Below are 72,089 nucleotides of genomic sequence, written 5' to 3' on the forward strand. Positions count from 1 at the left end.
TAAGATACTACTGGGTTTTCAGAAGCAGGAAATGAATGAAATTTCTACGGGTACAATTTTTCTCGGAGATTTTAGGACAACTCTATGATTCCATATTATACAGTCACACAGTGGTTTGTACCAATGCTATATTTATCTGGGAATCAATGAGATCATACATGAAGGAATTGTGGAGGTCAGAGAGAATAGTAGGGATAAACAAACATCTCAGTTACATGCAGTGTAATAACCCCAAATTTTTGGAAATTTTTGAAACCCTTATGAATAGTGTTTTTGCTGAATGAGAAAATTTTTCATGCCACACTATGTAGGGGTTCTGATATGGATATTCTGAGATTTTATTAGTACTCTATATGGTATATAAGTGTCTGCAAAGATCGTCAGAATCCAATTCCGAACACTTTGATTTTTCCCGGAAATCCAATAGATACGGAAAGAATTGAGTATAAGGTAACAGGATAAAAAGGATTTAAATTTAAAGGATTATAATAGAGGATCATAAAAAGGAATATAATGTATTGAGAGAGGTTAAGGGAACCTAAGTAATAAGATCCCGGGTATGATCCTTCAAACGATAAACGAGAATGAAAGTTAAGCGAACCGTATAACAGATCAGCGGTCATTAGGCAAACAATTAGGAAGTTAATCAAAAGAATTAGAGAGAGTGATGTCACCCAATCAATAAGAAGAGGACAAGGAGGGAAAGATGACATCACCACATGACATGGGCATGACATGGGAAGGAAGGAGATGTGGTGGCTTTTTAACCACACAAAATCAAGGGCAACTAGGTAATTAACTAAAACAAACACAAAAAATCAAACCAACCAAGCCAAGCAAATCATTTTTCATCAAAATCAAAAAGAAACCAAGGCATTGTTCTTCATGCTCTCGGCTTTTTACTATTCCAAAGGCAAGGAATTTCAAAACTCAAGATCCAAGCCTCCTAAATTGGTAAGATAATTCCCTAATCATCCTTATGCTTAGTTAGGGCTATATCATGAGTTTAAGCCATCAATTCCTTCTCAATATTCTTCATTTAATCAAAGAAGAAGACAATAAATAGTGTTTTCAAGTTTTTAACTTGAAATTTTTCTTGATTTCCTTGAAGATCCAAGCATTCCTAAGACTTCTCAAAGCTTCTTAAGGCTTCCTAGCTCCTCCCACCACTTCAAGGAAGGTATATCATCTCCAAACCCTAGATTCCTATGTATTATAAGATGATTTTGATTAGTAGGGTGATATTGTAGCTTGATGTTTGTGATTTAGAGTTTGGGATTGAAATGGTATTGAATCGGATTGGTAAATCTTGTTGTTTTGGTTAAAAGAATGTAGTATAGTTAAATTCAAGCTTAGGCATAAGTATGAATGTTAAAATTGAATTGGTTGGGGTTGTTATGATTTGATAAGGATGGATGTTGGTTGTATGTTGGATTTGAGGTTGAATTGGGTTGGTTTTGAATGATTTTAAATTTGGGAAATCACGTAAACATAGCCGTCGTAACGTCCGATTTTCTTTAGACTGTTTTTGTGCATAACATTAGGACCCGAGAACCCCCTGCTAGATTATGACCATTGCCATGTCTAGATAGCTCGTGTTACGAGCTTCGTTTTGATATGTAGTTCGTTCGATTCTGATGCACGGTTTAGGAGAAACGACCATTTCAAGTAACGGCGTTTCGCGAACGAAACTTTTCCCCTCGCCATAATTTGAAACATAGGTTAAAGACCAAAAAGGGTTAATTAATGTATGAAAAATTTATGGTAAGTGTGTTAGGAAGTTGGTAAGACACTCGCGAAGGAATCGCCTTAAAACTCGTAAAGGTTAATTTATTAAAAATGGTGGAGCCGAGGGTACTCGAGTGACTTAAGAGAATCAATAAGCGCAAAACAAGCGTTAGAGTCTAAGTTAGTCAAAGTATAGATTTACAAGTGACTTTGGTTTACTTCCAACTTACTTGTTGTTTATAGGTTACCAGACTCGTCCCGAGCCTTTTATCACCCCAAGTCGCTCAGGCAAGTTTTCTACCCGTTATAACTGTTGTTGTGATGTATTTGTGTATATGCATGATCTTGCGTTAAATGCATATTTGTTATAGCAAATTCTTGTGATATATTGTAGCATGTTATATGGTACATATGCATGCCTGTTTCGTATTCTTGCCATATATATCTGATTGGTTCAGTTGATAATACCTATGCTAGAGGATAGCGGTAATTTGCATATACCCTTAGTATAGGGACCCAAAGGTGAAAACATTTTCTAAAAACCGGGAGTCGAGGATCCCGAGTAGATTTTGTATATATGTATATATATATATATATATATTTATATATATATATGGTTATAGTTTTCAAAACTATTAATCGAATAAGGTTTATTCGATAACTTTATTTTATTATTGAATATTATTTCGAATATTCATCCGAGGACTTATGACTCCTTTATTTTATTATTGAATATTATTTCGAATATTCATCCGAGGACTTATGACTCCTTTATTTTATTATTGAATATTATTTCGAATATTCATCCGAGGACTTATGACTCCTTTATTTTATTATTGAATATTATTTCGAATATTCATCTGAGGACTTATGACTCCTTTATTTTATTATTGAATATTATTTTGAATATTCATTCGAGGGCTTATGACTCAGTTTATATTATTTAATGAATATTATTTGAATATTCATTTGAGGATCTGTGACTCCGATTATTTGCTGAGATATATTCTTTATTTTATTAAAGAATAAGGTGTCAATAATCAAACTTATTTTCGATTATTCAAATAAAGATAGTACTTTCATATAAGTATATCTTTGGTTATTTAATACTCATTTCAAGTATAAGTTTTAATACTTCTACTTCAATTATTTTTAATAAAGATTATTCTTTATGGGAATATTATTTAAATAATAATATTCAGACATTTTCTAAATATTCTGGGGACTGATTTACTTCATTAAATCAGCTTTACTCCAAACACTCTTTAAAGTGTTTTCGAGTCTTCAAAATGATTTTTAAAAGTTAGAGCGGATCCTAAAACTTATTTTTATATTTAAGATCTTCTTTTTTAGGGGATTTAAATACTTGCTCAAAACCTGAGGGATCCGGCTCTATGGTGTATTTTATATTCGCAACAAGGTTGCAGTTTTGGTAAATGAATTGATTACTTACCCAACATTCGGGAAGTAAGTCCATCTATTGAGTCGGCATAAGCAACATGGGCTCAGTGGGCGTCCATGATAGTGTAAGTGGCTCAGTGGGAGTCCATCAAATGCATAAGTGGCTGAGTGGCAGTCCAGCATAAGGTCCTATTACGACCAGGGTGATGACCAGTGGGGAATTCGTCCATCTACTAGTAGAAAAGGTTACTTATGGGTATCTTTGCCTGATCAGCAAGATATCTGGTTTATGCCAAATTCTTTTCCTTTCCAAATTTATTGGATATTGCAATTCTGTTCATACTTTACATGACAGAGGTTTTCAGGAAATTGTATAAAGAAGATGTATATGTGGATATATATATATATATATATCAGAACTTAATGAAGTATATCATAACTTCATTTCCTTTAATAATATTTCAAAGATTTAATCTATTCAAATCTTGTCTTGTAGTCTCATCTATCTGATGAACTGTTGAAAGCTCATTATACTTTGAACAGTGGTAGTTCAAGCAGCTTTTTAAATGATATAAGTATAGTGAAGTATTTGGTAACTTCATCCCTTGTTTTTACTTATATCTAGTAAGTAATTATCTTACGCATGATAAAAGATTCTAGTAAGTATCCATTTAGATACTTATATTATTGTTATCACTACATATTATCTTGTGAGCTATAAGGCTCACTCTTGCTTTATTTCTTCATCACACAACAACAGTTAGGAAAGATGGCCAGACTCCAGCAGACCCATCGTAAGCGCGTGGGAAGCGTCCCGCGTCTTCCCGATGATGTTGTAGCTGCTATAGCTGCAGAGGTAGATCTATTGTAGATCAGACCATCTACTTTTGAGAATCAATTATGTATAATTATAACTTGTGGCAGATAATGGCAATTAACTGTAAATTTATCAAGTAATCATTTTGGGTTGTAATAATTTTTAAATTGTGGATTCAAAGACTTGTACTTATTTCAATTTCATCTCTGAGACTATAACGGGTTGTGGTGTGTGTTAGTGTGGGGTCACAGCATAAGGTTATTATTATTAATTAAGTGAAGTGATATTGTGGAAAGAAAGACCGTGACGACCCGGATCCCCGACCCCGGATCTGGGGGTGTTACATGCAGTATAGTTGGAACCTCGGGACAGAATGTAAGAGTTAGTGATAGCTGAATCAGAAGAAGCTGAGGTAGAAGTACTTGAGGGACTAGACATCCAGGCAATGTTTCACTTGTCATGGAAGTTTAGTCGCATCAGATTCACAAGAAGTACATAAGCTATATCCAAGGATCAAGTCTATCTATTCCAAAGCAGAGATTCTTACAGATTAAGTTCAAGGGGTGATTACAAGACTGAGAATGGGACATAAACAAGATTTGATAGCTACAGTTATGACAAGACATATGTGTCAAGTAACTATCAGGGGTTTTGCTACAACAGAACAAGAAGCTTGACAAACAAGGATGAGTAGGGATTCAGTTGTAGAGTTGAGACAAAGGTAGAATGTTTTCTTAGCGAAGCAACCAGTCAAAACTTATAGTGCACGCGAAAGAGTTGGGAGGATCAGATAACGAGAATAATGAATATCTTGCTTTCATAGCAATCTCTGAAGATGGTCCAATTCACATATCTCAGGTTTCAAATTCTTGAACCACTGCAATACTTTGCTCTCAATATTCAATGCATGATAAGATCATAGTGTTTAAATGTTTAACACTCGCACAAGCATGATAGCATCACACATAGATAATGCTGAACTAGTTCACTAGATTATTTTTCTGGTAACTAGGATTGATGTTTACTTGTGCATGTTACTTTAGATGATCTTAAATATGTGTTTGAATATTTGTTGAACATGATTAATTGCTTTAGTGAGGTATATATTTTTCCAGCATGTAAGACCTTTGTTTCTGATTATCTCCTGCATCCTATTACAATGTGATTTACTCATTTGATCTGAATTGTTTGTTAAGATGTATTAATTTATAATTGGATTGAGATAGCTAGATGAGAATTATCAACAAGATTGGACTAGATAGAATTAGTGATATACTTGTTAATTCTGTTTGTTCCATATCATGCCTATATTGCTTAATTCTTATGTGTAATGTTTCTGAATGAATGTCATGTATTTTTAATACAATGCTTGCTTATTTCAATACCATGAATGCATCTCCTAGTACTTGCATTAATTATAAAAGAAGTATGTTTAGGATTACAATATAGCAAAGACCGCTAGTCCTCCTTATGTAAGGTTGGAACCATTTTTCCCCTAGCCTAGAGACAAATTTGTCAAGGGTGTTTAAATGGAGAAAATGGTCAGTCAAAGATAAGAATTAGCATGATAAGGTAGCAGCTGTTTTTATATCTATTTATAATAAAATATCTAATCCAACTGGACCCAAGCTGATAAGTTGGGTACCAAGAACTGTTAATCCATTTGTGAGTGCATGACATAACAGGTTAATTGATTCATATGTATTCTTGGTAAACCATACTCAAGGAATATGATCAAAGAAAGAGTCTCATAATCAAATGTGATTGACAAAAGCTATTCTGTCAATAATCTTTGAAGATGACAACAAAGGTTTTCATTACGGGACAAGCTATACAGAAAAGGGATGTCATCATGAACTCAATAATTGCTATCATTGATAACAACTAATTATTGGAGTCATTGATAACAGTTGAAGCAATTTCCTTGCTGGAGAATCAAGGCACAAATCCTCTTATTAGACAGTTCTGCATCAAAGGACAAATTGTCAATTCAAAGAAGGATTAGTGTCTCATCTGAAGCAGGAATATTGAGAAGCTTGCTCTTCTTAGAGTAAGGAAAGGAAATGCTCGTGGCTTGACTGGAAACTCTGAAAAGGTGAAGTCAATGGTTTATACTGTAAAGCTTCATCTGAAAAAAGTCTAGCTATGGCGAAAGAAGCTCTCACCCTTGAACATCATCTCAAGGAACTCTTTTGTGAAAAGGGGTTTAGTGAGAGGACGGCCTTATCTGGAATTCAGAAGATGATAAATGTGAGACATGTCAGAAAGAGGATTCAAAGACAACATCACATCAAAGTAAAGATATACCTTAGTGATGGTGGTTGACTACTCTTTTTAAACAAAGTTGTTGTTCGTGCGTTCTCAAGACAAGACATCACAGATGGTGATTGATCACATCAAAGAAGATCAAGCTGGAAGCAACTGTAAAAGAAATGATCTTGTGGTCAGATAATGGGACTGAATTCAAGAAGCAGTTCTAATTGATATATGTAATATCAAGAATATTCTGAGACATATTCAGCACTAGAAACTCCGTGTTAGAATGGAGTGGTACAAAGAAAGAACATGAACTTGATTAAAGCTACAAGGGAAATATTAAACTAATCAAGACTTTCTAAATACCAAAGGGCTGGAGCAGTCAAAATAGTTTGCAACAAGTAAGATCAAGCGTTGATCCAGGTGTATACATGAAGACCACTAATGAGTTAATGGCCAATAGAAGCAAACACTGGATAACTTGAAAGTGTTTGGAGAGAATATTTTACAGAAACAAATAATGAATTATTTTTAGTTGTTTGAAGATCTTGACATTTGCAGCTAAAACTTGTAAGGATACTCTTCATGGCTACTCAGTGGAGTCTACAACCTACAGGGCGTTTGTGGTTGCTCAACCAAAGGTGATAGAAAGTCTAAGTGCACATTTCAACAACTCTATGCTCCAAGTTGTTAAAGGAGAAATTAATGGTATTGATGATTCATATCCAAGCAATGGAATGGCAGTGTATAACACAACTCATTATTTCAATGAAGCTAGTCAGCAAGGGTAAGGATTTTCAGGAAATCCCAACAACTTAGGGGGAGCAATAGAAGGATCAACTAGTCAGACACAACACCACATTGAAAATTCAGAGGACACAACAAGAACATATCTGCTGAGACAAAGGGTTTGGTGTTAAGTCTATTCCCATAATCTAGTTCTTAAGTGATCCAGATGGTGGAGTAATGATTAGCAGGGTTACTGAGTATAAGTGAGTATCTCTCTAGTTTTCTATCTAAGGAAGAAACTAAGAAAGTTACAGAAGCTCTGATAGATCCGGATTGATTGGGTGATTACAAAGCAAGATGAACTCAATCAGTCAGCAAGCAGATTGTAGGGAAGCTAGAACCCAAACCAAATTACAATATTGTAATTAGTGCAAGGATAACCAGAAGTCAAACTGGATGATAATGGCATTGTTACGAGGGACAAGGCCAAACTGGATGCTAGGTTATAATCAGGAAGCAGTATTTAATAGATAGCACCAGTGACGAGACTTGAGGATATTACGACATATCAGATACCTGATGCATATTACACTTGGAATTGGACTCTAGTAAATGTGTACAAGTGCACTCCTGGTTGGTGAGTCAAAAGAGGAAGTCAATGTAAAATAGTTCATGGACTTCGCAGTTGTAGACCTATTGGACTACGTATATCTCTTCTTCACAAGCTCACTTCAGGTTGGTATGAACTAGTATACTACTCAAGCAATCGTCAAGGACATTGTATGGCACTCTAACTGAAGTTACAGTTTAATATGAACTAGTAGAGTCGTCATATTAATAACTCTCTTATCACTAGGCACAAATATATTATTTTATATGTGCAGTGATATTATGATAATGTTATATGTTGGTCTACTAACAAAGACTTGTGCAAGATTATTTGCTAAGTAATTGCAGAGTAGGTATGGAGGAGCGTGTTGGAAAGGTTGCCATTCTTTTTGGGATTACTTTAAGCAAGCCATTAGAATAATTCTTTTAGGAGCTCAAGCAAGCCAAAAGAACAATTCTTTTAGGAGCACAAGTAAACCAAAAGAATGATGGAAATACAAGTAAGTTAAGGATCTTTTGAAGATGAAAAATTTGGAAGACTCTGAACATGCCAAGACTACTTACCAACAGAAACCACTAAAGCTTGATCAGTGCAACTCAGGTATAATGACAAGCTATAGAGGTATGACGAGCTCACTCTTTTACTCAAATGCTAATAGAAAACATGTAATGTTCTCAAGATGCCAATGTGCAAGGTTCCAAGTGGATCCTAGAGAATCCAATCTTATAGCTATTAACAAGATTATTAGATATCTTAAGGGACTATCAACTCTTGGAGTAAAAGTACCCTAAAAATATTATGCTTAACATGTTTGGCTATATAGATACAGATTATGCAGGTTGTAAGAAAGACAGGAGAAGCATCTCTGAAGCTGTCAACCTAAGTGACAGGAGAAGCATCTTAGGAAGCTGTCAACTTCGTGAAAGAAGATTGATTTCTTGTTTTGATAAGAAACAATCTCAAACCCAACAACTCTGTGGAACACTCTATGACAAGGCACCTTCACACCAGGTATCATTTATTTCAAGAGCATGTCTTTTAGTCTAAGAGTTACTGACAGAAACACTTATTAAATCACTTGTTAAAATTAATCTTTCAAGATTGGTTTGTATGTGTGGGATATCATTCATTGCATATTAGTGGAAATCCCATCTGTAAGGAATTCTTAATATAAGTTCACAAGTAAATCTTCAATATTTAAAGGACTTGTGAATTTATCAGTAATCCAGTATCTCGTACTTAGTGCTACTATCTTGATTATCATGATTACAATGTCATATACATTTGTGGTAGTTAAGTTTTATAACATTAAGTTTGAATATTATTTTAATTGATTTAAATTATGACTGTAGACAATTACATTCCATAGCAGTCTCATAATTTAAATTATATTAAAATAATATGCAGCATAGTTATTTGTATCATGTACGAATAATTGTGGTACTTTTAGTATTAGTGATATTATTTAGAATTTTTGTTCTAAGTAATCAATGCTTATTTCTAAAATCACTGATATTGAAATTTGAATTATTTTCTAAGTTATGTGTATAAAACTCTCAATATTTTAGATGCTTGGGAAGTATTTCTAAAATTAATAATTATCGAGAGAGTGATTGCCATGTATATAAGTCATATATATTACATTGGTAATTATTCAAGGATAATTATAAATATTTAAGTGCTAGTATCTAACTTATAGATTTTTAGTATTTATCTATTTAATATTTATTTTGGGTAGTTTGGATTATGGAAATTGAAGCAATTCAATGATTTTATTTGCTCCATAATTCAAACTAACTTAAAATAAATAAGCAGCATGACTGATTATAACTATATTTGTCAACAATTGATATCTAGTATATTGATTGTAACTTATGTGTTATAAGTTAATTATGAGATTTTGGTTTTAGTGAATTTTGCAATGTTTACATCTTAAGAATTCACTGAAATCAGAATCATGATTGTAGCATAATTAGTTGTGTGTAAATTTTTGACTTATATCAGTTAATGATATTTAGTTAAGAGTTTAACTATGAACTAATTGTGAAGTATTAGTATTTGTGACATTACTTAGAACTCCTCTAAGTAATCAATGTTTATCTTCAGTCATTTATACTAATATAGAAAGTGTGGAAATTTTTCTTAAGTACAACTATGATTAAAATATTTGATTGCTTTATTAAAAGTAACCATATGCTGTCAAGTTAGAATAATTTTTATACTTATTTGCAAATTCCTAACCATTTTGATAATAGATACAATACTCAATGGATCAAAGTATATGGAACTTAAAATATTTTTCTAAGATTGCAAACAAGACAATGTTGGTTAATGTTGCTTTATTTATCGAACCAGTGTTGTTTGAGATACTACAATTGTTAGGAGTTAACAATTGTATGATATATGAAATTGAATGCTGATATCTTTTTGATAGATAATTGGTATTTAATTAATTGATATCTTATTTTAATATTTAAAATATGATGCAACATAATTATTAGTATCTAAAGTACTTGACAAGTATCAGTCAATGATATATTGTTAATATTTTGTTGCAGATAATTGTAAGATTTTAAGTTCTAGTGGATTTATATGAGTTGCTATATATGACATATTCACTATAATTTGAAATCAGCAGCATAGTCAGTCTTATTAAGAATCTTTATCAATAAACAATTTTGTTGATTATAATATTATAAAGATAGATTATGGAGCTTTTGATATGAATGAGAATTTCTTAGACTTTATCCTAAGTGATCAATGCTTTTAAAAAAAATCATTCATAATAAAAGACAAAATATTTCTCTCTCTCCTTAATACTGCTAGGTCATCAGTCTGTGTCTTATCAAATCATTTATCTTTTTAGGCATAAAAACAGACTTGTGCACTCGAACAGTTTTAAGAGAAAATCAAACTTCTTTCTACTTTAGTGATTGCTTATTTCATTTAAATCGTTTTGAAATCACTATTGTACATAATTTCTCTCAAAATATTAAATGCATAATTTTTCATTCATTATAGATCTTAAATGTATTTTATCTCTACATTACAATATGTTCTGTGATACAGGTTCATCGATAGTTATGAGGTTGAAAACCCACAACTTCTATCCCATACTGTAAAGACAAACACAGAAACAGAACCAACCAAGACTCTCTTACCAATAAAATGAAGTATGAATGAGCGTGAGGGAGAAAGTGCCTTAGTACACCATATAAGGAAGGTTCTGAAGTCAACCCAGTAGCTCTGTCTCCTATAAAGATGAGTAGTATTTAAACAAAGACAACTTCTTGCCCCCATACATCTTCTCAAAAAGATGTAATGGCTGAAAAGGCACAAAAATAGTTACTAGATTCATCCTCTCAACAGGGTGCGTCTATTGAAATTCGCATGTCGGCCGATGTAGTTTTACCACCTCAAACATAAGCAATTCTTGATGCATAAGGAAAGGTTACACACATAAAGGATGAGTTGATGGAAACAAGAGTTTCGACCATTTTAAGGTCAGATTCGATTGTTCAAAGTTCTTTAATGGACCAATTGCCTTTACAGGTGTTAGGAGAGGATACTGATCCAATAGCCATATGTCAGTGGTCAGTGTCTACCTCCCCAGGATTAATAAGCCTGGATGTATCTGCGGATAGTGGATCTGACATAAGTGTAGATAGACAACTTGTTGACAATGATTTAGATATTACCTGATGAGTCACAAGGAAATGTCTTCACAGACATTAGAAGGGAACTTTGATCTTTATGCTAAATTTTTTGGATCATTGTTTACCTTCCCAGAGTTCAAATCTGGAACCCTAAAAGGGAAACTAGCAACTTGTAGATTATGACTCAGATTCATCTCACGAGTTTAACAAGGATGGGGATTTGCGAACTCCCATTGAACCAACTGTGACCTCCTTAAGGATGGCTAAGGTAATTTTCCTTGCAGGTACAGCTGGATTTTGGAGCTATGAGAGGAGTGATACACTTGTGAGAATGAGTGTAAACACGTGTGGAGAGAAAAGTGAAACACATGTGAGGTACACCAAACAGAATCACACACTCACAGTGAGGAAGAAAGAGAAACACCATATCTCATTCCCTATCCCTAAGCATGGTTCTTGATACTTTGGGTCTCGAATTTGTTTATGATTGGAACCTAACTCTTAGGGACCTAATATTTACAGTTTGGATTAGAATACTTCGGGATCTAAAAAGTTGGGAGCTAACAATTGGTAACAATTGGTGATCTCACATTTGGGAGGTATAAGGAATTGGAAAGATTGGTGAATGATGATCAACAGTGAAGTCATTCTTGCAGCATTTAACGGGACATGGTTGATCAGACTCTGACTTGTTATTTCTTTTCCAACCAAGTAACATATGAGAACTCCTTCAGACAACAGCATACATTCCTTCTTTAAGGGGGAGATAAAAGCTTAAGTAACAGTTTGGAGGATTCCTCAACTAAGGGGGATAAATAGCAGGGAGGAAAAAGGTAAAGCACATGTACACTACACCACACCATTGTTGTTTGTAACTACGGATCCTATTGTACGGGAGATGTGGTAAACATGAAGGTGATTTCCTAGTGATCAGAAGAAGTGGTTTGGTTCATCACTATTCTTCATGAGGGGAAAAGCTGTTTTCCAAAAGGGGAGTAGCATTAGTTCTTATCTGTGGATCTTATTATACGGGAGAGGTGGTAGACGAAGGTGATCTCCTTTAAGCAGTTGATTCTCATAGGGGGAGAAGCAAGAGAGATATGCGTTTCTCAATAGGAAATGTGGTTGTACAAAAGAGGTTGCTGATGATTACTTCAAGACTGAGAAGTGTTATCTGGAAGAGATTTGAAGAACTAAGGAAATGAAGATGAAACTACGTGAAGATCAGTTCAGTGCTAAAGGAACAAGCATCTTTCATTTCAGTTACTCAAGAAATATGGAAATGCAATATTTGATCCAGAAAACCAGTAGCATTGTTTACAAGTCCTGGTACTTTACTTTTTCTAGTTGTTAGTTGAGTTATCCTCTCTATTTAATTTGTTTGTTAGGTTTAACATTCAAATATGGGGAGATTGTTGGTGAGACTGCGTAGCTGTATGAACAGTCTCGTGATAACTGTTGGATTTTTAACGCAGCGGGGGCATGGCAAAACACTTTTACACATATAAAATCCAAATAAAAGGATATAAATCGTGAATAAAAATTCGAGGGATCGAATCTAACCTTTAAAAATAATTCGGAGACAACGATCAGAGATCCTTAGCAGTTGCTCCTCAAGTGTGAAGCACTCCACCGGTATCCACCAAGAAAACGATGTTAAGGAGGAGGAAGGAGGTGGAGAGAATTGGGTTTTCCAAACTTTTTGGGTTTTCGGGTTTGATGTGGGTTCGAATAAAACTAGGGTCTATAATAGTGTATTTATAGGCAAAATTTTCAGCTGAAATTTTCCCATAAATATTATTATTATTATCCCATTTATTATTCTCATTAATAATTAAAACACCTTTTAATCATTAATCCTTTTTCTAAACACTTTAGAAATAATTCTCTCTCTTGATTTAATTTCCAAAAATTAAATCCTTTAATTAATAATATTAAGAACTTTTCTTAATTATTTTATAATCAATTAAATCTCATTTAATCAATTATTAAATTTGCCAATTAATTATTTATTTCACAAATAAATAATTATTAGCCATTATTAATTAATTCCTCCACCATTAAATCATTCTCTTTTTTATGGTGTGACCCTATAGGTTCAATATTAAGCCGGTAGTAGAAATAAATAATAATAAAACTATTTTATCATTATTTATATAAATTCTCTAATTTATTAAATATGATTAATTAATTAATCACATTTATTCTACATCGTGAGTGATGCTTCTCAACATATCGCGACTATCCGGATAATATGAATTCACTGCTTAGAATACCAAGAACCTGTCAGTCAATAGTTACCGTACAATTCACTCCTTCTACCCTATAATGTCCCGATTAAATACAAGGCATGGATCTCGTGTCAAGCCTATCTAATTCAATCACTTTGCTTACCATTTACTATGCGTAGTTCTATGCAAATTAGAAACTCCTTTCTAATTTCATTTACTCTGGCCAGAGATTCCTGAACTAGCATAAGTGGATCAGCCTTGAACATTCGCTTCCTTCACTGGAAGGGGTAGATCCTTTATTGATCATACACTATCTTCGTGTACAAATTTCTATACCCAGAAGAGCCCTAATAATTGTCCCTGGAGACTAAGAACTAAACCAAAGCATAGTTCAGTGTACACAAAATGACTATGATGACCTCAAGTCCAAGGATACTTGTACAACTATCACTAAGCGAACAACTGCTGACACGTGAGTGAACTCCATCAGTTGTTCAGCTGTGCGAGTCATGTTCAGTGAACTTATTCCATAATAAGCACCTACATACTAGCTATAGTGTCACCACACAAATGTCTATGAGAACAGACATCCTTCATAATGAAGCAAGCATAGTATGTACCGATCTTTGCGGATTATTAATTACCAGTTAGTAATCCTATGACCAGGAACTATTTAAGTTTAGAGTTATCATCTTTTTAGGTCTCACTATTATAATCTCATCATAATCCATAAAAAGCTTTACTCTAAACTATGGTATATCGTATTTAAACACTTAAATAGATAGAGCCCGTAATAAAAACAAAACAAGTCTTTTATTAATATCAATGAAATCAAAACAGATTATATAAAAAGTTATTCCTAAATCCTAATACATGATTGGACTTAGGACATATTCCTTTCAATCTCCCACTTGTACTAAAGCCAATCACTCTGGTATCTAATACCCATCTAGTCTTTATGACGATCAAAGTGACTTTCAGAAAGTAGCTTTGTGAGTGGGTCTGCTATGTTGTTATGTGTGTCAACTCTAATTCAATACAATACAAGAAATATTACCGCGCTCCCACTAACCCTTTTGTAGACGCATGGTTCATCTTCGTTTTTGATAAAATCAAACTCTTTGATTGTCTCATCAAAACGAATGTTCCATCTTTCGAGAAGCCTGCTGTAAACCACATATGGTTCGCAGCAGCTTACACTAGGTTTTCATTTCTCTTGGAAAGAAAACCATCTGGCTAATTGCCAGATCTCATAGTCGTAGTAAGCAGTAATCGCAAGCAAAATCCGAACTGATTTTAACAGGGCTACAGGTAAAAGGTTTCATCAAAGTCAATCCATTGCCTTTGTTTGAATCCTTTTGCCACAAGCCTGGCCTTATAGGTCTCCACCTGGCCATCTGCTATAATCTATCTTTTGTATACCGTATACATAGATTTCATTCTGGATTTCATGGCACTATGCCATTTCTCTGAGTCAACACTACTCATAGCCTCATTATAGGTTACAGGGTCGTCATCATCAATGATCGACAACTCATTGTCATTCTCAATGACAAGGCCATATTACCTCTCAGGTTGGCGAGACACTCTCACTGATCTATGAATGGGCTATTTCACAAAAGGTTGTTCAGTCAGAACAGGTGTTTCCACTTGATCCATAGTAGTTTGTGCTTCTTGAACTTCATCAAGTTCAATTTTGCTCCCACTATTTCCTTCTAGGATATACTCCTTTTCCAAGAAGGTAGCATGTCTGGAGACAAACACCCGATGATCGGTGTAAAAGTAATACCCTAAAGTCTCTTTAGGATATCCCACAAAACTACATTTTACGGATCGATATTCCAGCTTATTTGGGTCAACTTACTTGACATAAGCTGGACATCCCCAAATCTTAACGTGTTTAAGACTCGGTTTCCTTACTTTCCATATCTCATACGGAGTTTGAGGAACAGATTTGGAAGGCACCATATTCGGTAAATATGCTGAGGTTTCCAATGCATAACCCCATAGGAATACTGGAAGATTTGCATAGCTCATCATGGACCGAACTATGTCTAACAAAGTTCGATTTCTCCTTTCAGATACCAATCTGGAGGAGTCCACTGGGAGACTATACCATTTACTTTGAGATAATCTAGAAACACTCCATTAAAGTATTCACCATCTCGATCTAATCGAAGAATTATAATACTATGTTTGGTTTGTTTCTCCACTTCATACTTATATTCTTTGAACCTTTCAAAGGCCTCAGACTTGTGTTTCATCAAACACATATCCGAATCCAGATCTATCATCCATGAAAGTAATGAAGTATGAAAATCCACCCATGGCTTGCGTAGACATTGGTCCACATACATTTGTGTGTACCATTCCTAGCAAATCTGCAGCCCTCTCTCCATGTCCACTAAATGGAGACTGCAGTGCCACTATAAAGTGAGATTTTCATCATCCCTTTTCTTTTATTAGTTTGTCCAATCTGGAGTAAATTATGTCACATATATACAGACCATTATTTAAAGTACCACGTCCATAAAGAATATTATCTCTAAGAATAGAACATTCATTATTCTCAATAATAAATGAAAATCCAGCCAAGTCTAACATGGGAATAATATTCCTCACAATCGAGGGAACAAAATAACAATTATTTCAAACAATAGTCTTGCCCGTAGGCATATGTAAATGAAATGATTCTACATCTTCAGCAGCAACTCTTGCTCCATTTCCATCAGTAGAATCACCTCCTCTTCCTCAAGAGTCCTACTTCTCCTTGGTCCCTGCAACAAATTGCAGATATGAGAACCACAGGCGGTATCTAATACCCAAGTAGAAATGACATATTCACTTCTATCATGAACATACCTGAATCAGAAGCGGTAGTCTCACTACCCTTCTTCTTCAATTCTGCAAGGTAAACCTTGCAGTTCCTCTTCCAGTGCCCCACCTTGTTACAGTGAAAGCAAACAACTTTGCTCTCGGGGTCTTCAGCTTTTGGTGGAACCGGCGTTTTCTCACCTACTTTCTTCTTCTTGGAAGAGTTCCTCTTCCTTTTCTTAGGATTGGAACCTTCACCAATTAGAAGAACAGAACTCTTCTTAGGGGGAAAATTCGATTCCGCGGTCTTCAACATGTTGTGGAGTTCAGGCAGGCTGACATCCAACTTATTCATGTGAAAGTTCACAACAAACTGCGAGAACGAACTCGGAAGTGATTGCAAGACCAAGTCTTGGCTCAGCTCCCCATCCATGGCAAAACCAAGTTGTCCAAGACGTTCAATCAAATTGATCATCTTAAGTACATGGTCATTCACAGATGATCCCTCAGACATCCTACAACCGAACAACTCCTTTGATATCTCATATCGAGCTGTCCTCCCCGCCACATCATACAACTCTTGTAGATGCATGAGGATAGTGTGAGCATCCATATGCTCATGTTGCTTCTGTAGCTCAATGTTCATGGAAGCTAGCATGATGCATTGAGGAACATTTGCATCATCTATCCACTTACGATACACAACATGTTCATCATTATGTGCATCACTAGCAGGTTCAGTAGGCTTAGGTGAGTCAATCACGTATTCCAGCTTCTCAATCCTGAGAACAATTCTCAAGTTTCGAAGCCAGTCAGCATAATTAGGACCAGTCAATTTATGAGCATCTAGTATGCTCCTGAGTTATAGTGCAGAAGACATAATGTATATTGTAAATCTGTAAATGATAAACACATAACAACACTTGGCAAATATTTGATTTCATTTCAAAACACTATATGAATCGGGTCTTTATTCATAAGTGGCTCTCACTAGTTTATCTAATTTATTCAACCCCCTACGTGAAAAATTAAGCATTCATAATGCTAGTGGGAATAGGGATCCTACATTCCATTACACGACCCCGGCTGTAGCACGAACCGCCATGTAATGTTCAATAGGCAGACAACTCTTGTCAATTACATCTCATGTTATTCCCTAATCATACTTTACCCTCTTGAATAATTGAGTCTCGGCTGTAGCACGACAAACTCAATATTCTAAGTCAAGTCTAACCCAACATTTCGTACAGTTGAATCAGTCCCCAAAGGCCCACGGCTGTAGCACGTACCGACCTTTAGATTCTTATTCAATGTACACATCTCTATGTAATAGACAAGTATTTCTTATTTCGAAATCAAAGCCCTCTGCTATAGCACGAACCGACAATGATTCAAAAATAAGAACTACTTTTCTATCATGTTGGAAGGCTATGACCGACACAATCCCGTTGTGTCATTGGCCAATTACTACTTGATATTATTTAATTTTAGAGGGATTATATTACGTTACAATCATAATCATATTATAAAGAGATTCTTCCTTTTAAATTAAATATTTCAAATTAATAATCAATAATCAGATGATTCCCAGATCAGGTGGAGCATTGTCAAGAGGCGTCACTTAATAACCCTTTCTTACAGATAGAAATCTGTTGTTGACAGAATCATCCTTTCTCTCATATCGAAAATTCATATTCAATTACGTGTTTCATAAACACAAGAATCTCATGATTGTATTCATAATATTGTTATTAAGGTTATGAAACAATTTCACTATACTCGTTGTCTAACAAACGCCTTATGTTCATTCAAGTTCACCTAAATCTATCATCGCATGATAAACTAAGCATATATCACATATATCAACATGAATAAACATCAAGGTAGGCATGTTACATCATCTAGCACATAGTTCTAAGTAATATACATCTCTATGTATCACATGAAGCATTTAAAATCAATTCAAACGATCAAAAATAGCTTTAAAACACTTCATGGAATATAAACAGTTCAAAACTTTTATATAAACTAAAATTGATCACTCCATTAGATCCGTCTCGGAAAAACGAATCCAATGGTATATTGCACGCCCAAAACGGAGTTACGAAACTCCCAGAAAATCAATTTTAAAATCAACAGACGGGCTGTAACGCATTACAGGAACGCGTTACAAGCCCTGTAACGCCTTCTGGTGATGCGTTACAAGGGTGTAACGCATTCCGTGAATGCGCCACAGGTGTGTAACGCATTCCCGGAATGCGTTACACCCCTATTATTTTTTATTATTATTTGAGTAGCCGCCGTTGCTTGTCTCGAACGCCGTGCATGTCAGACTTCTCTGTCTTCTCTTGTCAGCATCAGTACAGCAGTCCCAAGTCCCAACACAGCAGATGCAAAGACAATATAAACATATATATATATACTATATATACATATATTTATACTTATTTAATTACGAATTTAATTACAAGAACTTCAAAAATTTATAATAAAAAATTTATACATCATAAAATTATGAATAAAATACTCAGACGATCTACAACACTTGTAGAACCCATATCAACATTCAAAATTATTCTGAGAAATGATTTCTCATCAGACAAAATTAATCCATGATATAACTTGTAAAAATCATAATTAATTCATACAAGCACATAAAATTCTGAAATTTTTACCACAGATCTATATGCATACAACCTATGCTCTGATACCATTGTTGGATTTTTAACGCAGAGGGGGCATGGCAAAACACTTTTACACATACAAAATCCAAATAAAAGCATATAAATCGTGAATAAAAATTCGAGGGATCGAATCTAACCTTTAAAAATAATTCGGAGACAACGATCAGAGATCCTTAGCAGTTGCTCCTCAAGTGTGAAGCACTCCACCGGTATCCACCAAGAAAATGATGCTAAGGAGGAGGAAGGAGGTGGAGAGAATTGGGTTTTCCAAACTTTTTGGGTTTCGGGTTTGATGTGGGTTCGAATAAAATTAGGGTCTATAATAGTGTATTTATAGGCAAAATTTTCAGCTGAAATTTTCCCATAAATATTATTATTATTATCCCATTTATTATTCTCATTAATAATTAAAACACCTTTTAATCATTAATCCTTTTTCTAAACACTTTAGAAATAATTCTCTCTCTTGATTTAATTTCCAAAAATTAAATCCTTTAATTAATAATATTAAGAACTTTTCTTAATTATTTTATAATCAATTAAATCTCATTTAATCAATTATTAAATTTTCCAATTAATTATTTATTTCACAAATAAATAATTATTAGTCATTATTAATTAATTCCTCCACCATTAAATCATTCTCTTTTTATGGTGTGACCCTGTAGGTTCAATATTAAGCCGGTAGTAGAAATAAATAATAATAAAACTATTTTATCATTATTTATATAAATTATCTAATTTATTAAATATGATTAATTAATTAATCACATTTATTCTACATCGTGAGTGATGCTTCTCAACATATCGCGACTATCCGGATAATATGAATTCACTGCTTAGAATACCAAGAACCTGTCAGTGAATAGTTACCGTACAATTCACTCCTTCTACCCTACAATGTCCCGATTAAATACAAGGCATGGATCTCGTGTCAAGCCTATCTAATTCAATCACTTTGCTTACCATTTACTATGTGTAGTTCTATGCAAATTAGAAACTCCTTTCTAATTTCATTTACTCTGGCCAGAGATTCTTGAACTAGCATAAGTGGATCAGCCTTGAACATTCGCTTCCTTTACTGGAAGGGGTAGATCCTTTATTGATCATACACTATCTTCGTGTACAAATTTCTATACCCAGAAGAGCCCTAATAATTGTCCCTGGAGACTAAGAACTAAACCAAAGCATAGTTCAGTGTACACAAGATGACTATGATGACCTCAAGTCCAAGGATACTTGTACAACTATCACTAAACGAACAACTGCTGACACGTGAGTGAACTCCATCAGTTGTTCAGCTGTGCGAGTCATGTTCAGTGAACTTATTCCATAATAAGCACCTACATACTAGCTATAGTGTCACCACACAAATGTCTATGAGAACAGACATCCTTCATAATGAAGCAAGCATAGTATGTACCGATCTTTGCGGATTATTAATTACCAGTTAGTAATCCTATGACCAGGAACTATTTAAGTTTAGAGTTATCATCTTTTTAGGTCTCACTATTATGATCTCATCATAATCCATAAAAAGCTTTACTCTAAACTATGGTATATCATATTTAAACACTTAAATAGATAGAGCCCGTAATAAAAACAAAACAAGTCTTTTATTAATATCAATAAAATCAAAACAGATTATATAAAAAGTTATTCCTAAATCCTAATACATGATTGGACTTAGGACATATTCCTTTCAATAACTCAACACGATAACAACACTAGAACATGACATGTTAATAATATTATGTCTACACAAAAAATCAGGAAGAATGAAGACAAGGCAAATACAAAGAATCAGAAGATTGGAAGAAGGCCTGAAGTCTGTTTATAGGTCACTGAAAGAAGTTTATTAATATGATCATGCCTTAGTGAAGAACAAAGGTTAAAGACTTTCAGGGATTCAGAAATGTTAAAGATTCAGTATACAAGTGCTACCAGAAGATTTCAGTGTATTGGCATTGATTGAAGATAGACAGTGTATAAAGCATAGGAATCTGAAGAATTGAAGACAGAGTATAGACAGAGGTTAATGAAGACGTTGTCTAAAGTACCAGAAAGGATTCCAGTGAAAGTACAGTTATTTATTGGCAGTCAATGTCTGAAGCAATAAAATTGAGGCAAGTTTAACAATGTAATCAAGGCTATAATATGAAGACCTGAATCGGGGTTAGTCGTTTGTGAACCCAACCAGTTGCACTAGACGTCAACTGCTCGTGAAAGGAATCTGGGTATTATTTATAGAAGAATTGTTAAGTTGAGGAACGTACTTGGATTGAACGTTTATCTGTTAAAGGACGAGAAGTGGTGCGCGGGGTATACAGCTAAACAGCTCAAGGGACTGGCGAAACTCAAAGTTTAATTGGTAAATTAAATAAATTTATTTAAAGGATTTTTATATAATTTATTTAATAAACTTAAATTGATTTATCTTGTAAACTTTAAATAAGTTTATTTTATAAATCTAAATTAGTTTCTTTATATAAGTTATATTTAAGTTTATTTTATAAATTAACTTATTTACAATTTAAACTTAAAAAGAAAAACAAAAATAGGAAAACAAAAAAAGGAAAAAAAACAAAAAAAAACAAAAAAAGGAAAAAAAAACAAAACAAACAAAAGAAAACAAGAAGGAAAACGGAAAAATAAAAAAATGAAAAATAAAAGAAATAATCAAATGAAACAAATATACATGTTAGTTTTTGTTTTAGTTAGTTAGTAAACTAGTAGGTCGCCACAGAGGTTGTCCCCTGTACCTCGTGTGTCGCCACACATGCTTGTTTTATAATAAACAGGCAAATGATCTCCCTGTCGCCACAGAGCAAAATTACTTCTCCCCCTGTATCTCATGGTCGCGACAGAATAATATAGTTGGTCGCCATAGAAATGCCTCTCCTCAGCCACACAATCTTATTGGATATAAAGTCTACACAATTTACAGCAGAAGAAGAGAGCCATTCATTTTGGATAAAATTATATTCATCTTTTCTCCCAAAAAGAGAAGTGAAAATGGCAGTAATGATTTACAGAGAAGCTCAAGTTTCTTGTATATCCGTTTAACTTCTCACCGGAGTAACGTTATAATGCCCGATTTAATTCTTGTATATTCATAGGGGCATTATAATCGTTACCCGGTAATTAAATCCTTAGACAAATAAAATCTAGATCTTTGTATAGGATTTGATTTGTAAATCTTTGTAGTAGCTAGGAACTTTATTGTTCTTAGATTGTAGCCGATTAATTTATTTACCAGAGTGTAGCAACATCCCTCGCGGATTTATATATGAATATTTACTTCCCCGAATATCTTGTGTTCCTCGTTTTATATTCCCAAACACTATTACTCTCAAGAACACGGAACCACTAACCGAGCACTAAATCTATATCCGCTAAAGATTCGAAAGAATCCTTAATTTAGTGATTATCGTATTCAACCCCCCTTCTACGATAATTCGGGACCTAACAGCCTTTTTCTGCTACATTTGACTTGGTCTGTTCCTCCATGTTCTCATGTACTATTTGGGTTCCTTCATCCAATTTTTACATATACAATGTTTATTCTTGAAATTTTAACTCAAGTACATGTATTGATAAATGAAAAGAGTAAAGTTAGTACACAAGTCTAACCTTTTCTGTGCAGGTTCTTATGTTATGACCAACCCCTTTGCAGTGACTATATTTTATACTTGTCCATATCCTCTTCATCATGTAAAGGTCATTGGCTTTAGTTTGAATAATATCTGATCTAGTATTCCTTTTCTTTTTTTGGTCTCCCTGGAGCTATTTTTTTAAGCGGTGACAATAATGGGGTCTTATCATTCGGGACCATTATTAGGTTCCAATACATGGCTATAAACTTGCAAGTACCATATTCTTCTATGTCAGTCATTCATGTATTCCAGTGGGCTTTCTTTTTGAAAAAATATACATGAACATGCATGAAAACAAGGTATACCTGTTAGTTTCCATTTTCTGCATGCATAAACCTTGTTTTTCAGGTCACATACAATCTCATGACCACCATCTGTCATCGTCACATGGTATTTATCGGCATTATTCTAAATTGGCCATGCTCTAGCTGCCATTTCCATTGCCTTGTATTCAGATTTATATCAAGTTCAAGTAAATATAGGAAATCAATAGTTATATATGATATGTAAAAAGATACAAGAAATTACTTGTGAAGCTTTTTCATTGGCTTAGTGCAAAATGTAGTGTTCTTCATTTCCATCTTAGTTTTTCTCCTACAAATCATTTCCAAGCATGTGATATGGATTGATTTGAACATAGTCACAATTCCCATCACCCTAAATCGATTGATTGTATATTAAAAACTTTACATTTATTGTTGACAACATTTATTTTTGACGAACATGTCGGATCTGCAAATTTCTCTAAAGGCTGTGCTACTACATTGTGACTTTGGTTTTGCTATCAACCAAGCATGTGCTGTTAGGGACAACTACAAGTTAGATAACATGTTATAATATGCATACAAACATAGTATATGATTGTGCAGAATAAGTTTTTGAGGGAAGAAAGGTACCTTCTTTAACTCATCCATCTGCATCTTAAAGAAGTATTTTGTAGTTGCCCTCGTGGCACACCACAGAAGCCTCCTCACTCCAATACTTTTATGTTCCTTATGCAAATTCCTGTATAAGTGCATAACGCAAAATCGATGCTCAGCCTCCAGAACATGAGCTTCAAGTGCATTTACCAGGCCTTTTTGCCTATCAGAAATAGAGTTATAAGTGGCAGCATTAAACATCCTTAGGTCATCATTCAATAGACCAATAAACCATCCCCAACTATTATTATTTTCGGCTTCGACTTGGGCCCAAGCAAGTGGATACATCCCGTCATTTGGGTCAGTTGCAACTGCTGTTAAAAGGATTCCACCTATTGGGCCTCGAAGGTGACAACCATCTAACCCAATTATTGGTCTACAACCATCCAAAAAACCCTCCTTAATGGGCCAAGGCAAACATAAAAACACTTAAATCTTCTTGCTTCTTCTCCAGGTCCCGCAGGCTCAGACATTATCTTAATAGTTGATTTTGGCATCTATCTTCTAACTTCATTTCCATATGCAAATAACTGTCCATACTCAGCTTCATGATTTCCAATAATGTTCTCTCTGACTTTTTTCAGTGCCCTGTAAATCATAGATTAAGAGATCTTGCATTTCAGGTCATTAACCACCTTCAAATGAAAAGCATTGGTTGTCCATGTAGGGTTCATTCGAATCTCATCTTCATACTTATTTATAATCCAGGTGAAATTGACACACTTTTGCTCCCAATTTGGATTGCAAGTGTGTCTGTTGTATAATTTTTTATTTGGATGGTAGTTGACCTTTTCTGCTTAATATCATATCACTTCCACTCACAACTAACAACACACACCCACTTGATCTTGTCTGATAAGTTCTTTCTCAATCTGATAGGCATTTGGTGAACAATGACATGCTTCCTTATAGTTGATAATTGAGGTTTTGGGATTAGTGGTATTTATTTTAATTACCAATTTGGGATTTGGGGATTAGGGGTATTTATTTTAATTACCAAGTTTACCCCTGTCAATACTAACGTTAATGGTAATTTTGGATGGCAAATGGCTAAAGGGGTGCAAACTGAACATATACTTAAAATTTGGAGTGCAAATTGTCAACAAACATAATTTGGGACCATAGTGATAAAACACCCAAAGATATTGGGTGCAAACTGCTATTTACTCCTGAAAATACTAATATAATCATTTTAATATGGTAACTGTAATCACGTGTTATTAACTAGTATGTATAACGTGTAATTTTGATTTTCAGTTCGGAAAAGCACAGGATGGTTCGGTACTATATTGGTTAGATGTGTTGATTAAAGACCAAAACCGTCTCATATCTTCAACTCCTGTAAATTTCAGTCTAGACAGTTGTGTAAAGACAAAGCAATTTTTGACTTGGGGAACTTACGGTTTGGTAATTCAGACGGTTCAGTAATCTCCGAGACCAGCACTCGACTCTATGCATAACACTCTATTTATGTGCATCGAAAACGTGACTGATGAAGTTTTTAAATAGAATTGTGGGTTCAATTTCCCTCGTGTTTTATCAAATTCAGTCATATTGTGAGTATGTAAATTTTACTTCTCTTTTTTCTATAAGAAACACACATGCGCACACATTCTGTCATTATGCTAAGTTACCCTTCTACGTATAATTCAGGCACTTCTGCGGTAAATTTAACCCCGCCTTGAAGCAGTAAGACTGCATTTTCACTTCGATTCTTCTACGACAATTTCATTCTAGTTGGATTAGTAACAGGTTAACGTAAATATTATGAAGATTAACTCTATTCAGAGGATGGACATGAATGATTGACTAAGTTGTTTTCGTCGACTGTTGAGTCTTGGCACATATCGATATCATTACCACCACTTGCAAAATTTCAACTTGTATAATGTAGACAGTTAGTCGACTTGTAATGATACCAATAATATCTATGTCAATTCAAAGTTGTAAATGGTGAACGCACGACTTCTGTGCCCAATTCCTTTCACATTGTACCTTGGTTTTTCAATAAAATAAGTACTTAAACAAAAATATATCAACACAACAAAAAAGTCGACCCAAATTTCTTGTTTTTTAGTATTGTATTGGCATATAATTCACTAAATAGGGTAAGAAATGAACCTATAAATTCAAGGAAGTATGCAGCTGCCTAACCAGAAGTATCAAGTTCACAATCTAATTAAAACTTGAAAGAGTTCATTATTACATCATGGAGCACAAGCATTTCAGCCACCCTCATGGCCTTGCTTTCCATCAGAAGAAACTTAAATCTGAAAAAGTTTGTTCTGGTTGCAAGTTCCCTTGCTACGAACAAACGTACGTGTGCTGGGAATGCAATTTCTTTCTTCATGAACAATGTTTTCGTGCTACTAGATCTATTGATCACCCATCTCATCCAGCTCACCCTTTGAACCTTATCCCTTACCCAACTTATCCTGGTGGTCGCTTTTATTGCGATTCTTGTAGCCAACCAGGGTCCGGATTCTCATTCAGCTGCTCAAAATGTGACTATGATCTTCATCTTCATTGTTCAAAAATTAATGTCGTATCATCCACCAGTTCTATTCCTAATCCATCTCAATCACCGCTGAAACAAATTAATCACAAGTCTCACCCCAAGCACGTCCTTCACCTTTTACCTTCTCCTCCTTATACCCAAGGTGAATACATTTGCAGTGCTTGTGGTGAAGATGGTAATGCCTCCGTTTATAACTGCAGTATTTGTGAGTTTGATCTTCATGAAAAATGTGAAGCTTTGCCTGAAACAATGAAGCGCAAGGATCATGAACACCAGCTTATTCTCCTTTACTCTGTTGACCAAGCTCTGACTACAGCTGATTCTGAATTCACCTGCGATGTTTGTTTTCGAATTATTGCTAATAACTTATGGATGTATTATTGTAAAGAATGTGACTTCGGGACTCATGTTAACTGTGTGATGGCAAAAGCACGGTCACAAATGGAGGTGGTGCTTGAACAAAACCTTGCGGCTCAAGTGGAATTGGTGAAAATTCAGAATGCGGTAAGTTTGAGCACTGCTCGTGCAAATATCATAAGTTCATTCTATGGTGGTCACATGCGTCGCTATTATTAAACTTCAAAAACAGACAAACTTTATGTTTTCCTTTGTGTCTTTAAATCCTTTGAAATAATTTCAGATTTGTTGTAACATCCGTGAATATAAGAAAAGATGATCATTATCTTCGTTTGTTACAAAGAGATGGGGGCAAGTTCATCTTAATATGTTGTATTGCAGGAAGAATGACATTTTTGAGAAGTCATGCTTTCATTTCATTCTTGTTTTAATATTCTTGTATTCGCATTGAGAAGGTCTTAATGTCGTACAATATATGGTTTTAGATATGATTATATGTTAAAGGACATGAACATTTAATCCAGATTTGAATTATACTATGTTGAATCTCAGACGATAAAGTTCTTAGAAATGTGGAAATAGTAATACAAGACCCCGGACTATAATCCAGATATAAGACCTCCGAACTCATATCTTGGTTTCATTGTTTTGTAACAATATTGTTTATAGAATGGTATTATTTGATGTTGGAATAGTAATATAAGACCCGAAAAGTGTCTTCATTTAAAACCTTAATATAAAGATCCTCCTTAATATAAGATCTTCCTTAATATAAGATCTGTAAAAGGTCTTCCTCTGACATTTGATATTTGTCGGTAATAGGTACGTTTGTAAGTATTTACTATGAATTCGTATTTCTAGAAGTAATGTTGAGAAGTCATTCTTTGCCGGTTCATTCATCATCACATTTTGAACAGGTAGTTTACCTTATATCTACTGTTGTTTGACAGCTTGTTATTCCCAAACAATCTAGACAAGAATTACAGGGGGATGAATGAAATTATGGCTTCTTTTTAGATTTCAAGAACAGTTCTTCTACAAATAAATAACTGTGTTTGATTTTGTAATAGTGCGGAATAAAAGTAAAATAGAGATCAAATTACAAAGCATTTTAATTCAAGTATTTAAAAACTTTCTGGTGGATTGAACTTTTCACCAGAGATATATATTAAGTAGAGAACTTTGTGTTAGAAAATGTACACAGCTGCTTACAAGTTGAATCTACAAAATCCAGAGAAATTCTTTACAAATTCTGCCTTATCTATTTCTCTAGAAATTGCTTGCTAACGTGGATACTATTCAATTTGCTACACTTGGTTTATATATTACCAAGTTACATGATAAGAAGACAAACAAATAAGACAAATTATTTCTAGTCCAACTTCATGCTTCTTCACTTCTCTTTCCAGCATCTTTGAATATCTTCAATTTAGCATGGAAATGGAAATGCTTCTTTGTTCTCTAAAACCTGAATTAGGCTGCCACATTCCATTTGCATACAACCAACGCATGTGACTATCAAGTCACTATCACTGTTTTTTTTTGAATTTGATCATCCGTTGAAACTCAGATTGATCATCTATTAGGACGAAAACACGCGCTAATATTCACGCAAGTATACGCGATCGCAAGTAATATAGAATCAATTCTAGTTCGTTCCCACAGAGACTGGTTTAGGTTAATTTCAATCAATGCACTTATGCAACAATGGTATGGTTATTATTCAATGCTAAGACGATTAACAAATTGAGATTGTTTATAACTAAGATTATTAACTAACATGCAATTAACTACGAGAATTAAAAGGTTGATTTAATTATATAACACAAACATGGGATTCTAACATCATTACTACTTCATTCAATAGCCTTTTTTGTTCTTAACCTTAGCATGCAATGGTGATGATACTAATCAGATAACACGAAACTAGTAAACGCCAACTTTCGTTGTACGAATACGCTACTACCAGACATCCATAAAAGAGATAGAAGTTGAATAGACACCAATTATATTGAGACCCTCTATGTCTATAGAATTTGACAACATAACGGTTTAATACACAAGTTATCTATCATGATTACATAGTGCAAGTAAGATGGTTAAAATTACCTACGAATCATGCATATCAAATACATGAACTTATGCTAGCATGGCAAGTTCTAAACCCCTATATTAACTTTCGCTTCAATAGAGATTAACACGCTATCTTATAAGTTTGCGACGCTCATAAGACGAATAAGCACAACCAATACTAGGATATCATAAAATCACCACACACTAAGGTATTGAAACAAATTAACTAAAAAAATCCATAAGTAAATCTGCTAGAACCCCACGATAACGATTAGCCCATAATCGGACTCATCATCAACGTGGGTTCCGATGAAAGCATGGTATAATAAACGTAGTCTTTAGATTGAATACATAATAAACCAAGTACGCCACAAGAGTATAGGTTCAACAAACAAGAAATGAGCATCCAAGATTACAACTTAGAACAAATAATCACAAGAATAAACTAGGTCTTCTTCGCCTTCATTGAATTGTGCTATAGGTCTTCTCGTCGATCTCTCCTTAAGCTCTGTTATGTATCCTCTCTTGAAAAACAATCTTAAGTTGTCATCATATAACAGCCCATATAGATTAGAAGCCCAGAAATCAGATGTGTAAGAGAATCAGGATTCTTTCATCCCGACCTGGCACGGCTGCGCGCTTCACCAGCGCGGGCGCGCTGACCTTTTGTACTTCTGGCACGGTCGCACGCTAGCCCAGCGCGGGCACGCCGTCCTTTTGGAAAAACTTCTGATTTTGCTTCTCTTTAATTGCTGGTTCTTAACGGTATTTGCATAAGCGATCTTTATGACACCTTTCAAACACCATTTTAGCATCAAAGCGATGCTAAATCACCTGAATTCCTGATATATGCCTGAAATACAAAAACACTACAAAACACATCAAAAACACAAACAACTTGAGTACAAAACACCAATTCAAGCCTTTATAGGACGTTCTAAGTGGACATAAATGCCACTTAACACACCCCCAAACTTGGACCGATGTTTGTCCTCAAGCATAAACAGACTCAAAGAACAAGAAATAAAAATGCATGAATGCAAACTATATGAATGCAACGATCCCCATAGAATAACTTAACCAACCAACAAGCAACATCTCCAGAAATACAGTTATTCGCAAAAGTTCAATTAAATCTCACAAATCAATTCACAAACCAGAAGTGTGCGTGTGTGCAAGTGCTTAACAGATATACTATCTCCACTAGATCAATAATCATGACTCACTACTCATCAAGGCAATCACAAGGTTATAAATAGAATAAAAGCTAAACTCAAAATGACTGACGACACTTCAATTCTTATATCAGAGTTAAACATGGATTCATGCTTTTATTGCTAACACATAAACAACACAAATATGTTTATTTGACCGTGCAATGAGTGAGGTCCACAAAAGACTTATACAATAATACCCATGTAACGATCGTTAGGTTAGTGGATCCCAGACTATAAAAGCCTTAGGTCACTAGGCATAAAGTCCCCTAAGAACTTAATAACTCGAGTATTAAAGAGCCCACTCGTGATCAATTATGCATAACACATATTTTTCTTTTTTTTTGCTTTTTTTCATGATTTATGAACGAGTGCGTTTCGCTCCATCTCGTTCAACCCTAGACTACTCATATAAAATGAGCCGGCTACTAGCCATTTGACATCTAGCCACAATAACTAGCAATGAAATCCAATTTTTTTTTCCAATTTTTAAATATCCATGTTATTTTATCATTAAGAGAATATCCTAAATTCTAAATATAAACATGTGATTAAACCTCGACAAACAAAGAAAACATGATCATGATCTAGCACTCAAGCAATCTATAAGACTTACTAAAATTTATTGCGTCTAGCATGCAAATCAACTCGATAAGACTTAACATTCCTAAATACGACATCACTACACTAGCATTAATATCACAAATCAATCGGGAAAAGCAAACTTAAGGGATCATGTTATAATGCAAATGCATGAACTATATGCAATAACTATCATGCAAAATAAAATAATAAAAAAAACTACTACATGGCAAATATGCACTATATGAACTTAACTATCATGAATATGCAAACTATATGAGACTCACACATAACATATATTTCTTAACTACTACCCCCAAACTTGAAATATTCACTGTCCTCGGTGAAGGTAATAGAAAGAAATCAGGCATACCTACTCAGAATCAGGGTCATCACCCTCATGGGGTGGTGTGTCAGAAGTGTCTGGACGCAGGTACACAGAGTCCTCACCGAATAATGGCCACTGGATATCAACTCATGTGGCTTTGAATGCAGTCCCCAACACCTGGGTGAGGTCCTGTGCAAACCGACTATGGATGTCATGCATCGCATCCTCCTCATCAAGCGCCTATACTGCGCTAAACTCAAACCATCACTGCCTTGTGCTTCCTCCTACTGTTGCTGCTGTTGTGACCGCGAAGGACCAGCCTCACCCAATTCAGCTCTCCAAGCTGCTCTGCTCGCCTGAGTCGTCCCACTAGCATATACCTGAGGTGCTGGACGTCCACCTGGAAAATGGTCATAAGAATAGCCAAGCCCCTTCAGATCAGGCTTACCACCGTACCACTCCTGCATACTCAACAACGTCAAACTATCAATCGGGGCACTCGGAAGCTGCAGCTGCTCGTGTGTGGGCCAATGAACTCCAACCGCCACACATAGCTTTGTCACAATGGATGCATAGGGTATAGAACCCGTAGTACTCCCACGAAGAAACCTTAAAATACCCTGATGAATCACCATTCCAAGATCCACATAGTCCCCCTGAAGAATCCCCCACAATAACCGTGCACGCTCCACAGTAACATCATGCACGTGAGAAGATGGCATGATGTTGGCACAAATAAAGGAATTCCATGCACGTGCAAACCTGTTCATGCACGAGGCAGGGAAAGTGGCATACTCGTTCGTGCCCTTCTTGAACTTCCAGTGAGTCTCAGGCACACACAGTGTAGCAACGATAAAATCCAAGTTAAAATCATCCCCTGTCTTCTCGTTCCAGTTATCCTGATCTGGCCTTCTCTCGGGCTGCTTAATCACCCTCCGAATCGTCTCAGCACTATACTCTACAATCAACCCCCTCACCATAGAAAATTCGTTCTTCTCCGCCTTTGCATTCGCGTAGAACTCGCGAACCACACTCATAGGTACAGCAGCGGGTGCCTCACAAAAAGCAATCCAACCCATCTCCACAATCATCTCCAATAATTTACCATCCCTCTTTGATGGCAGAAAACCTCGCTTCTTGGTTATGGGCTTCGAAAGCAGCCTTGCATACTCCGCCTCAGCCCCCGGAGTTGAAAACCTAGGCCTCACACCACCCACACTCGAAGAATCAGTGCTGATGCAGCTAACTTGGGTTCGTTATCTTTTGGATGCCATTGAAAGTGAATAAGTTTGAGAAAATAGAAGTGTATAAGAGAGATTTGTGTTTGAGAATTTGAGGAAGTGATGGAGAAGTTTGTGTATAAGTGTGTGTATATATAGGAGATTAGGTGAGAATTAATTATGGAAAAGAAGTGGGAATTGATTATGAGAATAATGGGAGTAATGGGGTTGATTGAAATTGATTTGGAGAGGGAAATATGGGAGGTGGGAGAGTAAAATTCGGGTTTGAATTGATTTTGTATTAAACTCCCCGATTTTCTGTTTTTTTTTCTGCCTTTTTTTCGACTACAGGGATGTAGCACGGCCGCCCCGCCTGGCAGCGCGGGCGCGTCGTGTTACTGGAAAACCAGCGCGGCCGCCCCCGATACCAGCACGGGCGCGTGCACCTACTGGAAAATTAGCGCGGCCGCCCCGTATCTCAGCGCGGGCGCGCCGTGCTACTGTAGTTGACACTGGATTTTTTTCTTTTTTCTGATTTTTTTATGATTTTTCCTTGCTTTCTTCTTCCTATATCTACAAATGTACAACAAACTTGGGTTGCCTCCCATGAAGCGCTTGCTTTACGTCGTTAACTTGACGTAGAATCCCGAGATTAAGTGGACAATAGAACGGCACTAACCACCTCACGGTTTGCCGTATCCCCGTAATAATGCTTCAACCTCTGTCCATTCACCTTGAATGCTCGGCCTGGATCATTCTCAAAAATCTCCACTGCCCCATGTGGAAACACAGTTTTGATAACAAACGGCCCTGACCACCTCGACTTCAATTTTCCAGGAAAAAGACGGAGACGAGGGTTGAATAAAAGAACTTGTTACCCCGGAACAAATGCTTTGAGCACTAGACTCCTATCGTGCCACCTCTTGACTTTCTCCTTATACATTTTGTTATTCTCAAACGCTTGAAGCCGAAACTCGTCGAGTCCATTCAATTGAAGCATTCTTTTCTTACCAGCTTCATCCATATCAAGGTTCAACTTCTTCAAATCCCAATACGCTACTCGAGCTCCACAGGCAAATGACATCCCTTACCATAAACCAACTGAAACGGCCACATGCCAAGCGGAGTCTTGCATGTTGTTCTATACGCCCACACAGTTTCATCCAGCTGCAAAGACCAATCCTTCCTTGATGGACACATAATTTTCTCTAGAATACGTTGTATCTCCCTGTTAGACACCTCAGCTTGACCATTAGTTTGAGGATGGTAGGCTGTAGCAATGCGTCACATTATATCTCTACATCATAGCAGTGTACTTGAGATTGCAGAAATGGGATCCCTCGTCACTGATTATGACTCTTGGAGTCCCAAACCTTGTGAATATCTGCTTATAAAGAAAAGTAAGCACTACCTTCGCATCATTTGTCGACAAAGCCTTGACTTCGACCCATTTCAAAATATAATCAACCACCAACAAGATATATTGATTATTGCAAGATGAGACAAATGGCCTCATGAAGTCATTTCCCCAAACATAAAAGACTTCAACCTCGAGAAGCACATTAAAAGGCATCTCATCCCTCTTAAACATATTACCCACACGCTGGCATCGATCACACTTCAAAACAAATTGATGCGCATCCTTAAACAATGTAGGCCAGAAAAATCCCGCTTGAAGGATACGAGCTGCCTTTTTTCTCCACCATAGTGGCCTCCATAAGCAGTCGAATGGCAATCTCGCAAGATCCCCCTTGTTTCACTGTATGGAATACATCTCCTGATAATTTGGTCAGCTCCTTGCCTAAACAAGAATGGCTCATCCCACATGTACCACTTCACCTCGTGAAGAAACTTCTTCCTTTGAGCAGAAGATAAGTCTTGAGGCATAATATTGCTCACAAGGTAGTTCACAATGTCTGTGAACCACGGTTCTTCCTCTTGTACCCCAAACAACTGCTCATCGGGAAAAGACTCATTTATCAATGTCTTATCCTATGAAGTTACACTTGGATCTTCTAAACGAGAGAGATGATCAGCGACTTGATTCTCAGTACCCTTTCTGTCCTTGATCTCCAACTCAAATTCCTGAAGTTAAAAAACCCATCGAATCAGTCTAGGCTTCAAGTCCTTCTTCGAGACGAGAGAGCGAATTGCAGCGTGATCAGTGAAAACTATCACCTTCGTCCCAAGCAAATAAGATCGAAACTTCTCAAAACCGTAGATAATGGCTAAGAGTTCTTTTAAGCAGTAGTATAATTCAGTTGAGCACCATTGAGGGTCTTACTAGCATAGTAGACCACATGAAATACGTTGTTCTTTCTCTGCCCAAGAACTGCTCCAACTGCATAGTCACTTGCATCACACATAATCTCAAAAGGTTCATCCCAATTAGGTGTAGTTATGACCGGTTCCATGATCAAACTCTTCTTTAAGATCTCAAAAGCAGCAAGGCACTCATCATCAAACTTGAAAGGGACATCTTTCTCTAGAAGATTGCACAAGGGTTTAGAGATTTTTGAGAAGTCCTTGATGAACCTCATATAGATTCTCGCATGACCAAGAAAGCTGCGGACTCCCTTAACAGAAATTGGTTGAGGAAGGTTTTCGATAACCCCCACCTTGGCTTTGTCCACCTCAAGACCTTTACTAGAGACCTTGTGCCCAAGAATAATGCCCTGTCGTACCATAAAATGACATTTTTCCCAGTTGAGAACCAGATTGGTATCAACACACCTTTTAAGAACGACGCCAAAATTCTGCAAGAACTCGTCAAAAGAATCACCGAACACAGAGAAATTGTCCATGAACACCTCCACATTCTGACCAATCATGTCAGAGAAGATAGCCATCATGCATCTCTAAAATATGGCAGGTGCACCACACAACCCAAAAGAAACTCTTTTGAAGGCAAAAGTACCAACGGACAAGTGAATGTAGTATTTTCCTGATCTTCTGGAGCAATCCAAATCTGATTATAACCCGAATAGCCATCCAGGAGATAGTAGTACTCATGTTCAACCAATATGTCAAGCATCCGATCAATAAAAGGAAGAGGGAAGTGATCCTTCCTCGTGGCCTTGTTCAGCTTCCTGTAATCCATGCAAACTCTCCACCCCGTGACTGTCCGAGTAGGAATGAACTCCTTCTTTTCATTAACAACAACTATGATGCCTCCTTTCTTCAGCACACACTGAACTGGACTCACCCAAGAACTGTCAGAAATTGGATAGATGATCCCTGCATCTAGCCATTTGAGGATTTCTTTCTTCACAACTTCTTTCATGATCGGATTAAGCCTTCTCTGTTGCTCAATAATAGGCTTTCTACCTTCCTCTAGCAGAATTTTATGGATACAATAAGAAGGACTAATTCCCTTGATATCTACTATATTTCATCCAATTGTCGACTTGAACTCTCTCAGAATTCTTAAGAGCTTTTACTCATCACTACCTGAAAGGTCAGATGCAATAATAACAGGAAAAGTAGATGCATCACCTAAGAAAACATACCTTAAGTGTTCAGGCAATGGTTTAAGCTCAAGTGTAGGAGCTTCCTTAATAGATGGCTTGAGGTGCTTTGGAGATTTGTTCAACTCCTCCAATCCAAGAGATTCAAAAGGCATATCTAGACTTCGCATCCAAGGAGAAGCATTCAAATACTGCAACTGTTCATCTCCTTCATCATCTTCACTATCTAAATTCCCCAACAAGGCCTTCTCTAAGGCATCAGACCTTAGCATTTGATCAAGTTCTAAAGTAACCACAGAATCGACCAACTCCATTTTTAAGCACTTCTCATTTTCAGTCGTGAATTTCATGGCATTAGAAATATTGAACGTCACATCCTGATCCAGCACTCGCATAGTAAGCTCACCATTTTGCACATCAATCAAGGTTCGGCCAGTAGCCAAGAATGGTCTTTCCAAGATTATGGGAATCTTCTTATCCTCCTCGAAATCAAGAATTGCAAAATTAGCAGGAAATATGAGTTTATCCACCTTGACCAAGACATCCTCCACAATGCCTCGTGGATATGTAATAGAACGATCGGCCAACTGCAAGGTCATATAAGTAGGCTTTGGATCAGGTAAGTCCAACTTTTTGAAGATTGGCAAGGGCATCAGATTGATGCTAGCTCCCAAGTCACATAAGCATTTGTCAAATGACACTTTTCCAATGGTACAAGGAATAATGAAGCTTCCAGGATCTTTAAGTTTCGAAGGCAACTTCTATTACAGCACAACATTGCATTCCTCAGTAAGAGCAACTATCTCTAAGTCATCAAGCTTCACTTTCCGAGAGAGAATATCTTTCATAAACTTCGCATAATTAGGCATCTGTTCAAGAGCTTCAGCGAAAGAGCTTATCCAGCTTTTTCTTCTACAGCCTCTTAGGAAAAGGAGGTGGAGGATAGATCTGTCTCTCCCCTTTATTACCTTCAGGAGGAGTGTGTTCCACAGTAGTCTTCCTTGGTTCCACTTCTGCTTCCTTCTGCACTTCTTCTTCAGCCACAACTTCTTCTTCCAAAACTTGAGATTTTTCGGGATTTGCAACCTTCCCAGACATCAATGTAATTGCCTTAACCTGCTCCTTAGCATCCTTCTTTCCTGGAACTTCAGTGTCACTAGGGAGTGTACCAGGTTGACAATTTAGCAAAGCATTGGCAATTTGCCCAATTTGATTCTCCAAGGTCTTGATAGACACCGCTTGGCTCTTGCACATGAGCCTCAACTCCTCTAATTCGGATTTTTCATTAGATTGTTGCAGCTGGAGTTGTTGTCTTGGTGCATATTGCGGTTGCTGAAAACCAGGAGGGTTGTATTGCTTTGCTGCATACTGCTGATAAGGATGCTGAACCGCATTCTGAGTATTGCTCTAGCTGAAGTTAGGATGATTGCTCCAGATTTGAATTATACTATGTTGAATCTCAGATGATAAATTCTTAGAAATGTGGAAATAGTAATATAAGACCCCAGACTATAATCCAGATATAAGACCTCCAAACTCATATCTTGGTTTCATTGTTTTGTAACAATATTGTTTCTGGAATGGTATTATTTGATGTTGGAATAGTAATATAAGACCCCATAAAGTGTCTTCCTTTAAAACCTTAATATAAATATCCTCCTTAATATAAAGATCCTCGAAAGGGTCTTCCTCTGACATTTGATATTTGTCGGTAGTAGGTATATATGTATGTATTTAGTATGAATTCGTATTTCCAGAAGTAATGTTGAGAAGTCATTCTTTACAAGTTCATTAATCATCACATTTTGAACAGGTAGTTTACCCTATCTCTACTGCTGTTTGACAGCTTGTTATTCCCAAACAATCTAGACAAGAATTACAGAAGGGGGGGTTGAATGGAATTCTGGCTTCTTTTTAGATTTCAAAAACAGTTCTTCAACAAATAAATAACCGTGTTTGATTTTGTAATAGTGCGGAATGAAAGTAAAATAGAAATCAAATCACAAAGCATATAAATACAAGTATTTAAAAACTTTCCGGTGGATTGAACTTTTCCACCAGAGATATATATTAAGTATAGAACTCTGTGTTACAATATGTACACAGCTGCTTACAAGTTGAATCCACAAAATGCAGAGAAATTCTTTACAAATTATGCCTTATCTATTTCTCTAGAAATTGTTTGCTAACTTGGATACTATTCAACTTGCTACACTTGGTATATATATTACCAAGTTACATGATAAGAAGACAAACAAATAAGACAAATTATTTCTAGTCTAACTTCATGCTTCTTCACTTCTCTTTCCAGCATCTTTGAATATCTTCAATTTAGCATGAAAATGGAAATGCTTCTTTGTTCTTTAAAACCTGAATTAGGCTGCCACATTCCATTTGCATACGACCAATGCATGTGACTGTCAAGTCACTATCACTGCTTTTTTTTGAATTTGATCATCCGTTGAAACTCAGATTGATCATCTGTTAAGACGAAAACACGTGCTAATATTCACGCAAGTATACACGATCGCAAGTAATATAGAATCAATTCTAGTTCATTCCCACAGAGACTGGTTTAGGTTAATTTCAATCAATGCACTTATGCAACAATGGTATGGTTATTATTTAATGCTAAGACGATTAACAAATTGAGATTGTTTATAACTAAGATTATTAACTAATATGCAATTAACTACGAGAATTAAAAGGTCGATTTAATTATATAACCCAAACATGGGATTCTAACTTCATTACTACTTAATTCAAAAGCCTTTTACGTTCTTAACCTTAGCATGCAATGGTGATCATACTAATCAGATAACACGAAACTAGTAAATGCCAACTTTCATTGTACGAATACGCTACTACCAGACATCCACAAAAGAGATAGAAGCTGAATAGACACCAATTATATTGAGACCTTATATGTCTATAGAATTTGACAACATAACGGTTTAATGCGCAAGTTATCTATCATGATTACATAGGGAAAGTAAGATGGTTAAAATTACCTACGAATCATGCATATCAAATATATGAGCCTATGTTAGCATGGTATGTTCTAAACCCCTATATTAACTTTCGCTTCAATAGAGATTAACACGCTATCTTATAAGTTCACGATGCTCATAAGACGAATAAGCACAACCAATACTAGGATATCATACAATCACCACACACTAAGGTATTGAAACAAATTAACTAAAGAAATCCATAAGTAAATCCGCTAGAACCCCACGATAACGATTAGCCCATAATCGGACTCATCATCAATGTGGGTTCTGATGAAAGCATGGTATAATAAACATAGTCTTTATACTGAATAAATAATAAACCAAGTACGCCACAAGTGTATAGGTTCAATGAACAAGAAACGAGCATTCAATATTACAACTTAGAACAAAGAATCACAAGAATAAACTAGGTCTTCTTCGCCTTCATTGAATTATGCTATAGGTCTTCTCGTCGATCTCTCCTTAAGCTCTGTTATGTCTCCTCTCTTGAAAAATGATCTTAAGTTGTCATTATATAGCAGCCCATGCAGATTAGAAGCCCAGAAATCTGAATTATAAGAAAATCAGGATTCTTTCATCCCGACCTGGCACGGCCGCGCGCTTCACCAGCACGGGCGCGTTGACCTTCCGTACTTCTGGCGCGACCGTCCTTCTGGAAAAAATTCTGATTTTGCTTCTCTTTAATTCCTGGTTCTTAACGGTCTTTGCACAAATGATCTTCATGACACCTACTAAACACCATTTTAGCATCAAAGCGATGCTAAATCACCTGAATTCCTAATATATGCCTGAAATGCAAAAACACTACAAAACACATCAAAAACACAAATTACTTGAGTATAAAACACCAATTCAAGCCTTTATAGGATGTTCTAAGTGGACATAAATGCCACTTAACATCATCCATTAAAACTCAGGTTAATCATCCGTCGAGACTTAAGTTGATCATCCGTTGAAACTTTGTGAATCATCCGTTGAGACTGTCTTCTTGGCATTTGACTCATTTTCATTTTTATAAGATTACAAGGTATCTAATATTTACAATTAACCAACCTATCTTGCATATCAATCTGTTAGTCAACATGACTTAAACATTCTACAACATCTAGTTCACTAAGTTATTTAAGTATGCAGAAATGTGCTACTAATCTTATTATTACATAAGCTACTCTTTTAACGGATGTTGAAATGATCATCCGTTGAAAGCTACAAAATCACTTAACTAAAATCTACTAAGTGTTTAGTTCAAGTTATCATCAAGTACACAACATATTTCTAACAATCTCCCCCAATTTATGTCTACTAGAATTGTAGCCATAAATTAAGAGAAACTTGATGATAACAAAACACTCTATGAATACAGAGTGAAAAAAAGTAGATAAAGTTTACAAGTGCTGCAGTTTATTGAAAATCCTCACAAAGAAAGATTTGTAGAGTGTCTTACAGATCATTTTCAAGGTGCTCCTTTAGACTGAGCAAATTTAGATCATTTCCTTGACTGCCTTGATTTCTTTCCCAGCTTCACATCATTCTCTTCAATCTGTTATTGGAGTTATTCTGATTCATCCTCATTTGTCTGATCCAGCTTTTCTTGCATCTCCTTGAGAGTTTCATTGCTTGTAATCTTTAGATGATCTTCCAATCTGAAGAATCTTCTGATGTATTTTTCATCCTCGAACCTTCAATGCACCCTATCTCCAGTAAAAGGGATTGTCAATACTCTTAGAAGTGCATTTGGTCCTCTCCAGCTATTCCTTATCTCCTCAATCTTGTTTAGTACCATCTTCTTGGCAACTATATTAAATCCAAAGTTTTTCTTTATTGTAGAGAAGATGGTCACCAAAGTGGAATAACCTTCATTGAGAATTATGTGAAGTGGCCATGTAATCTCTTTACCACCCTTGTACCTGGAGACTAGTCTCTCTGGAAGGTGCTTGTAGGCATCAATAGCTCTAACTTCTTCTAGTTCATCCAGATAGAGATTTATGTCTGAAAATTCTTTAATGTCACATATGTAGAGTTGATCTCCCTTGTTGACATTAGGATTGGGTTTGGCCACTTGCTTGGATTGAAGTTTAACAGGCTTGACTGTTTTGACTACTCTTTTCTTTATTTTTCTTGGTTTGGAAAAGATTGGAAAATTTAGATCAGGAAGAGGCAAGATGTCCCAATCTATGGGTTCATCCTTAGGAACAACCTGTTCACCATGAAAGGTGATGCTAGGATCAACCTTGAATTCAGCCTCCTTCACAGTAGGTATGGATGATTGGCTTGAAGTTGTAGATTGGGTTGGCATGTAGTCTTCCTTATCTTTATTGAAATCTATCTTCCTCTTTGCATGGATTTTGTATCTAAACTTCCTCTTAGTCTGCTTTGGTTCTTCTTTCTTTCCTTCATTCAGATCTTCAGTTATCATAATAGGCAATGTAACTTCTGTGGTTGCAGGCTTCTTGGCTAGGTTCTTAGCTTCTAAAGTAGCTTACTTTTGTTGTTGTTTAAGCCTCACCTTTTCTTCTTTCTTAGCCTCTGCAAACTGTGGATGTCCAGCCACTACGCATATTAGTTTACCATTCCTTTAGATCTTAGCAATTCTGTTCTTTGACATTGTGTCTCTGGGATCTTTGGATAAGGCAATAGACCTTGCAAGCAGCTTCTTTTCATCTAGCCTAGGGGTTTCATATGATAGGTCCAATGGATTTTTGTCTGAATTCTTTGGATAATTCCTTTTTGGTTGAAAGATCACACCGGCCTTTGGAGACTTGATTGATGAGGGTTGACCCCTTTCCATGTTCCCCAGGCTCATTTCATTAGCTAAAATTTGTCTCAATTGGCAGAAGTGAGAAAAGACCTTGTCTTGCTTCTTAATTGGACCAAATTTCTTCTTGATGTTTTCATTAAACTTCCTCCATTTTGCATCCAGCTCTTGCTCAACTGCTGCAACATCAAGCTTTTTAAATTTTTCATTTGATTCCAACTTAGCAGTTACTATCTTGATCTGATCAATGTTGTCCAAGGCTGGTGGCTTTGTGAAATTAACTGCTGGAACAATCACTTTGCTTACTTGAATATTGAGCACTTTCTCCCCCTCACTTGTTGACTCCCCCTGGATGACTGGAATGATAGAGTCTTTCTCCCCCTTTTTGTTAGCATCAAGTTGAGTAAAGGTTGAGGTTTGTGCTGCCACCAGTTTCTGAAGTAGCAGAGTTTATTGAGCATGGTGTAGATGGATTTGAGTAATTGAGGTTTTCATGGTCCTGAACCTGGTGTCCAGGGAGTCCACTTTGGTGGCTAGATAAGAATTTTTCCTTAGCTGTCTAGTGACATCCAACAGTGTTGGGGCAGGTAGCATAGACTCTAATCTCTCAGTGATGTCTTTCTTGACCTATCCAATATCAGTCTTGATTTCAGACACATCTTGATTTTGTTTGAGAGACTGGATCTTGTGTAACTGAAGAGATTCAAGGTGTTCTTGGAGAAGATACTTGGTGTTGGCATCTAAAGTGGCTTGAATAGCTTTCTGAGTTTATTGAATTAAGTTGAAGAGAGTGGATTTGAAGTGATATGTATCACAGTCCTTGCTAAACATCCAGGATGGAGTGTTTGTGTTTGAGCTAGGCCCTGTTTCTCCCCCTGTGTGCATGAAGTCATCTTCATCATCTTCATCCCCAAACTCCTCAGAACCACCAGATGGATAGGCAAAGTCATCACCATCTGTGGAAGGCATGGCAGTGATTGTATCCTTTGCCCTTTGCATAGATTCAGTAGTGTGCACCAAGTTCAATATCTTCCCAACAGCCACATTGTCATGTTCAGCTAAAATTTGATAAGCTGGAACAGGGTGAGTAAATGCCTCAGCTTCATAAGAAACAGAGTCTAAGACAGCTTGATATTCTTGCTGAAATAGCTGTTTCTTTTCAGCCTCATTGACATCCATTAACTCACTAACAATGGACTCTTCCCATTCTTATGTACCTGCTTTTCTCTCATTTTTATCTGTTTTTGCATCAAGGGCTCCCCTTGGCTTCCCACCCTCACCTTCACCTACTAAGGTGGGACTCCACTCACTCACTTTTGCCAAGCTGGAAGAAATAGCTTGCAAAGTTTCACTCATTTTCTCTCCTTTTTCCTGAGAGCAACTCAGCCTCTCACTCTGTTCACTCCCTTCCCTCAATCATAAGAGTGACTGTACAACCACTAGATCATCTGCACTTGTAAGTGTAGGTGAAATTTGGAGTTGTGCGGTGATATTCAACGGATAAGAAACATCCGTCGAAATAGTAGTTGAAAGTTTCAACGGATGACTGCTGTGAAGCACATCCGTCGAGATACAGTCACTAGTAGACAGATGAACAATATCCATCGAGATAGTAGGAATGACAAAGTTTGGAGTAGAGACTAATGTAGAATCTGTGGAGATTGATTTGAGATATTGCAAAGTATTCTCGGTAGAATTAGAAAGGAATGGCAAGTGAGCCAACAAATCATCTAAAAGATGATGCTCACTTGCTTGAGATTTTGGCTTCTCCATGAGAGTTAAAGATGGAGAATCAGGAATTGATGTGTGAATCATGTCCACATCCAGAGAATTTATGGGTGAGTTTTGAGTGTGAGGTGCTTCTATAACTAAAGATTTTGGCTGTGACTCCACATTTATTGGAGCCACATCAATCTGACTTTGAGAAGGTGCATGAACTAAGTCTTTGACTGTAGTAGGCATTGTGTGTGCACCCAGTGTATCCCCAATGGTTTTTGATTTCTTCTTTATGACATAAGTCTGGGGTGAGCTTATGTCCCTAACCCTCTTGGCCTGTTCTATTGGCTGAGAGTTTTGTTCAATAGTCACATCCTTTTGGGAGGATACCACTAGCAATGAGCTTATATCCTTGTTAAGCACTACAGTTTGTTAGGAAACTGTAGTGTGGCTAGGCTGGGATGAACTCACCTCTCCATCCTTATTCTTAGGGCTTCTTTGATGTTCACCCTGTCCCTCACCATTCTCACTTCCATTCACACTCCCCTCTTGGCTTTTAGTGGATTTTACAACTAGTCTCTTTTGAAAGAAACTAGAGGGGGCTTTCTTTGACTTGAATTTGGAAACTGTTGGTTTGATGGCTTGGGTAGGCACCTGTTTGGTCACTGTCACAGGTTCCATAACCACATTTAATAGTAAAGAAGTAATAGGTTGGGAAGTAGTAGGGAAAAAATGTTTACCTCACTTACCTGAGGCTGTTCCATGAATGGCATGTACACAAGGGGAATATCCTTGTGGTGATTTGTCCTGTTTAGATCAGCAATAACTCTTCTCTCTTGGACCCAACAATCTAACTTGTTTGTTGGTTTCTCAATTGAGAGATTCTCAGAAACAAAATTAGCTATCATCATGAAGAATCCAGCATAATAAATATTCTTAGACCTCTTCTTAATATCCCCTAATTTACTCCCTAACTCATACATAACAGAAGTGCTAAAATTGAAGTACTTATCACTAAGAAGCATATAAAGCATGTGAACAAGTGAGTAAGATACAACATCAAAATTACTAATTTTTCCAGAAAACACTTTAATGAATGAATCACACAGAAAACTCCATTCCTTTCTAAGACCCATTCTCCTAACATCACCTAATTTAGTGGCATCAAGAGCATAGCCCATGGAAACTAGCATATTACTCACATCAGTGTCTGTGTGTGAAGCAAGTGTGTTATTTTCAGGCAATTTAAAGCATTTTTCAATAGCATCACAGTTAACACAGTGTTCATTACCTTTGAGAGTGAAGGTAATAGTTTTGTCCTTAGAGTTGAACACTTTTATAGTCCAAATTTCCTCGATAACTTCACAGTAGATGGTTGGAGACTCAAGCATGGAATAACTCAATTTGCAGTTCAGTATGAAGTTCATCATCTTGTGATAATCTTCAGATGCCATAATTTGCTTGTTTACCAGATCCACAAAGTTGTTCTTTTCATAGATAAACCCAGTTGAGAACATGATTTTGACTACGGGTGCCATTTATGTGATTGAAGTTAGTTGCAGAAAGAAAGTATTTGCTTTGGGAAGAAGAGAGTTATAAAAGTGAAAAATAGAAATGAAATTAGCTTTTATACTTACTCAGTAATAAACTGTCAAAAATTAAAAATTAAATAAAGTAACCAATCAAATTAGCCCAAAATAGCCATTTCAAAAATAAAGAAAACTGTCAAAATTCTAAGATTATCCGTTGAAATATACATACAAGCTGTAAGTAAATTCGACGGATGATGCTTAAAATTAATGGCTAAGACTGAGTGCAATTCGACGGATAATGATAAAATTACCCAGAGTGATAATTGATATTTCTACGGATAATAAAATTCAACAGATGTTCATTTTCAACGAATAATGAACATCCGTCGAGATGTAAATTCTGACTTAGCCACAATTTACATTTTTGACAAGAAATATCAAATATTATTCTGGCTGCAATTCAAACTGCTTAGACATCAAAACATATTAAGAGTAATTAAGCATACCTGACTCACTTACCAACCTAGTGAAGGTGGATTCATCAAGTGGCTTGGTAAAGATGTCTGCAAGTTGCTTCTCGCTTGGAACAAAATGAAGTTCCACAGTACCATTCATAATATGCTCTTTAATGAAGTGGTACTTGATGTCAATGTGTTTGGTCCTTGGATGCGGTACTGGATTTTCAGTAATTGCAATGGAACTTGTGTTGTCACAGAAAATAGGAATCCTATTCACCTGTAGACCATAGTCCAACCGTTGATTTTTCATCCATAAAATCTTAGCACAACAACTACCAACATCGATATATTCAGGTTCATCTGTAGAAGTAGAGACTGAATTTTGCTTTTTACTGAACCAAGATACTAGCTTATTTCCCAGAAATTAACAGGTTCCTGTTGTACTTTTTCTAACAATTTTACAACTTGCATAATCTACATCTGAATAGCCAGTTAGATCAAAACCAGAATCTCTAGGATACCAAATGCCAAGTTTTGGTGTTCCTTTGAGATATCTGAAAATTCTCTTAATAGCTATTAAATGAGATTCTCTAGGATCAGCCTGAAATCTAGCACAAAGACATGTGACAAACATTATATCTGGCCTACTGGCTGTTAAATATAAAAGTGAGCCAACCATGCCTCTATAACTTGAAATATTCACATACTTTTCAGTAGTGTTTAATTTAAGTTTGGTTGTAGTGGCCATGGGAGTTTTTGCAGATGTGCAATCCATTAAGTCAAACTTCTTCAAAAGATCATAAATGTATTTGGTTTTACTAATGAATATTCCATCATTAACTTGCTTAACTTGTAAACCAAGAAAGTAAGTTAGTTCTCCCATCATGCTCATTTCATATTTACTTTACATTAGTTTGGCAAACTTTTTATAAAGTTTTTCATCTGTAGAACCAAATATAATGTCATCTACATAAATTTGAACAAGTATACTAGAGCCATTAACATTTCTAAAGAATAAAGTTTTATCAACAGTATCTCTTGTGAAGTGAATTTATAAGAGAAACTTTGACAAAGTATCATACCAGGCTCTAGATGCTTGCTTCAATCCATAAAGTGCTTTCAAAAGATAGTAGACATATTCTGAAAAATTTGGTTCTTCAATACCAGGAGGCTGACTGACATTTACTTCCTCCTCCAAATCTCCATTTAGAAAAGCATTTTTGACATCCATTTGATAGACTTTGAAATTGGCATGGGCTGCATAGGCTAAGAAGATTCTGATAGCTTCAAGTCTTGCAACAGGAGCAAAGGTTTCATCAAAATCAATTCCTTCTTGTTGACAATAGCCCTTATCAACCAATCTAGCTTTGTTTTTGACTATAATGCCATTTTCATCCATCTTGTTTCTGAATACCCACTTAGTGTTAATAGGATTTTTTCCTTTAGGCTTGGGTACCAGCTTCCAAACTTTATTCCTTTCAAATTGGTTTAGCTCCTCCTGTATAGCTAAAATCCAATCAGGATCCAACAGAGCTTCCTCTACCTTTTTAGGCTCTTCCTGAGATAGAAAGCTGCTATATAGACATTCCTCTTGAGTTGCTTTTCTTGTCTGCACTATAGAAGATATATCATCAATAATTAGTTCAAATGGGTGATCTCTAGTCCATTTCCTCTGTTGTGGTAGATTAGCTCTAGATGAAGAGGCCTCATTGTTGTCTTAATGTGTGATAGAGTTTTGATTAGAAGAAACTCCCCCTGAGTTTGTAGATCTTTGACTTGTAGTTGGGGTCATTTCTAATTATGATCTGTATTGGCCCTCAATTTACAAGTATAAATGGAATGGCATAAACTACCACAATGAAAACAAGGATTTTGTGGCTTATATCTAACAGACTGACTCTTAACTCCTGACTTTGAAGGTAAGGAGTTTATGTTCTTATTCTTCCTGCAAAAAGAAGCCAGATGGTTAGAACTTCCACAGTTATGACATATTTTTCTAGGAGCATCAGGAACAGGCTTATAATCATTATTTTTATTCACACCTTCCTTTCCATTCCTATTTTTCCTAGGTGATTTTACCTTGTTTGCATTCTTAATTTCTTTCAGCTTATGCTTAAGCTGCTTCTTTGTCATTAAGCCTACGTTTACTTCAGTTGTCTTTTCCTGTTTTAGTTTGTCAGAAATTAACTCCTTTTTAACTTCTGATTTCTCATTATCAGACTTTACAGCTACAAACTTAACAGGCTTTAACTTAGATTTTTGATTAACAACTATAGGCTTAATTTCTACAATTCCTTTATCATTCTTATCATCTCCATAACCTAAGCCCTCTTTCTAGTTTTCACTACTTAACAGATTCTGAGTTGTTCTGCCAGAGTTAGTCCAAGTCCTGATAATCTCTCTTTCCTTTTCTATATCAGCTTTTAGAGATTCATTTATTTTAAGCACTTCATTCCTAATATATAAAGCATCATCTCTATCTTTCTGAGTTTGATGAAACATGACTAACTCTTTTTCTAAATAATCATTCCTCTTTTTGCAAGCAAGATTTTCAGAAGTTAATTTTTCACATGTTAAAGTTTGATCTCTATAGCTAATGAACATGGTTTTAAGATATCTTCTCAACTCGTTAATATCATCAGTATGAAAGGCATAAGTAGTTTGAGGTACCTTTAACTCAGCAGCTTCAGAACTGCTTTCAGCACTTGCCATATCAGCATTTGCCATCAAGGCATAATTCTTCTCACTTTCAGAATCTGAGGTGTATGTCCAGCTTTTGTTCTTTGTGACAAGAGCTTTGCCTTTGTCACTCTTCACTTTCTTGCAATCAGGAGATATAAGGTCTTTCTCACCACAGTTGTAGCATTTGACATTTGTATAATATCCTCTGTCAGACTTTCCTCCTTTGCCCTCAGATTTTCTGAAATTCTTCTTATCAGAACTTGCACCTTTCCTGGAAAACTTCTTTCCCTTCCTGAACTTCGTGTATGCAATCTTTGTGATTCCTTTCACCATAAGGGCACACAGCTTCATCATCTCTTCATCAACATCCGTCTCAGGAAAGCTTTCAGATTCTGAGTCATCATCACTATCAGAACTTGATGACTCAGTATCAGACTTTGTGAAGAGAGCTTTACCCCTGCCTTTCCTTGAGGTAGCTGCCTTGGGGGATTCTTCTTCAGCCTTAAGAGCAACTGTCATTGACTTTCCTCCTTTACTCTTGCTTCTTTGTTCCATCTCAAGCTCATGAGTCTTGAGCATCCCATAAATTTCATCAAGAGTCGTTTCATCAAGATTTGAGTCAAAGTGTTCATACTCTTGAGTGAGTATTGTCTTCCTGTTCTTCTTAATCGTATCAGTTCCCTGACATCTTGTTTCCAAGGCATCCCATATCTCCTTTACAGTCTTGCAGTTTATTACCCTGTTTGACAATACATTATCAATGGCACTATGCAGTAAGTGTCGTACCTTAGCATTCTTAGCGATTGATGCGATATCTTCAGCAGTGTAGTCACTCTTCTCCTTTGCAACTGACTTTGCTGCTTCACCTGCAACTGCAACAGCGAGCTTTTGTGGTTTGTGAGGCACTTCCTTGATTCTATCAAGATATTCTGGATCTGTAGCTTCCAGAAACATAGTCATCCTCACCTTCCATATAGGATATTCAGATGGTCTCAATATGGGAACTCTAATAGCCTCTTATCGGCTATAGATTTGTGTCTTTGGAGTTTCTTCAGTTTTGGTGGGCTTAGTTGGAGTTTCTACTTCAGACATGATTGTTTTTGGATCTTAAACTGTTTGTGTGTTAACAGATAGGCTCTGATACCACTTGTTAGGTCACACACACTGTAGAGGGGGGTTAATACAGTGTATAGCACAATCAAATCGAACTCTAATAACTCAAGTAACAGAAAACAAACTTTATTCAAAACAATAATCTCTGTTACAGTATGGAACTGTCCTCTCTCAGTGATGAACAAATATCACGAGAGCTGCTAGGGTTACAATGAATAATCTTCTCGATAATGATAACCCTTATAGTGTAAACCTTATGTCTGTGTTTATATACTACACAGTTACAAGATAATCGCTAATTGATATGGAATATAATTCTGCTTCCTAAAATATATCAATCAGATATCTTTTCTTCCAAGTATTCTATTCTTCATAGAATTCCTTCTTCATGCATATCTCTTCTTACGTTTGTCTTGATCTTCTTTTCCTTTCAATCAGCTGCCTTCCTTATCTGTACGTTTCCTTTAAGTCCTGATATTATCTTCTGATAAATATCTCCTGAACCTTAAGTACTGACGACTTATGTTCTGACTTCAGTATAAGTGCTGATTTCAGTTAAGTACTGATTTGTCCTGTTTAAGTAAGATCTGAAAAACTAAATATAAATCATATTAGACATGACATTATCAAATATATCTAACAGAAATTAATAAATATTACACCGATTTAGGGCCCTAAACCCTAGAGCCTAAACCCTAATTTAAGCTAGGGTTTAGGGTTGCCCTACGAACCAAAAATATAAATTTTAAATTTAAAAGTGTAACTTAATTTTAATAATTTTTAACATTTTAGGGTTCATCAATCCTCTTTTAGGTTTTAGAAATAATTTAAATATTTTTTTAATATTTTAGGAATTAACAATTTTTTATTTGAGGTAAAAAATATTTTTTATTAAAAAAATTATATGTGTAAAACGCTAGATAAAATGGTATTTTGGGGTAAAAACACTACATGATGTAGCGTTTGGAACCAAAATACAACTCAATCTCACGTTTTGCGCGCGCGCGCACACAGGGAGATGGTCAAATAAAAACCAACCTTATTCTAAAAACTAGAAACCAATGACATCCACTAATTTTATAGGCTTGAATTGAATCTCCACCACACAAGTTTTATCCAATATTTTCCCTCTCCTCCCTCCAATTCCAAGTGTCACTCTGTACATCTATACTACGTAAGTACTTTTATATTTGTTTTTAATTTAATATTTTCCATTAATCGACAAACTTTTTTTGAAATTCGACTTCACTATATTTTTTTCCATCTCCAAACGATCAATTTGCATACCATACTTGCTATATTCCGACGATAAATCACTATTTATACTTAACATAATCACTAAATCGGAATTACTATAATCTCAGAACTTTCTTAACTTTAGTGATTCTCGTAAGCATAATTAGTGATTTATCGCCTTTCTCCTATACCACACCTTTCTCCTGTTATCCCATCTCTTTCCCCCATCATACACCATTAATCTCCTACTATACGTTTTTACCTTTTACACACAAACTACTGGTTTAGTAAATAACATGTGTAATATAGTAATTTTTTTATCTTTTTCACTGCCATCTTCTTCCACTTGTTCATTTTTGGTTTCTTGTTTTGTTCCTACTCTTGAAATTGATCTTGACTTTCTTGTATTTTAGTTTCTTCAAATTCCATTTTCTCTTCAACATTCTTTTGAATAATGTGTTTTGTCAGTTTATAAAATCTAATAATTCAAGATCTAGAAATTACTATCTAAAATTTAAATTGGAACTTAATTTAATAGGTGTTAATTTTTTAGGGTGCACCAATTCCTTAAATAAGTTTTAAAAATATTTAGCTCTTTCTAAGAATAAGAAATTAGTTGATAAACATTCCATCTATTTAGGATTTAGGGTGTAGGGTTTAGGGCCCTAGAGTCTAAACCCTAATTTAGTCTAGGGTTTAAGGCCCTAAACCCTAGAAACCAGACCTTGTAAACAGTGATTTCTATGTACAATATAGTGATTACTATGTACAGTTTAGTGATTGCCGTCATACGATTTAGTGATTGAAGAGTATATCAGTATGAATACCATACTCACAGCAACGCTTTGTCTCCCCCTTTTTAATTTCTTTTTCTGCTCTCGGACCTTTTCCTGTATTATTTATTTATTTATTTGGGTTTAATAAAACCATAGCCCACATAAGTGGACCAAGCCCAACAAAGTTCAATATCTCTATCTGTTCCTTTTATATTGTTAGTTAAATTAGCTAAATTTTAATGATTCTTGTAAGTATAATTAGTGATTTATCGCCGAAATATAGCACATATAATATTTATATTGATCGTTAAACACAATCATTATAACACCACCACCTATCTCACTGTCATCACCACAGCCATAATATCAAACAAAATTCACTAATTTTAACTATTAATACAATAATTAACATATGTAAAGAGGTAGAAAAAGAAAAAGCTAAGAAAATAAGAATGGAGGAATATATATTGTAAATGAAAAATAACGAACATGGATGATGGTAGTAACGAGGGGTGATGTTGGTGGCAGAGGTGACGATGGTGGTGGCAGAGGTGACGATGGTGGTAGGATGGAATAATGAGATAAGTTTGAAGTGAGAGATTTTGGAGGAAGAGTCGGGGATAAGGTACAATAAATTAAAAGTAGGTGGATGGATAGTACTAAAGTGAGGTGGGCTGAACCTTAGTGCAGTTTTTATTTGAATAGCCCTTTTATATATAAAAATTAAAGAGGCATAATGCTGCACTGATTTTTTTCCTAAATGCTTGAGCTGACATTTTTTACCATTATTTTCAGAAATCACATTTTGTATTATTTTTAACCCAAAAATTGATATTTAGAGCGGCCGCCCCAATAACAATTGCAGCAAAAATTGCACCAAAATAGTTTCGATTATTACAATTTAGAGCATAGAGCTAGTTATAATAATCGGACAAAGAAATAAGATTAATGGACCAAAATGTCATTTTTTAGTATTAAATGGTCCAAAATGTCACTTTTGAAAATAATGGCCCAAAATGTCACTTCATAACGGTACTTCGTCTTCCGTTTTGTATTTTTAATACAAAACGAAACTTAGTGTTCCGTTTTGGTACTTTATTTTTTTTTTAATTTTTTTATAATGTGCAAAACGGAGGTTGAAGTAGCGTATTGACTCAAAACGGTACATCATATAGCGTTTTGTACCAAAACGGCACTTTATCTTCCGTTTTACGCATAAAAAAAATTTAAAATGTCAAAACGTTACACGAAGTTCCGTTTTAAGTAATTTATATAAACGGTACACGATGTACCGTTTTGAAGTGACATTTATGACCATTTTTAACCCCACTTGACATTAGGGCCACCGCCCAATAAATAATATGATGGATGAGAGTGATAATTTGACGTTCAGAGTTAAATTCGGTGGCGATGGAGAATCCAAGTTACAGCATCGAGTCAAGGTTAAACTCAAGGAGTTTATGGGTGATTATACTGACGATACTCTCGTGGTATGCTCATTCTCCTTTTCCTAGGGTTTTATTGTAATTTAACTCATTATGTTTTGTTTATTTTTCGATATCGTAATTGCGATGTTAATGTATGTACTATTGTTGTGATTATGCTTTCGATATCGTAATTGTTAATACTTAGGAACACGTCTGTTTTAGTTTTCTGTATTTTTCAATATCGTAATTGCATATGTATGTATGCTTCTGCTATGGATATGGTAACTGTGGGAAGAGTCTGCAGTAGTTTTGTGGATTTTTTTAATATTGTAACTGTGACTATATGTATGATTGTTTTGTTCCGATTGTGCTATCAATATTGTAATTTGAGATACTTAGGAAGATGTATTTTGTAGTTTTGTGTATTTTTTGATATCGTAATTGTTAATGTATGAATGATTGTTTTATTACGACTGTGCTATGGATATCATAATTGTGGATACTTAGGAACACGTCTTTTGTAGTTTTGTGTATTTTTCAATCTACTAATTGCAATGTATGTAGGTTTTTTCGTTTTCGGTTGTGCTATCGATAACGTAATTGTAAATGCTTAGGGAGGAGATGTGTTTTGTTGTTGGATTGTTGTAGTTGTGATATAGTCTTTTGTAGTTTTGTGTATTTTTCAATCTACTATTTGCAATGTATGTAGGTTTTTTCGTTTTCGGTTGTGCTATCGATAACGTAATTGTAAATGCTTAGGGAGGAGATGTGTTTTGTTTTTGGATTGTTGTAGTTGTGATATAGGTATGTACACGAGAGCGACTTTGTATCTGAGTATTTGATATATGGCATCAGTTAAGTGTGTTTTTGATCTCGTGATTGCAATGTATGATGGTTTGATTGTCTCTACATGTTGTAATTGTGATGTATGTATGATTGTTGAATTTTCATGTTATCGTAGTTGTAAATACTTAGGAAGATGTACTGTGTAGCTGGATAGTGGTAGTTTTGTCCTATGTGTTTACACAAGACCAATTTGTATTTAAGTATTTGATTGATGGGATTAGTAAGGTGTAATTTTTGATATCGTAATTGTGATGTATGTATGAATATTTTAATTGTGCTATTGATATCGTAACTGTGAATACTTAGGAAGGCATGTTTTGTAGTTGGATAGTGGTAGTTTTGAAACCTGGGTATATACACGAGAGCGATTTTGTATTAAAAATTTTGATAAATGAAAGTATTTAAAACTATGTAATTTTGTTTTTGCCTATTTATATTCAATATCGTAAATCGTAATATTCGTCATTTTATCATTGGATGTTTTTATAGAGACGAAGTCTGGAAGGATATCTGTGTGTAATAGAGTTGATAAAGATATAGGTTCAAAGTTTTTGTATCATTTTAAACACAGTTGGTAGAGTTCATTTAGTACTAACCGGTTCTCACTTATTACAGTTGATGTTTTTCTATCAATTTTTTGGTCAGCGATCATATGTTTGTTAAGTAGTCAGAGATCATCTGATGTGATGTTAATAAATCTTTGGAGAAAGCCATGACGTTGTGTGTGAGTGTCTGTATAAACGCATTAGGAAAGGGCCTTTGCCAGGCCACATTGACATGGTGAAAGCTTACTTAGTTGGGAGCGTTCATTGCACTCAGAGGGGGAGTGACACATTCAATGTATTATGAAATCAGGTTTGGTGTAACGGCTAGGAAATGGTATCTAATAGATACCCCAAATAAATATGCTATCTAATGGAATGCTAGGAGCCTCACTACTCATGACAATGATTTCCATATTGTAACTTGTTTGTGGAGGCTGCCGTGATTCTTCTGAAATGTTGGAGTTTGGACTTATACCTTGGTTCTCTTGTTGTGTACTGGCCATAATATTTTTTAATGTGATTTTGTGTATTTTATTCGACATCACCTATAACTTATATCAATTCATGAGAGTAACATTTTCTCTTATCGGGGCATAGTCTAAAAGTTTGTCTGCTGTTTAAGTATATGTTTTTGGGCTGGTAACTTTGTTGTTTTTGTTTTGGTCAATTATATTGGCATTTGGCTTTGACAACGCATTTATGTTTCTTTTGCAGGAATATGTTATTGTCTTGCTTAAAAACGGCAGGCGAAAAGTAGAAGCAAAGAAAGAGTTGGATGTCTTTTTGGGTGATGATAGTGACTGTTTCATGTCTTGGTAATGTATCTGTTAAATAACGCGAGACTCCACTTGGTCAAGTTTTATTTTTAAAATTTTTGCCCTGACGATAAGGTTACAGGTTGTGGGATCATTTAGGAAAACATTTAGATCTGTATGTTCAACCCAGCGATGCATTGCTAAATGAAGTTGCCAAAGAAAAATCCTCACCTAAAGAGCAGCCTACAAAAATAGACACTTGTCACATGGACGCTGAACAGGAAAGAGAAAAACCAAATAAATTATTAAGAAACAGACATGGAAGGCAGTGGAAAGGCATAGTAGAGTATGCTGTTGAAACCATTCCACTTCATAGCATGGTGACAATAAATAATCGCATGGATGAAGATGTTCAAATGAAAGTTGATCATCTAAAACTATCACTGTCTCAGCCAATATTGCAGAGGAAAAGGCACTGGGCTAATGAGAGGATCCCGTTGAAGGTTTTTTACTTTACTTCTTATATATCTATTTTCGCCCTACACAATTTTCATTTCTTTATCCTCTTGACCTAAATGATAGGTATAAATACCTTCTAATAGCAAGGAAATCATAGGACTGAACCTTTTGCTTATGGTATGCTATTATATGTGTCGTGAAATCTGAAGACAACTAATTGTCACCATGTACTTCTCACGGGTCAACAGTGAACAAATAACAATGTATAATCTCATAAGGCTTGTATTTTTTTTTTCCATATTAATAACCCACTACCATAAGCAGACAAGCAAACTAGTTCTCACTGAACATTGCTCGGTTCGTAAATATTTTGATCGAGTTCGTTTGAGTTTGTCCCAGTTTGGTTCGTTTACAGTCACATTGACTTTGCTGCGGTGACCAAGATTATAGACATTCTGTCAACCTTGCTCATTATAATTAAGCTTTCATCAAAATATATTTGCAAGGTTTTAAACTTGTGTCTTTCAAGTTTAGATCCTTGCTTGGCATTCAATGTTTGTTCTTTACATATTTTTCTGGATTTCTTCTACTCCTTGTATGTATCAGGACTTTGAAATGTTATACTCGAAATATTAGAGAACTAGAGTGTGATCTGCTGATCATGCAATGTAGGAGTAATTTTTTTTAACCACAATTCTAAATGCCGTTGCCGACTTGAGGCGAGCAGAATTGGTTGGGTCTTAATTTTTGTTTTTCCATTTAAAAAAAGCACATCGAAGCGAAAATGCAAATTTGCAACCTATTGACATAAGGAAGTTTATTCATTTGATAAAGTAACTTTTAAACAATTTACCTTATTATTTGTTAAAAGCGATGCATTGCTTTGTGCAAATAGTTCAGCATAGAAATTAGAACATTTATCTATACAGTAATGCTCTAATTTTCTTTAAACTCTCTTCATTCCAATTTTTAGATCAGATTTAGAATTAAAATCACCTGTACCCTCGTCCTGATACAAAATTATTGAGGGACTTGTCAAGCATACTTAAGGATACAATTAATATTAAGATTTTTTTCACAAGTAACAAGTAGCATCGGGTATTGGTGGTCAGAATCTTTCAGAAAGGTAGCATAGCTAGTGACAAAGGGTCATTCATAGCATATACACGTGATTAGCGGCTTAGCATTTTTTTGGTGTCATGAGTCCATCAGAGTAATGTGGATAGCATTTTAGTTTTGTGTTTTGACCATTTCTCAAATCCTTTGACTACTTTTACGTGGCTCAAATTTGATACTAAGTTGCATGTTAGTTAAGCGTAATAATCGCAAAGCACTACACTATCATGTTTTAGCTAAATAAATGGCTTTTCGTGTTATACTATGTGGTTGCCATCGGAATACTTCTAAAGAGAGTAGGATGTAGACATGTCACATTATTATAAACAATTGTGAGCTTTCGGAAGATGGAGATTGAAAATACTTTTTACACAGAAAATTTACGAATCAAGTAAAATGAGAGGTAATTTTAACACGTGTTTTTGTTTTACCTGTGATTTATTTCATGTTAATACATAATGCCAAGATCCATTAAAATTAGATTCTGAAAAGATTATTGTGAAGACATACAGGATACCTGCTTTTTCGAAAATTAATGATTGAGCATTATGACATGTCTGTTCATGTTTTTAGTGTGTCTGATTCAGGGTTACTATCTAATGCCAAGTTCCGTTACCGAAATTTTCAAGTGAAATTGTCTGTAGACATGATAAGAGGCCATTATGAACTTATGAACATCAAGAAATTTCTAGTCAGAATTATTCTGCAAACTATTAGTACTGAATGTACGCAATTGTCTCCGTACCTCTGTTGTGCTAGGACTATGCTCTTAACTTATATTAATTCTCTAGCTATGTACTTATGACAGCAAGATGAGGTTTCTAAAGCAATTACCAATGCCCCTCGGAGGCTGCTGCAAGTTGCAGTGAGAGATGCTCTTGGCTCCCCCAACATGAATAGTTTGGGTTCAGAGCCTTCATTGAAGCGTATACGATCAGTGGTTTCTGCCTCTGCTGGACATGCATCATTTGGAATTCGAACTCAGAGAATCCAGTCAGTTGCGAGGGTGCCGAATGGCTCCATGGCAGTTGCTATCAAAGCTGTTGCTGAAGCTGCCAAAGATGCAGGGGAAGTCAGGTCCTCAGGAAATGTATATAATCGCCTTGGTTGTGGTGCGTATGAATTAGACACCTTTGAGCACATTGAAAAGTTTAGAGTATCTCCTGCTGAAGTTGTTGAAGAAGATGGAAATTTTGACTATCTTTCAGAGGAAGTTCAATCAGCTCATCTTCGTATGAATGACTTTGATGACCGATATTCTAAGAATAGGACTTCATTAGAAAGTTATGCTGGAGTTTATTCTGATGGTGTGTCTAATAATGAACTTTATGAGGGCGGTCCTATTCGGGGCCGTAAAACTATGGATGTTTCTGACTCTAACGTATCTGTTATGAATAAAGATGATGATTCACTGATGGTGCAGTATAATGTTGCTGGTAAGGCTGGTCAAAGCACCTCCAAACCAAGGAAGGATCAGTATCAGTCTCTTGCTGCAGATGCTTCCAATAAGATAGTAAATATATCTGTAAACGTAAACACCTGGAAACCATCTCAGTATCAGGAGAAGAGGGAGGTTCGAGAGAGTGAGGAAGGAGCTGGCAAATTAAATGCTCAGCTGATGAAGGAGAACAGCGGTCCTTTTTTGGCTGGTAATGGAAATGTAAGTTATTTTTAAGGCTCTGTTCTTTTTAATATTGATTTTATTTTTAAGGCTCTGTTCTTTTTAATATTGATTTTTCATGGAAGCTTTTAAGCTTTCTAATAGTTATTTTTCCAGTGTTTGGCTTTTAGGTTTAGTAGCTGAAACTTGCGTATAAGATTCTCGTATTCTGTGCATCCAAAATAATATTATACTAAATAAAAATATTTGTAGGAAACATGATTCAATATCTCTATAAATTGAAAAAAATGAAGTATTATGTGGGTCCTTTGAAGCAAAGATGCGTGGTTATTTTCCATTCCAAGGTTAGATAATATACCATCTGTCTAGCTTTTGATATAAATCTAAAAAAATACTGGTACATTTTCTTTGGAAGGTGGCAAAGACAATGTATTTGTTAACTTGTTATTATAAAAGTCATGGTTTTAGTATTTCACTTCATGGTAATACATTATGAAATTTTGGTATATCTAACATCCATTTATGTCTTCCTATTGATTACAAATGAAAATGAAATTAACTTTATGTAAAGTTTTATTTTAGAATTTATTGCAACGACTAGACTAGTCAAATTTTGAATTTATTATTACAATTGAAACTGAAGTCCCTCTTTAGTTCTCCATGTATATGGCAAACATCAGGCTAGTGCTTTCTATAAGCTGTGGCAGTATTCACAACAATTACTATCTCAAAGAAGTGTAAGTAGGATCTTATTTAAATAGCTGAAGCAGAAGTCGTAAATTTGTTGCTTTGAAGAATAGGAGTTTTATGTAATTTTAAGTCAACCGAGCATGTAGGCATGTTTATTAATATTCTCATTTCCTATTATATGTTCTCTTCAGGCTACTGAAGGTCAGAGGGAATCTCAAAAGTCTTTGTCCTCCACTGTTGGTGAGTTTCTTAATATTGGCTGAGTTTATTTATCCCATTGTTCGCTTGTTATTAGTAAAATTTAAATACTTGTATTATTTTCTCAGAAACTATACTCAACTAAGGGATTTTGTATATAGGGTTCTCTAGAATTATCTATAGATGTAAATATTGATAAGATGGTTCCTTTACAGAAGTCGACACTCGACAATCATCTTGCACTCTCTATAAAAAAAATATAAGAAATCAATGCTGACATGTACCATTGAAAGGTGTCTATGGTTCTGCCATATATTTTAGCACTAAATTTAGATCTTGAGATAAAAACAGTGAGTCTTTTCTTGGTAACAATAGGGGCCAACAATAATTTATTACTTTTGTTGTGTTTACTGGTACTTCTTGGAATTTGGTCTTGAAAGTGTACAGACATGCCTTATATTATCTGCATTGAAGGCTGTACAATAAGTAATAAAGCACAAGGTTCATTTAATGGTATCTGTTTGAGCGAAAATAGAGGGAACATTGATTATGTGGGCCAGAAATTAGATAATCATTGAGGGCTACCACTATGTTAATAATTTGCCTGTTCAGATTTAAGGTGTAAAGATAAAGAAAAAGTAAGGACATCCAATCCGTCTATTAGTCTCTTAGGAAAGGCATGTTAATAAGACCATGTATGGCTAACAACCCGGTGCAGATTTTGGCATTACCAGTGCCGATTTCCTAGTTCCAAATAAGCATAGATTTTTCCCCCTGAAATCTGAGGCATCGCGGGCTTACAAATATCATGCAAGGTGAACCTCCCTATGTACTCCTTTGACTCCTGTGATCATTAATGCACATAGGATATGTGTATCTGGCGACCTACACTGCGCCCAGGGCATGTCCACTGTTCAGAGGCCCACCCTCGAATTGTAGATATTAGTTAGTAATATACATTCTTCAGCATATTATGCTGTTGCCACGATGGCTGTTTGTGCTTACCTTATGGAAAGGGCAGAGGTTTGAATGCATAATGTTTTGGTTGTCGTCGTATACCAGTGTATTATTAATATATCTACATTAAATAGTTATATCTACAAACAAATCAGAGTGGTGTAGTGGCTTTGTTTATTTTGAAGTTATTCCCTCTCTGTATTCGAGTGTGGGTCCGTTACCGTCTCTAGTATTCCCCTTTTGGGTTAGTTTGGTAGTTGACATACGTACTTTCATCCTATCTTTGCTGTTATTTGCATGATTTTTTTGCATATTTTCTGTAAGTGTTCATCCTATCTCAATGTTATTTGTATGATTATTTGCTGGTTCACATTTGGCTGGTCGTCTCGTCGAAGATGCTAATTCACGGACAATATATGTTAGCAATGTAATGACCATAATTTTGATGTTGTATATGGCTTTATAATATAAATCTTTCTCCATTCATACAAATATCTTGCTGCTACCAAGGTTCATTTTGCTGCTACCAAGGACAGTCTTTCTCGGCACATCAACAAGTTTGGGGATGTACTAAAAGTTATTATCATAATAGATGCAACAGGGCAACCAAAAGGGTGAGTTTGTTTATAAGAAGCAATGATTTCTTTAAGTTTTACAAGTTATGGAGTTTGTAGTCATAAAGAACTTCATATTTATTTTGGTATATAACCAGGTCAGCTTATGTAGAATTCATGAAAAGAGAAGCGGCAGAACATGCTTTGTCACTTGATGGTACCTCCTTAATGTCGCGTATTCTGAAATGTAACATAAAAAATGTGTTTGTCTTACGATTATAAGCACTAGGGGATTCTGTTTAAAAGTATATGCATCAGACGGCAATCATGTTGATTTTGGTTGCTTTGAATATCTTTTCATATCTATTGAATCAATAGATTGGCTCATACATCCTATTTCTGAAGATTCTATGGGTCATTTTCTATTGAATAAGTTATACTAGTTTCTACTGCAAAGTTGAGTGGTCAGAATTTGTTCATTGAGACCTTGAACTTGCTATCCTTGCGGATTAGATATGGTTTTATGTTCCCAGTAAGTATCTCTTGAAACACCCTCTTGTCTACACGTCAATTGCGTACCTGATTGCAGTATTTATCATCTCAATTTCTAAATTTTACCTCCAGAGGTTTAACTTACTGACCAGGAAATTTCACTTTTATTATAGTTCAAGTATCACAAAATTCTTCATCACTATGAAGAGTGTATAATTTTCAATATAGTGGACACTTTCCCCTTTTTTGGGACCCACGTATATGTTTACTATGCAATAATTGGTAAGTAATAAGTTGTCATCTATCTCCAATGCATAGAGCCATTTTCATCGTATTGATTTTATTATAATATTACTGCCTCGGTTCAATTTATCTGTCTTGTTTGACTTTTTGCGGTCAAATTGATCGAATTTTGACCAAAAATTTCACATAGTACATTATCGAAAATATTTATAAAAATTATATCATTAGAAAGTATGTTTAATCTACTTTAATATGTATTTTTCAGTTTTTCAAAATAATGAAAAAATAATTTTTTATTTACGGTCAAAGTTGAGTCAATTTGACCATCAAAAGTCAAACAAGACAGATAAATTGGGACGGAGTGAGTATAATGCAATTGGAACTAAAAAATTGTAAAAATGTATTACTATAATCTAAATAATGTATATATACTTTAACAAACCACATCTCAAAATAAAGCCGAGATAACGTATAATCTAAACCCACTAATCAAATCAACAAATAATTAACAACAAACCCATAAAATCGAATCAAAAATTAAGAGAAAAAAACTCGGCTATACTAATTCCGACTTCAAATAAATCAAATAATTGCATGAATCAACTCTAAACAATCTCAGGAATTTATTTAAATTAGCAATACCGACCAACAATTAACATGAATCAAAAACGATTTCAAGAACAAGAACATAAAAATCGATTTTTACCAATACTCAACCTCGATTTGCAAAAGTGATATCAAAAGATCAGGCTCTTCGACGAGATTGTTTTGGTTATTAGAACATCAAATTTGGATTCCTGAATCTCCCAAAATCATCAATCAAAGTTCAAGAATCAATCTTCACCCCCAAAATTGTTCTTAAAAATTGTTTTTAATAAAAGTAAAATGAAATAAAAGAAATAAATATGCTATTTATATTATTTGAAAATTATACCACAAAATCAATTAAGGGTATTTTTATCACTTAATTAAAATAATTAGGCCCAAAAATAATAAATATGGGGAATAATTTTAAAAGAAATTAAGGGTTATTTATGATAAAAAAATATATATTATATTATATTATAATGTAAAAATTGATCAATAAATAGATTATTTTAAATTCTAATAATATTGTAAAAGCTATCTATTTTTTTATAATTAATTTAGTATAATATATATAAATATTTTATTATTTATATATATACAGGATCATGGTCGGGACGGGACGGGACGAGAACAGGGTTGGGCGGGATGAGAACAGGGTTGGAAGCTATCTATTTTTTTTTTGTCTTTTTTCTTAGTAGAAATGTAGGGTGGAGTCTCGGAGACATGGGAAAAGGGTTAAACAGGTGACCGGTTGTATTCGAAAAAGTAAAATGTCAAGTAACTCGAATTTTCTCTCAACAAAATTTTCAGATTTATATGTAACATAATAATTGGCAATTTTATAATAATAAGATTGAACAACGTATATGTACATATTTGTTTATAAATTAAAGCGTTAATTAAAACTTCATTTGTTTTTTATTCAAAAAAAATTGGTGATAAATTAGGGGCACCTAGAAATGCTCTTCAAATCATTCAAATTGATCACTAAGAATAAATTTAATTAGAATTGATCACTCTCTTATTTATTAGTATATTAATTTCGTTAGGGTCAAATCTAATTTGAATCAATTTTAATGTAAAGTATAAGATTTTTCATTAGAGTTTGAGACACCGTTTGGTTGTGATCACGCTAAGTTGTGATATACTTTTTATTTTGTGGGGGAGTTGTGAGTAGGTCCAATAAAGACCCAACGAACGAAGGTTCAATGATCAAAATGATTATTGGGCCGAAGGCCCATCAAGCTGCAGCACTGATGTCACGTCGTTGACTAGTCGCGACTAGTCGACAAGTCGACATGCCAGAAAAAGTCGAGCAGCGACTTGTGAAAAAGTCGTCCATGGGTTTTACCCGGATCCGACCCAGAACCCAGCCCGAAACCGGCCCAAAACCCGTACCCGATTAAAAAAAAGGGTTTTTACATATATGGATACACTTTTTGTCCTAAACACATGTATACACTTACGCGCCGACACCATCTCCGTCTCTTCTTCTCGTCCATCCGACAAATCATCTCCATCTCCGGCGGATCGACTCCATCTCCGGTAAGTCTCTTCTTCCCTCCTCTCTATTCATCTCTTCTTCTCCTCTCTCTGTTCATCTTTTCTCTCTCCTCTGTGTGTATGTATATACTTGTATATATATAAAAACATAACACAGCTGTTTCTTTTTCTTTTCACCGCTTTTTCCTTTTTGTTTCTTCCTGTTACTTGTAAAAATTATTTTGAAGAAGAGCTAGAGGTGGTTCCACTCTAACCTATACTCGACGGAACACTAGTTCGACACAAGATCGGATTGATGAAGAAGATGAAGATGAAGATAATATTCCTTTCGATGATGAGGAAGTGGAAGATGAGTATGGTGTCCCACCCGAGGAGAATACCCAAGGAGGAGATGGAGATGATTCCGAGATGGATGATTATGATGCATGATTGTTTTTGTTTAGTTGATTTGACTCTTTAGTTATGTTTTTATTTGATTATAGATGTTTGACTTTGGGTATTTGAACTTATTATCTATTAGTTTTTACTTGAACTATTATTTTGAAGTTTGTTTACTTATATTATATATTATAATTACTCTAAATAGGATATTGTCGACTATTTACGACTTTTTACGACTAGTCGGGCGACTTGTCGACTAGTCAATTCCACGGTACTCGGGCTCGACTTGTCGACTTAACAACCTTGAGCTGCAGGCTCAAAGGTCCAACGAGCCAGCCAACCATTGGGAGGTGATGTAGAACCATAACGTCTCCATCTCTTAAACGTTCGTCCATATCTTTAACATAACGGACGAGCATTAATATCACAAGTTTGATGGGTATAAATAGAGGATTGAAGTACGAAACTCTGTACACTCTCTACACACTTAAATACTCTACCACTTTCTTTTATTTTCAAACCTATTTTACACTCAGATCATTGATTCTCACACCGGAGGTGAATCGAGGAGACAATCTCTCGCATCCTCATCCTTTTCAGGTTCAAGCCGAAGGGAGTTCTAAGATGACCGAAGGGTGTTCTTGCATCCGTAAAAATCTGAGTGTAACATTTGGCGCCTTATGTGGGGATTACGAGAATTATTGTGAGTTACTGATAGTATGACGAACCCAAGCAATGAAGATACGCCGCATGACTTCACTCCTCACGACGGGGGCCAGACATCGAAATGATCATTGGTTGACGTCGACGGAGTACTCAAACTGACCCCCGATGAAGAAGCTTTATTGCTTAAAATCAGGGCTGAGAAAGTAGCCGCAGAAAAGGGCAAAGAAAAATAGAAGGAACATGCGGAAAAAGAAGCTCAGGCCAGGGCGAAACGAAGGGAAGCTGATGCACTCTGTCTGAAATCTCTACAGCTTCAAAGGGAAGAAATTGAGCTACAGGAAAAGGCACTTCCTGAAGCGATGGAGGCTGATGACATGGTGGTGGTCACCAAGCTCATGAAAGACAGAAGGGGGTATAACGAAGAAGATGAGTCTGACTCTGATTCGAACCCCAAGAGGAACGCTCAAAGACCTACTATTCTTCATATTTGGATGAAGAACCTGATGGGTCTCGAATCAGGTTGAGTAGGCTGGAGAAAGCTAAGTTTTACGACACGAGAGTCGATTGTGATGGAGAAAATTGAGCAGTACTGGCCCCTACCAAGCGAAGAGAGACAATTTTCGAAGATGCGTGAATTCAATGATAAGGGCGACCCTGAAGATCAATGTGATAAGTACGAACTACTGATGATGGGGATGTGCCAAAACAACATCATATTTTGTAAGATGTTCAAAATATACCTGAAGGGATCAGCCTCGATGTGGTACGATTCCCTCAAGCCAAGGTCCATAAGCTCGTACGAGCAGCTGAAAAAGAAGTTCTTGAAGTACTACTCTTATTTATGCCGAAAAGCCAAAGATACTGAAGCCCCGGTCCATTGCAGACAGTGGACGAAAGAAGAACTTGGGGACTATCTGGCTTGGTTAAATGAAGAGGCTGAGATGTTCACCAACTTGGACGAGGTTAAAGTTATAGGCTTCCTCACGACGGAGCTACACCCCAACAAAGGTAAAAAGCTTCGCCCCTCTCTTTATGATTTTCCCCCAAGTCCCTTAATCACATCTATGTGAGAGGAGAAAATATCTAAAGGAATATGGAAAGTATAGGGGGTTATAAAGATTTCCGAAGGGATGATGGGGTGAAGCGACCAGAAAAGTATGACTACCCCTCTAGGTCCATCAGTGACTGAAGGGATAACAAAAAAGATAGTAAAAAGGAATCTGACCGGGGGGGGGGCTGAGCGACGTCGAGATAGAGATTCTGTCACTTTCACCCCTTTGAAAGCGCTGATCTCCAAAATTCTCCACGAGATTAAAGGGAAAATAGGATTCGTTCGGTCGGCTAAGTTAAAAGTCCCAAATCACAAGAAAAACCCTGACAAATACTGTGATTGCCACATAGATAGGGGCACAATACTGATGAGTGCTACCAGTTCAAAAAACTGATAGAACGGATGATCAAAGAAGGGGATTTGAACCAGTTCGTTCAAGACTTAAGGAATAGATTGGGACTGAAGGACAACATTATTGAAGAGCCAGAAAGGAGAGATAAAATAAGGGCGAAATGAAATAATTTCTGGGGGAAGTGTGTTAGATCGGGACAACAAGACTGGAAAGAAAAAGTATGCCTGACAAGTGTACAATCTCTATCAGTTTAGTCTAGCAAAATAACACATGCCGATGACTTTCAGTGCCAAAGACTACGAGGATGTAATATGCCCTCACAAAGTCCCTTTGATCATGAACCCTCTCATCGGGAAGAACAAAATTTGGAAGGTGTTGGTTGACACTGGTAGCTCAGCCAATATCCTCTTCCACAAGACCTACATCAAGATGAACTTGGCGGGCGAACAGCTGGAGCCTTGTGACGAAGCACCACTCTACGCCTTCGGCGGGCACCCCATACAATTTTAAGGTACAATCACTCTATCAGTACTTCTTGGAAAATGCCTTATGTTAGATATATTTGATAATGACATATCTAATATGATTTATGTTTAGTTTTCAGATCTTACTTAAACAGGACAAATCAGTACTTAACTGAAATCAACACTTATACTGAAGTCAGAATTTAAGTGATCAGTACTTAAGGTTCAGGAGATATTTATTAGGGGATAATATCAGAACTTAAAGGAAACTTTCAGACAAGGAAGATGGCTGATTGAAAGGGAAAGAACATCGAGACAAACGTAAGAAGAGATATGCATGAAGAAGGAATTCTATGAAGAATGGAATACTTGGAAGAAAAGATATCTGATTGATATATTTTAGGAAGCAGAATTATATTCCATATCAATTAGCGATTATCTTGTAGCTGTGTAGTATATAAACACAGACATAGGGTTTACACTATAAGTGTTATCATTATCGAGAATATTATTCATTGTAACCCTAACAGCTCTCGTGATATTTGTTCATCACTGAGAGATGACAGTTCCATATTGTAACATAGTTTATCGCTTTGAATAAAGTCTGTTTTCTCTTACTTGTGTTATTTGAATTTGATTTGATTGTGCTATACACTATATTCAACCCCCTTCTACAGTGTGTGTGACCTAACAAGTGGTATCAGAGCCTATCTGTTAACACACAAACAGTTTAAGATCCAAAAACAATCATGTCTGAAGTAGAAACTCCAACCAAGCCCACCAAAACTGAAGAACCACCAAAGACTCAAATCCATAGTCGATATGAGGCTATTAGAGTTCCCATATTGAAGCCATCTGATAATCCCATATGGAAGGTGAGGATGACTGTTTCTGGAAGCTACTGATCCAGAATATCTTGACAGAATCCATGAAGGACCTCACAAGCCAACAAAACTCGCTGTTGTAGTTGCAGGTGAAGCAGCAAAGTCTGTACCAAAGGAGAAGAGTGATTACACTGCTGAATATATTGCTTCAATTACTAAGGATGCTAAGGTACGACACTTGCTGCATATTGCCATTGATAATGTAATGTCAAACAGGGTAATTAACTGCAAGACTGCAAATGATATATGGGATGCCTTGGAGACAAGGTGCCATGGAACTGATTCGATTAAGAAGAACAAGAAGACAATACTCACTCAAGAGTATGAACATTTTGACTCAAAGACTAATGAGTCATTGACTGATTTATATGACATATTTGTCAAACTCTTGAATGATTTGTCACTAGTTGATAAGGAGTATGATATTGAAGATTCAAACCTTAAATTCCTGTTAGCTCTTCCTGAAAGTTGGGATTTGAAGGCAACAATTATAAGAGACAACTATAATCTTGAAGAAACAACTCTTGATGAAATTTATGGGATGCTCAAGACTCATGAACTTGAGATGGAACAAAGAAGCAAGAGGAAAGGAGGAAAGTCAAGGACAGTTGCTCTTAAGGCTGAAGAAGAATCCCCCAAGGCATCTACCTCAAGGAAAGGCAAGGGAAAAGCGCTTATCACAAAGTCTGATACTGAGTCATCAAGTTCTGATAGTGATGATGACTCAGAAACTGAAAGCTTGCCTGAGATGGATGCTGATGAAGAGATGATGAAGCTGTGTGCTCTTATGGTGAAAGGAATCACAAGGATTGCATACAGGAAGTTCAGGAAGGGAAAAAGGTTTTCTAGGAAAGGTGCAAGTTCTGATAAGAAGAATTTCAGAAAATCTGAAGGCAAAGGAGGGAAGTCTGACAGAGAAGATCATTCAAATGTCAAATGCTATAACTGTGGTGAGAAAGGCCACATATCTCCTGATTGCAAGAAAATGAAGAGTGACAAAGGCAAGGCTCTTGTCACAAAGAAGAAAAGCTGGACAGACACATCAGATTCTGAAAGTGAGGAGAACTATGCCTTGATGGCAAATGCTGATATGGTAAATGCTGATATGGCAAATGCTGATAGCAGTCCTGAAGCTGCTGAGTTAAAGGTACCTCAAACTACTTATGCCTTTTATACTGATGATATTAATGAGTTGAGAAGATATCTTAAAACCATGTTTATTAGTTATAGAGATCAAACTTTAACATGTGAAAGATTAACTTCTGAAAATCTTGCTTGTAAAAAGAGGAATGATTATTTAGAAAAAGAGTTAGTCATGTTCCATCAAACTCAGAAAGATAGAGATGATGCTTTCTATGTTAGAGATGAAGTACTTAAAATGAATGAATCTCTAAAAACTGAGCTAGAAAAGGAAAGAGAGATGATCAGGACTTGGACTAACTCTGGCATAACAACTCAGAATTTGTTAAGTAGTGGAAGCTGGAAAGAGGGCTTAGGTTATGGAGATGATAAGAATGATAAAGGAACTGTAGAAATTAAGCCTATAGTTGTTAAACAAAAGCCAAAGTTACAACCTGTTAAGTTTGTAGCTGTAAAGTATGAAACTGAAAAATCAGAAATTAAAGAGGAATTAACTTCTGACAAACTAAAACAGGAAAATACAACTGAAGTAAACGTGAGATTAATGACAAAGAAACAGTTTAAGCATAAGCTGAAAGAAGTTAAAAATATAAACAAGGTAAAGTCACCTAGGAAAAATAAGAATGGAAAGGAAGGTGTAAATAAATGCAATGATTATAAGCCTGTTCCTAATGCTCCTAGAAAAACATGTCATAACTGTGGAAGTTCTAACCATCTGGCTTCTTTTTGCAGGAAGAATAAGAACATAAACTCCTTACCTTCAAAGTCAGGAGTTAAAGAGTCAGTCTGTTAGATATAGGCCACAAAATTCTTGTTTTTATTGTGGTAGTTTATGGCATTCCATTTATATTTGTAAGGAATATCATAGTTTGTACTATGATTATTATCAAATAAAACCTTCTTTAAAGAAAGTTAGCATTGTTCCTTCTAGTGTAAGTTCTGATACAAAGTCTGATAGTATAAATACTGATAAGAAAAATATTAACATAAACTCTGATGCTAAATCCGCTGCAAATGTTAACAAACTTAATAAGGCCACAGGATCCAAGCAAGTCTGGGTTCTTAAAACTAACCATTAGTGGTCTTTGTAATTGCAGGGCAATAGGAAAAACATCCTAGTTCTGGACAGTGGATGTTCAAGACATATGACTGAAAATAAAGCCCTCCTATCAGACTTTGTGAAGAAGGTTGGCCCAAGTGTTTCTTATGGAGATGGCAACATTGGAAAAACATTGGGATGTGGCAATATCAATCTTGGGAATGTCATCATTAAAGAAGTAGCTCTGATCTCAGGACTTAAACACAATCTGTTGAGTGTTAGTCAAATCTGTGACAGAGGTTATCATGTGGATTTCTTTGGAGAACACTGTGAAATTGTAAGCAAATCAACATGCAAAGTTGTTCTGAAAGGATACAGGCATGGTAACATTTATGAAGCCAAACTTTCAACAAGTACTGATGGGTCTGCAATCTGTCTGGTCAGTAGAGCATCAATTGAAGAAAGCTGGAATTGGCACAAGAAACTCTCTTATTTAAATTTCAACAATATAAATGAACTGGTCAAGAAAGATCTTGTGAGAGGATTGCCAAAGTCAGTATTTGCTCCTGATGGCCTTTGTGATTCTTGTCAGAAGGCTAAACAAAGAAAATCTTCATTCAAGAGCAAGACTGAATCATCAATTCTTGAGCCTTATCACCTACTACATGTTGATCTATTTGGTCCAGTGAATGTCATGTCTATTTTAAAGAAGAAATATGCTATGTTCATAGTGGATGAGTTCACCAGATACACATGGGTGTATTTCTTGCACACAAAAAGTGAAACTGCATCTATCTTGATTGATCATGTCAAGAAACTGGATAAATTGATCAAAGATTCTGTGAAGATAATAAGAAGTGATAATGGCACTGAGTTCAAGAATTTGACAATGGAAGAGTTCTGCAAAGACCATGGAATTAAGCAGGAATTTTCTGCTCCTGGAACTCCACAGCAAAATGGAGTTGTTGAAAGAAAGAATAGAACTCTTATTGAAGCTGCACGAACAATGCTTGATAAAGCAAAGCTACCAACCTATTTTGGGCTGAAGCTGTGCAGACTGCTTGTTTTACTCAGAATGCAACACTCATTAACAAGCAAGGAAAGACACCATATGAGATGGTGAAGAAAAAGAAGCCAAATCTGAAGTATTTTCATGTATTTGGATGCAAGTGTTTTGTTCTTAAGACTCATCCTGAACAGCTATCCAAATTTGACTTAAAAGCTGATGAAGGAATTTTTGTTGGATATCCACTTTCCACAAAAGCCTTCAGACTCTACAATTTAAGAACAAGAGTTGTCATGGAATCTATCAATGTCTCCTTTGATGATAAGAAGATTACTGGACTTGAAGATTTCAATGATCATGATCAGCTGAGATTTGAAAATGAAGACTTAAATTCTGATACTGAAAATCCTGACAGTCTAAGTCCTGATACTGCAAACTCTGATGGATTAAACTCTGATGTCATTAAAACTGTGGTGACTACGTCAAAGGAAGATGCACCTGTGCAGAGGGAGCATACTGAAGATACAACCACATCTCAAGAAGCATCATAACATACAACTGGCTCATCAAGTTCTGATAAGCCAAGTTCTGATAGTTTTGAAAACTTAAATTATGAAAAATCCAATTCAGAGAGCATAGTTTCAGGGGGAGCATCAAAAAATATTGATGAAGATGGCATAGATCATGGGGGACCATTCAGTTCTAGAGAAAACCTTGCATCTGCAAGGAAGTGGACTAAATCATATACACCTGACTTAATTATTGGAAATCCTGATGCAGGTGTCAGAACTAGAACAACTACTTCAAGTGAATGTCTCTATAATTCTTTTCTTTCTCAGACTGAACCAAAGAAAGTAGAAGAAGCTCTTCAAGATGCTGATTGGGTGCAATCAATGCAGGAAGAGTTAAATGAATTTGAAAGAAACAAAGTCTGGACCCTAGTGCCAAGACCAAAGAACAGATCTGTTGTTGGTATAAAATGGGTGTTCAGAAACAAAACTGATAGTGATGGCATAATTACAAGGAATAAAGTAAGGTTGGTTACAAAAGGATATTCTCAACATGACAGGTTGAAGCAAAGTTCTTAGTTATGCCTTATTTTTAAGATATATTGAAGTGAATCAGACTTTAATCTTTATCTGATATTTAGCTTACTGCACACACATACACTCTATATGAATGATGAAAATTACTGTGGTGATAAATGATATTTTCGATGAACAGTTTATGTGTCAGATTGCATAAATTCTGAGGACAAGTTATGATGGAAGTTCTGATGATTAAGTTCCGAAGAAATGAAATCAGAACTTTTGTGAAGCATTGCAGAAATAGGCATTTACTTTTCGAGTTAAGAAATCATGTTCTGATGACTGTTAAGTTCTGATATAAGTCTAAGTTCTGATATTACACTCTGATTCTTTACTTGACTTATTTGTGGTTAAAATCTAAAACAGTCTTATTTAAAATCAAAATATGTTTGTGTGAGATATTAACAGTCAATACAATGAGGGTTAGTGGTACATGTCCATGCACAATAATTCTTATCTGTTTAATGTGCGCATTAAATCCTGTTTTACACTTCCAATGGTTGTTTTTATTCTCATCAGTCTAGGTAGACGAGGTAGAATTATTTCTACCTATAATTATTAAATTTTCCTTGTGTCTCCTGACATTCCATTGGCTATATAAACCAACACTTCATTCCAGCCAGCACATCTCTCATTTTCTCACAAACTCACTCTCGCCTTGTTCTTATCACCACAAATGGCTGCATTTGGCTGGTTTTACAATTATGGTACTGAGATGGTACATGTCTTTCTTAATGGAATTCCAACTCCATACCATATCAATAACATCCCTCACAATCTCTGGATTCAATCTCCAGAGATCATTAAATGTGATCTGTTGACAGTCCGAAAAGATCTACATCTCCGTCGTCTCCGACAGCAGGAGCGAATCATTCGTCTCGCTGTTCTTTTTGTTGAGAGTAGGAAGAAGAAATAGTTTCTGCTCCTTGTTTCTCTTCACTGTCAGCTTTGGCTGGCTTCTAAAGCTTAGGACAAAAGCTGTTGATGTTAGGACTTGTAGCTTAGGACAATCTTGTACTGTTGTGATGTAATTTAAATTTCATGGTATGTATTTGCTTAATATATTAATGAAATTTTATATTTATGCAAAATTTTGTCTCTGAGTCATTTGATATTCTGATACATTTATAAATCCTGATTTACCCATATTCTGATGACCGTTTTAACTCTGATACAAATCAAGTTCTGATTCTGACGTGTCAATATTTGCTACTTGGTTTCTTTACGGTCATACTCTAATTGGTCATATTTTTACAGAATATTGGTCTCACAGTGAAAATAATTTATTAAGTGGGAACAATTTCAAATTTTAAACTAAAACTGAACTACCTTAATTAATGGGATTACTTGGTAAGTGGAACAGTTTTTTCTTGAAAAACTGTATGTGGTAAGTAATGATTATTGTATTTCCGTGCCCATTAATTATCCTTTACTGCTGCATGTTTGACAGGTGTCCAACGGTTACTTTTTCTACCGTGTAT

General features: G+C 35.7%; 2 protein-coding genes across 2 annotated transcripts; both read left to right on the forward strand.

Annotated features, from left to right (window-relative positions):
- The first annotated feature begins 25,711 nt into the window (after window positions 1–25,711).
- On the forward strand, window positions 25,712–26,596 carry LOC141690782 (protein VACUOLELESS GAMETOPHYTES-like). Its single transcript, XM_074495555.1, has one exon. It carries the CDS (start codon window positions 25,712–25,714, stop codon window positions 26,594–26,596), a length of 885 nt encoding a protein of 294 aa, XP_074351656.1.
- A 25,282-nt stretch (window positions 26,597–51,878) lies between these two features.
- Window positions 51,879–60,107, forward strand: LOC141692964 (uncharacterized). The gene is made up of 7 exons (XM_074497937.1): window positions 51,879–52,033; window positions 54,076–54,176; window positions 54,259–54,619; window positions 56,500–57,351; window positions 58,194–58,242; window positions 59,668–59,771; window positions 59,870–60,107. The coding sequence occupies exons 1-7, from the start codon at window positions 51,905–51,907 to the stop codon at window positions 59,924–59,926; spliced, it is 1,653 nt and encodes a 550-aa protein (XP_074354038.1). The 5' UTR covers window positions 51,879–51,904; the 3' UTR covers window positions 59,927–60,107.
- Window positions 60,108–72,089: the final 11,982 nt, after the last annotated feature.

The sequence above is a fragment of the Apium graveolens genome, chromosome 10 (genome assembly GCF_009905375.1).
Source record: "Apium graveolens cultivar Ventura chromosome 10, ASM990537v1, whole genome shotgun sequence".
Taxonomy (NCBI): Eukaryota; Viridiplantae; Streptophyta; class Magnoliopsida; order Apiales; family Apiaceae; genus Apium; species Apium graveolens.

Excerpts from the sequence above, each read along its gene's own strand:
- LOC141692964 (XM_074497937.1), top strand. The coding sequence starts at position 51,905 with ATGATGGATGAGAGTGATAATTTGACGTTCAGAGTTAAATTCGGTGGC. Across the intron at positions 52,034-54,075 it reads ATACTGACGATACTCTCGTG|GAATATGTTATTGTCTTGCT; the intron begins GTATGCTCATTC and ends TTTCTTTTGCAG. Across the intron at positions 54,620-56,499 it reads ATGAGAGGATCCCGTTGAAG|CAAGATGAGGTTTCTAAAGC; the intron begins GTTTTTTACTTT and ends TACTTATGACAG.
- LOC141690782 (XM_074495555.1), top strand. The coding sequence starts at position 25,712 with ATGGAGCACAAGCATTTCAGCCACCCTCATGGCCTTGCTTTCCATCAG.